This window comes from Cryptomeria japonica, chromosome 4, assembly GCF_030272615.1.
Source record: "Cryptomeria japonica chromosome 4, Sugi_1.0, whole genome shotgun sequence".
NCBI lineage: Eukaryota > Viridiplantae > Streptophyta > Pinopsida > Cupressales > Cupressaceae > Cryptomeria > Cryptomeria japonica.
The window spans coordinates 178,120,421-178,192,509 of record NC_081408.1 but is presented as its reverse complement, the minus strand read 5'-3'; positions in this window follow the sequence as shown (position 1 = coordinate 178,192,509).

The window sequence follows — 72,089 nt, the reverse complement described above, 5'->3', positions numbered from 1 at the left end:
CTTTTTAGTTAGTGGTGTGAAATAAGGGGGCTGCAACAGTAGTTGTATGAGTGAAGATATCTGCTGGGTAGTAAGGACAAACAGACTCTCAACAAACAAGCTTTTTCCAGGTTCCCAGTTCATACGCTTGCAGTTGTAGATCTAATATTTGTGTATTAAATTTATGATTAGTATTTTTCTCTAGGGAGGAAGTATAGTAACATTGAAAAATTGTGAATGCTGGGAAAATTAATCAATACCAATTGTTTACTGTTTAATTATTATGATTTATTGGTCTTCTATTAGTAATGTGGATGGAAATCAATGTACATTTGAATAATTGTTGGCTGTAAAATTATTACCCATGGGTATATGATGAATGAATACATGGAAACAATTAAATGCAACGAGAACAACTAAACCACATAAAACTACAGGAAGTAAGTAAAAATCAGACCTTTAATAATTGACTGCCAATTGTTTATAGAAATAACAACAACAGGTTGTAAAGAGAATTAACAGCAAATAAGACAACCTCCTACAGTGGTATCAAAGCAGAAGATTCTACCAGCCTGAGGGTCTTAAAAATCATGCATCATCAATATTATTTGAGGAGAAATAGGTCCAACACTAACCTCAACAATCAGACTGAAGTAGGGTGAGAAGATCCACCTATAATTGAAGAAATAGGTGACCCCTTTCCAACCTCCTACAGCGGTATCAAAGCAGAAGATTCTACCAGCCTGAGGGTCTTAAAAATCATGCATCATCAATATTATTTGAGGAGAAATAGGTCCAACACTAACCTCAACAATCAGACTGAAGTAGGGTGAGAAGATCCACCTATAATTGAAGAAATAGGTGACCCCTTTCCAGCTATAAATATGGGTGAGAGAAGAGACCTAGGTGAGGAAAGGTTTTTACAATTATTAGACACGTTGGTACAAGGGTAGAAATTAGCAGAACAAAGGGTGCAACAACATAATCAATGATTAGACTTGTTGACACAGATGATAGCATGACAGATGGGTATTAATGTGAATAACTTAGGTGGAGGTAATGCTGGAAACAATAAACAAGGGGGTAAGGGGGAAATAATAGACAAAATGGAGGCAACAATGGTGGGCACAATGAAAATGGACGAGGACAGGTGGCAGATAAGTTTGGTCATGCAGCACAACCCACTAGGACAGCGAGTTCTAGACCTCTCATATCCACTTTTCCACCTAGAGTTCTAGTTCAGCCAAGTGTTGAGCCATATATTGTAGATTTACAAGATCAGTTTCGAAGAGATTGGGAGAGTGGAGGACAATATTTTCAAGAAGCTATAACTCTATGGCACTACATTGACATGAGGATGAGATGCATGCCTCGTGCAAGAGAGAGGAATCAAAACTATGAGTTAAGGAAGAAAGTAAGGAAGTTGTCTCTACCATATTTTAATGCTTCTAGAAAAACTACAACACGAGCTTAGGTCCAAAAGGTGGATACTTACCTATAACTTAATCGTATGCTTGAAGAAGAAGCCATTAAATATGTTACTATACATCTTGATGGAGTTGCTCATGAGTGGTGGCACCACGATATGGTGACTATGGGACATGGACAGATTACTTCCTATGTTGAGTTCACAGAATGATTGATTGAGAGGTTTGACAACAAGGATCTTGAGTTGCATTTCAAGGAGCTAGAACAACTTAGACAGTGGGGGTCAGTAGATGCATATATTGCCGAATTCCAGAGGATTGTTGTGTTAGTGACTAATATCTCATAGAGGAGGCTTGTTTTTTATACATGGATAATCTTTCAGATCCATTATGTGGTTGGGTCAAGGGACATGATCCTTTGACATTATAGGAGGCCATTAAAAGGGATAAGGACTTGGCACCATCATCCTACAAGAGTAAATTCTAGTCTAAGGACTCTCATTTCAGGAAGGACAAAGATAAGAAAAACATTCCAAAAGGACTCACATTAGCCATGTGAGAGTACTAAGAAATTGGATAGTGACTAGTTGAATGAACTTAGGAGGAAGAAACTATGTTTTCATTGTAGGGAGCCATGTGGTCCATCTCATAAATGTCCTCTTAAGATTAAGGCCAAGAAGATTGAGTAATTTTCAATTGAGCAGAGAGACTCTCAGAGTTCAGAAGATTCATCTACTTTTGGGGACAACGATGGTAAATCAACAACTCGAGGGGACAGTAGTGATAAAAAGGTGTTAGTGCGATTGATAGGCACCCAAAAATCAATTACCTTTAAGGTGCATGGTGTGATACAGGGGCAACAAGTGATATCATTGATTGACACTCGTGCTACTCATAATTATATTGATGCTCAAGTAGTGGCAAAATGGCGACTAGAGACAGAGGATCATGAGGGATTCAGAGTTATGGTGGCTAGTGGACACAAAATCCTATTTTTAGAGAAAATTACTAATTTGTATATGAGGATTGGTGATTATGAATTGTTTGATGAGTTCTATGTATTTGACATGGGAGATTATGATGTCATACTAGACATGACTTGGTGACCTCTCTTGTAGAGTTTGTACATTTAATCTAGAGAAGGTGGAAATGGGATTTGAGCATCAAGGCAGTAAAGTGGTACTTTGTGGTTTATCAGATGGTAAACTAAGGGTCGTATCACTTAGGAAGATGGAAAGGTTGATCCATCATGACCAGGTGCAGTAGGCTGTTGAGATTTAAGTGATGCCATAGGTGACAGGATAGTAGAAGTGGGAGTATCCTCCATAGGTTCAGTCATTGCGGACCAAACAATCCAAAGTGTTTGGTGATATACCTCTAGGTAGACCTCCTGACAGGGGCATTGAACATGTTATATAATTAGAGGAGGGGGATAAACCTATTATTACTACACCCTATAGGAATTTGAAAAGGTATAAGGATGAGATCGAGAAGGCTATCGGAGAGCTTCTCAAGATGGGGCACATCAGGCCTAGTAAGAGTCTGTTTGCTTCTTCAGTTGTGTTGGTTAAAAATAAGGATGAGACTTTCAAGATGTGTATTAATTACAGGGAGTTGAACAGGAAAACAATAAAAAAAGATATATGATTCCCTATATTGATTAACTCGTAGATGAGTTACATGGAGCCTGTTACTTCTCCATGATAGATTTGAGATCCAGCTACCATCAGATTCGGGTCAGGGAGGATGATGTAGAGAAGACAGCTTTCAGGTATCATTATGGGCACTTTGAGTTCTTAGTCATGCCCTTTGGGTTGACTAATGCACTAGCTACATTCTAGTCCTGTATGAATAGGACATTCAAAGATCAGTTGAGGAGATCCATGCTGATATTTTTTGATGACATGCTAATTTATATAGTAAGACTTGGGAGGAGCACCAAAAACACATAGATATTATGTTGAGCATACTAGAGTGTGAATCCCTATAGGCAAATATGTCTAAATGTTCCTTTTGGGATGACCAAGTTGTTTTATTTGGGGTACATCATGAGTGGTGAGGGTGTTCATGTGCATCTAGAGAAGATCGGGGCTATTATGGATTGGTTGACCCTTAAGTTCTCATTTTATTTTATACATGTTGCAAGAAATTGATCTAGTTGATTGTTTTTTTGATTAAGGAAAAAAAGGGTTTTACAAGGACCCGTAACCACAGAGTTTACAAGAAAAATAAAATATTCAAACAAAGTTCACTATGAAAGGAAAGCTGTATAACATGTAAAAAAAGACAACAGCAATAACCCAAAAGTAAGCAAAAAATGAACACCAGACATACAAAGCTAACCTAAGGACTTTAAGGTATCGACAATCTTAGCTTCAAGGATATTCATCTCTTGAGCCACCTTCTTCAGCTCCTAGATTTACTGAGGCACATAATCCTCTTTTCTATTTAGGTTGTCTCTAGTCCTATTCGAGGGGTCGGAGTCCTCTTTTTGGCTTCTGTCTTTGTCAGCTTCCAAGTTGACAAATAGGGTCCCTTGTTGGGGATTTTCCATCTTTTCCACCAAGGTGCTCATAGTAGTAGCAGAATTCTTCACAATTAAGTGGCTTTGCTTCATGATGGAATTCATAGTTTCTCAGATTTTGCCAATTTCCCCTTCTAGATGCTTTATCCTTCTTCATCTTATTCATGAGCTCGATTGATCTTTCAAGGCACTTGACCATTGATGTATTTTCTTCCTTAGTCTACAGAACCCCGGGAACATTCTGAGGCAACCCTTTGGCTTCCATTTCATCCAACTTACTAGAGACAACCTCGTTCTTTATGGTAAGCTCCTTTATCTCATGGAAAACCCACTTAATAATCATGAAGTAGTCAACTGCCCTGTTTCTTTCTATTTCCATTATGTCGTCAGGAAATTCCTAGTCAGGCTTGAAGTAGTGTCTTCGGGTCTGAGATCTCCAAGGAATCTAGGCCTATTTTATTTATCTGTGGGAGGGTAAGAGGTATTGGAGCCATCAATGGAACCAAGGTCATCAGAGGAATCCACTGGTGAATCCTTATAATAAGAAACCAACTTTTTCTTGGTGAGGGCTTTCTCTTTGTTTTTAGCTTTTTGAGTAGTACCAAAGAGGGTTTTCATAGAGGAGGCTTTTTTACTTGAAGGCTTTCTCTGTGAGGTTTTCTTTGACACATTCTTGGGGGGAGGGATCGGGGGTAGGGGGGTGGAGAGACTCTTCTTCTTCCCATTCAGTGTCCTATTCACCTTCATCCTCAAACACACTAACATCAATATTATAACCTTTTGAGACCGAAGTCAAAATGGGGTTCGATGGGGCCGACATATTTTGAAAATGCTCATGGGTTAATTGAATAAGGCTAGCATGTAGGATAGGATTCTTCCTAGGGATTTTTCAGTGTTCTTAATACTATGTTTCAAAGAGCAAATAAAGTATTAAGGAAATGAAATCCTCACCTTGTGTCGAAAATGATTGAGGAGGGAAAAATGGTAGTTGTAGACTTTGGTAAATCTGCCATCCATCGTGATGTATTCCATGATAACTATGAGAACCTCCCTCCATAGCGTCTTTACCTTCCCAAAATCAAAATAACTGTTAGAAATTTTGACCAGCACCTCCATTTCCTCAACAGCTTTGGGAAATTTGATGACCACTTCATCCAAAACCTTTTTGTCATGAAAGAACTTCACACCCTCTATGGAAAGCCTAGTAACTTCCCCAATGAGATTATCATCAATCTTTGCCTTCCTCCTGTAATACCCTAAAAATGGTCATCTAAACCATAGGCCCCCTAATCTCAATTTCATCACCAAGGTCCTAACCAAAGGAAATTAAAATTAATCTTGAGCACACAATTAATTTCTTAAATCATCAATGTCACATGGAAAATTAATCACTTTGAATTAATTAAATAATTATTTAATTGATTGATCATTTCAAGTAAATCATTTTTAATCAATTATCCCATTTATTTTATTAAATATCCTAGCATATCTAATTAAATAAATCAATTTGCCATTAAATCATCAAAAAGGAAATTCATTGAAAAAAAAGAATTAAAAATTGAGAAAAGAAATCAAATGGAGATAATCTTGAAAATCAAATTAAAAATTGAAAAAATCTCAAAAAAGCAATTAAAACAATTAAATCTCAAATTTGAATACAATAGAGAATAAATCAGTTTTTCTAATTTATCTTAATTTTAGTTCAATTTCCTTTAAAACTAAGAAAAGAAGTCAATCACATCAATTCACCTGGATTGTCCTTCTTCTTGAAAAATCTTGACCGCACATCATCATTTGATCTCAACCGTTGGTTTCTTTCTAAATTTTTTTAAAATTCGAGCTCTCATCTCTTAATCAAGGATCCTTGAGACTATATTGTTATTATGATGTTTTTTTTCTAGGTTCATTAATATTTTATATTGAGAATATTTTGATATTAGTTATTGCATATTTGTTAAATCATTTAGCTTAAATATTCATTTATAGTGTAATCATGAGCCTAATATTCATAAATCTTGCATATCTTGCATTCATGTATCTTAATCTTGCATCCATTTAGCTCAATTTTGTACTCATATAGATTAAATCCTTAATTTAGGTGTTGTCTAGTCACTGGTATTGCATATAAAAATCTGAGAGCAAGACTAAACTCACATCCACTAGAAGGCAATAGGTCACTTTGTAATGATTTATTGTTCATTGTTGATTGATTTACTAACCATGCATCTAATGACCTAATTGAAGTGTTGTGTATTCCAGATACAGATACGATTCACTTTTCACACACATATTTTTGGTGCCCACCATGGGGCGGAATGCACGACTACAATATTTCTAATGTTTCTTGAATAGATTTTATGTTTGGTTTTTATAGCTAATAAACATGTGTTAAATTTGCAAATAAAAATATTTCTTTTTGCTTGTTCTTCTATGACAATAAAAAATGGTCTTTTTTCAAAGGGCATAACTATTTATTCAACCAGTGGATATAAACCAATTTCTTATATGTTGTTTAAAACCAAGTTTTCGATATTTCACTAGAGCGATTTGCCTAATTTTGTCTGGTTTGAAAGTTATGAATGACAGAGTGCAGTACTATCATTTTACTTGTTCTTCTGTGACAGTCAATAATGGTCTATGTTTGGAGGGTATATATTTTTATTGAACCATTAGATCTAAACAATTTATTTATATGTTGTGTCAAACCAAGTTTTCTACATTTTCACCAAAGCGATTTGCCTAATTTTCTATGATTTGAAATTTATGAATGATAGAGTGCGGTACTATCAAAACTGTCATAACTAGGATAGTCCTAAAGAATGAAAATTCTTGTTAGATTAGTTTAATTCACATTTTGCATGATAGAATTTTATTTTGATGATTTTTTAATGTTATTTTGGCAACTAATTTTGGGCTTTTAATGTTTGCAAGTTCGCTTGACAAAGAATTCAATCATTAAACATACTCTTGCCAAAGATTATAAACTCAAAGTACTGATATCTTTGTTTTGTAGGTTGCCCCTGGAGATACAAACAAACATTCTATTTTCTTAATCCTTTTAGGAATAGTTCAATTTCTATAAGGGAAAGAACTTTATTTTACGTGTTTTTGGGAAAAATCTAGAGTAGGAGAGTATGCTCTTATCCATTCGGACAATCAGAAATCTAGAGCTTGATGTTTTTTCTATTAGAGTTTGAGATCTATTGATACCCTTAGAGGGCCTTCCTCCTGAGAAGCCCCTAAGGCTTGGTGAGAGGGAACGACCCAAGTGAGTCTGGCCAAATCCAGGAATCCAACTCACTATAATAAAACACTACTCGGGTGAAAGTCCAAGGAGACGGAATAATTGGTGGAATTGCTTCATTTATGAGGAGTGTCTCATGTTGAGCATCTTGTAGGGCCTCGCGGTATAAATCATGCTTGCGTGACTACATGGTTTCAACATTCTACTGGGTTTTGTATCTAAATCATGCTTGCGTGACAGTCAGGCGATCCTTCCAAATGAAACCCTTACTAACAACGATAAGATAGGGCTACCTGATTCACCTCCAAAAGGGGGATAATATTTGTGCAAGAGAGATAGTAACTCTCCCAAGACACTTGCCATATCGTTCCCCCATTAGCGTTTGGAGTCGGCTAATACGGCGTTGAGAATCCATTATGTGAGACTCAGCGATCATATTATGATTAGCTATTGGGTGTGTACCTAAGTCTGCAAGCAAATGTTTTCTTCTCTAAGCCAACTTCTATAGGGTTAGCGTGTTGTGCTTGAAAGTCATTATACATCTTGTGTGTTTATTGTATTTTCATCCTTGAAACTAAAACTGAAATACTAAAACTAGAGGAAACAAATCAACAACTCAGGGATCAAAACTGTCCATGTCCAAAAACTGGTCTCTATCAGTTGTCAAAACTCTGCCTATGTCCAAATTTCATCTCTATCTAGTCCTCTGTCATATCACTCTACTAAATTGTCATCTGGCTACATAATTATTGTCATATGAGTCTTCATTGGTCCTATCAGTTTTTCGTGTGGCCCTGTCAGAATTATCGTTTTGTTGTTAAAGAATTGTCGTCTGGCCCTTAACATATTGTTGTACGAATAACTATCATACTCAATAGATTGTCATTTGGAGATAACTAAACTATTGTGTGAGTTTAGGCAGCAACTCGTATGAGAAGCTATCTCTATCGTCTGGGAGCTGATAAATTGTCATCTAGGTCTGAAAAACTTTGTCCTACAAATTCTTGATTTTGTCAGTTCAAAAACTTGTCTATCCACACACTTTTCTAGAATAACCAAACTTGCTTAATCAGTCTACAACGAGCATAAAACTAGTCATCATAATCCTGAGCACATATAATCTTGATAGTGTGCCCCTGTCGTTGTGCTGCATGATTTTGTCGATCATCTTTCAGCTAGTTCAATTAACTACTTATCAAACTTAAGTCACTTAGATTACATCTTATACAGGATAGATCGTTCCTAAAACTAGAATGAGTCTTAGTCACTTCTCTCAAATAAAACTTAAGTTACTTCGATCACATCTTATACAAGATAGATCTTTCCTGAAACTAGACTAAATCTTAGTTTAAACGAACAACTAGCTTCAATTTGATCTTGACTTCTGCATCACATCTAGCTCTCGGTCACGTCAGTTATAAATGCTTGCTCAAACCAGAAGTTCTTGCAAGAAATATGACAAAGGTAAAGTACCATCATTTTCATCAAAAGATAATCCATTCTTTGTAGAATACCCCATCTCTAATAAACCTTCATCATCAAATTTACCATTTTTTTATCAGCCCTTATCTCCCACCATGTCTGGAGAAAGGCAAGAAAGACAAGCTACTAAACACAATACTTATGACAACCTCAGCAGTCATGCTAATGACAGTGATTCCTCATCTAGAGATTCTGAACCTATGGAAGCTGTTATAAATAGTTGTCAAAAGGATAAAGATTTCCAAAAAATGATGAAGATTACCATGGCTAGAGAAAAAGAAGATTATTTTCTAAAGCTAGCAAAGCAATGCGCTAAACTTCCTATTGATTATAAAATTAAAACCCTTATCACTAAAGAGGAAGAGACACCTTTAGCGTTGGTAAACAAACAATTGCAATTTTTACAGAGTGAAATTATAGAGCTGAAAAACAAGGATAAATCATCAAAGCAATATTCTTTGGACATGATATGTCTATTTCCATTTGACAAAAATCTTTACATGCCTCCATTTCCTTCAAGAGTGGATATTCCTAAGTTTGACAAATATGACGGTAATGTAAATCTTCAAGACCATGTCAAATAATTTTGTGCTTTATGTATGGAGTTCGTGCACAAACAAACATATCTCATGTGCATTTTCCTGAGGAGTTTAGGTGGACAAGCTATGGAATGGTTTTCAAGCCTACCTATGGGAATTAAAAATTTTAAGGAATTAATCAAATTATTTCTCCAACAATACTCCTATAACATTTGTGATCCAGTCACTATGATTGAGCTTTGCAATACCAAATAGAAAACAAGAGAGCCTTTTCTCACTTTTCTTCAACGTTGGAGAAAGATGTTCTCTAGATATTCATGGCCTATTCCAGATTCTAAGAAAATGGATATCTTTGTCAATAACCTAAACCCTGAATTGAAATATAGTATCCAAATGCAAGTGTACCCTTCATTCAACAAAATGGTGGATAGTGCCCTTAGAATGGAAGATGTAATTATAAAGAAAAGGGATATATCACTTTGAAAAGAAACACAACAAGGTTCTAGTTCCAAAAAAAAGAACAAATACTGGAAATACGGCAAAGATAACAATAGAAACATTGTTAATGATGGAGTGGTAGAAACTGTTAAAGAAAAATCAAAAGCCACAATATTTAATCTGGCTAGCAGCACACAAGCACTCAAAGCAACTGAAACTACAACAAAAAATCCTTCGAAAAAATAAAAAGAGTGGTTTAAAGAGAAACCTTGGCTTTAAAACCTAAATGCGATTTCACTCCTCTAGAAGAATCATATGAATCAGATTTTAAGACTATTAGCAAATGATTTGATAACATTTCCAGACAACTCTAAACCATATGATCCAGAAGTTAAACCCAAATGGTGGAGGGAAAACAAATACTGTGAATATCATCAAAATAAGGGTCATACAACAAACAACTGCATGAAACTCAAACATGAGATCTAAGACCTCATCGATGCTGGCAAAATTGTTGTTAGAAATCACACAACTAATACTGATCACAAAGGCTTTAAAGATCCCTTACCTACTTATGAACAAGGTGATTCCTCAAAATCCAAGGGAGGTCCCAAAGTCAATTACACCTATATTAACAATGACAATATGATCAACTTGATTGGATCTTTCCAATCAGAGTATTGCAATGTGATCATAATCAAAGGTAAACAAAATAAAGTGCAAACTGCAAATGTTGTGACCCGCACTCAAAAGAAGGTTACTCTCCAAGGAGCTAGTTCCTCAACTCTTGATCAAACAACATCAAACATGTCAACTTCTTCAAACAGACAACCACTACTATCATAGCTAAATTTAAACAATTGGTTTCATCATCCTCTCCTGGTTATAGCATTATCAAACAATTGAAAAGAACTACCGCTCAAATCTCCATTTTTGAACTGCTTAAAATCTCTTCTGCTCATAGAGAGATCCAAGACAAAGCTTTGCTCACTACTAATATCCCAAAAGATTTAGATGTAGATTGGTTTCAATCTATGGTGGGCCACCTGACTTTGCCTCATTACCGCACCTTCTCTGAAGAAGATGACAACTCACTGAATCACCCACATAACCAACCATTACACATCAAAGTTATGATCCATAAACACTGAGTCAAACATGTTTTGATAGATGCGCTAGGTTGAGTATTTGTACCTACAATCTATTGACATGGCTAGGATTTTCTGAAAATGTCATTGATCCAACAAAGAAAATAACAATCAAAGCTTATGATGAAGCAGAGAGAACCTCTAAAGGTCTGGTGTTGTTATCAATCAGGGTAGGACTTGTAGAAAGAGATGTTATTTTCCAGGTGCTTGACCTTCCTCTTTCATACAACATCTTACTAGGTAGGCCATGGATTCACGAAATAAAAGTAGCACCATCTACATATCATCAATTCTTGAAATTTCCTTATAACGGAGTTGAAGTCAATATTCTTTCTAATACAAGCTATACCTATAATGCATTGACACAGTGTATTGATACCTTTGTTCCTCATAATAGGGAAACCCCTACAAATACTAGCATGGATGGATGCAAAATAGAACCTATACTTTCACTAATGTCTCTTCCTCCATCACCAAGATAGTCTAGAAAACCATTAGAGATTATGAAACCACAGCCTTCAACTCCAAATATCATTTCTAATGGTTATTTTGTACAGTCATCTACTTCCCTTGTAGATGAAATAAAAGAGGATTTTGTTCTCAAATGGCTTTTCAAAGAAGATAGTCAAAGAAAAGAAATACAACACTGTAAAATTTCCCCAACACAATATGGTCTAGGCTATAAGATGATTCACCACATGGGATATTCAAGTATTGGTCCTCTAGGCAAGCGTCAAAAAGGTATTGTTGAGCCTATTTAGCTACAAACTAAGTCTACAAATGATAAAGGTGGACTTGGATACAATCCAAGAAAGTCATCAGATCAGAAACATACTTCTCACCATCAGTCTAAGTGGAGGAAAAAGATACTACCTTCAAGATCACCGACAATAAATACTCAACAAACTCAGGAAGAGTATGAAAATTAAACAGAAGAATTGGCAATCAAGATAGAAGAAGCAACTGGTAATCAAGTTCCAATTGTATCAACAATAACACTACAAGGAGTAGAAATCCTAAAAGACATGAGAGAAGAAATCGAAGGAATTAAAGAGTTGTTTGCACCACTAAACATTCTGGTCACATACACAAGTAGAATACAAATAGATAATTCAGAAACTGGCTCAAATGAGTATGAATGGGTTCCGGATCCTCTCTCAAATACATCTATGGTAGAAACTCCTGAAGAATATAGTGACAACATAGATGAAGCACAAAAGATAATACGCTTGAAGCTACAAAAGGAAATAGAAGAAATCGGGCTAAAAAGACAAGAAGACTATGAACAAAAACTGAAAGAAGAAAGAACATAAGAAAATTCTTCACCTACTATATCTCCCTCTAATGAGATAAAAAAAATCAAGTATGGAACTACAAAAGAAGAATTAGAGGCTACAGAAGCAAGGCCAATTATTAGTCCAGGGGAAGCTAAATGGAAAAGATGACAAAGACTAACAGAGTCATCAAGGTCCTATCAACAAGTATGTCAATACAAGTGATCATTGAACCAAATCATGAAGGAACTTGCAGCATCAAAGATTTAGATATTGATACTATACATGCTTTTACTAAATCACCTGAAGAAGAGTCAAAAACTTCATCTCATGACTCTGATCACTCTGACAAAAGCTCTATTTATGACAATACCTATTCGACATCAAACTATGACTACTCCATCATGAATGTCGAGATTCTGCCTGTTGACCCTGTTACTATCAAACCAAGATATGTAGTCCAGTCTGAAGTAGAGGATGGTGCTAGTGGTAGGTCTGTTGGATTAGGTCCCCTAAATATTAACGTACACTTCAATAATCATGTTGTAACTCTTCCTTGTCTCGAGACATTTACGCAAGGTAGTCTTTTGGAATTCAACTTATGGTCCAAAGTTATGATGATAATACCGTGAACTCCCTTGAACCTATTAAAATTTTATCATTGGTACATCCTGAACTAATTGATTGTACTCTTCAAGACCAACCTTTGAATATACCTACCTTTGCCAATGACTATACATTAACCTACTATCTTAATGCAGTTGAACCAATGGACTCTTCCACCAATGAACAAATTAAGAACATGACAATAACAAATGACAAGTATCTTAGTCGAAAAAAAAAAAAAAGAGTTCTAATGGCGAAAACCACACTGTGGCGGTGTCAGAATAAAAATTAGTAAAAATAAAGGATGTACCTTATGGTGAAAACCTCTCTGAGATGCCTAAAGGTGAGATACTTGACATTTTGCCTGTTCACTTTCAAGAGCGAACATCAGTGTTATTTAAACCTACACAGCCAATAAACATTGGAACAGAAGAAGCTCGGCACACCATACATGTAGCTCAATCCTTGTCAGCTGAAGAACTAAAAGAATTTGCTGATTTATTCATGGAAAAGAAGATCAATTTTGCATGGACATATGCTAGTATGTCAAGTCTGGATCCTGACCTCATAATGCATCATCTCTCTATCACTCCTAGAGTTAAACCTATTAAGAAATAACTCTGAAAAATGCATCCTCATGTTGCATTACTTGTTAAGGCTGAGCTAGAAAAATTACTAAAATTTGGATTCATTAGAGCAATTGATTATGCTGAATGAATATCTAATATTGTACCTATTTCTAAACCTGACAAATCAATCCATGTTTGCATTGATTTTAGAGATTTAAACAAATCCTGTCCAAAGGATGACTTTCCACTTCTGGCTATGAAATGTAATCTCTAATGGATGGTTTTTTTTGGGTACAATTAGATCAAAATTGTACCTGAGGATCAAGAGAAAACAACATTCACCAATGCATGGGGAACCTTCTGCTAGAATGTAATGCCCTTTGGTTTAAATAACATAGGTACTACTTATCAAAGAGCCATAACAACAATTTTTCATGACATGATGCACAAAAAAATGGAGGATTATGTCGATGACACTCTAGTTAAGTCCATGAAAAGATCAACACATCTATCAGAACTAGGTCCAATATTAGATAGAATGGAAAAATTCAAATTTAGATTAAATCCTAAAAAATGTGCATTTGGAGTTACATCTAGTAAGCTCCTAGGATATATTGTTTCAGCAAAAGGAATTGAAGTGGATCCAGAAAAGGTTAAGGCGATCATGGAAATGCCACCTCCAAAGAATATCAGTCAAATGAGAAGTTTAAAAGGACGCCTCAAATCAATAAGACACTCTATCTCTTAGCTAGCAGATAAAGCTCAACCATTTACAAAGGCACTATGAAAATGAGTCAAATACAACTGGGATGAAGATTGTGAACAACATCTAAAACAAATCAAGGACTATATTTCAAACCACCTATATTGATTCCACCAATTCAAGGTAAACCATTTATTCTATGCATATCAGCTACAGATATATCACTGGGGGCACTTCTGGCACAACAGGATGAGAATAAAAGGGAAAGAGCTATATATCATATCAATAGGACCTTGGTGTCCTATGAGATTAACTATACTATCATCGAAAAAGCTTGTTTGGCATTAGTCTTTGCATCACATAAATTACGACACTACATGTTAGCACATTCTATCAAGCTGGTGGCTAAGATTGATCCACTCAAATACCTTCTCAGCAAAGAAACACTTACAGGAAGATTGGCTAAATGGGTCATGGTTCTTACAGAATTTGATATTGAATATATAGAATGCAAAGCTATCAAAGGACGGGTCATTGCAAATCAACTTGTTGATGCTCTGCTTGATGACAATCAACCTTTGTACATAGAATTTCCAGATGAATCCATTATGCACCTTACTCAACGATCATGGAAAATCTTCTTTGATGGGTCTTTCACTCAACATGGTTCTAGTGCTAGTGCTAGAATACTTTTTATTACTCCTCAAAGATATTCAATCCCAAAGGCTTACTCTTTCCTTGCACAAACAATATTGCAGAATATGAAGCTTTGGTAAATGGGATCAAGTTGGCTATCAAATGGAAGATAGTTGAATTATACATCTATGGAGACTCTCAGTTGATTATCAATGCAATCAATGATATATATTAGACTAGAGATGAGAAATTGATGCCTTATAAGAGAATGGTTGGTGACCTCAAGAAATACTTTACCTTTGTATCATTTTAGTAGATTCCCTAATCAACAAATAGAGCAGCAGATGCTATGGCTACCTTGGCATCTATACCATAGCTACAAGAATCTAACTTCCTCTTTGAATTCTTGGTGGAAGAGTTACATTATCCTGCCTATGATTCTCCTTAGTCCCAGATGGTCTATTCTATTATTGGACATGACTCATCTCGTTATAGCCACATTTACTCTTACTTGTGTGACCAAATTATTCCTGCTAATCTTACCCATAATGAGAAAAGGAACCTAATCTGAAATTCTTTACTGTATGTCATCATCGCTAACGATCTATTTAGGTGAGGTTTGGATAGTACTTTGCTTAAGTGTCTATAAACTGAAGAGTCTCAATGCACATTATCTGAAGTCCATGAAGGTATTTGTGGATCTCATTCAAATGGTCTAACTTTAGCTCAAAAACTACTAAGGGTTGGCTACTACTGGCCAAATATGGAGAAAGATTCTATAAAATTTACTAAAACTTGTGAGAAGTGTCAACTACATGGGAATCTCATACATACTCCAACAAGCGATCTAATACCTTTCGTCACACATTGGCCCTTTCAACAATGGGCATTTGACCTCATTATCCAAATATATCTGGCATCATCTAGCGATACAATTTCATTATAACTTCTACTGAGTAATTCACTAAGTGGGTAGAAGTGAATCCACTAATCAAAGCAACTAGTAAACAAGTAGCTCTGTTTATCCTTAACTATATCATTTGTAGATATGGGATACCTTCTTCCATTGTGACTGACAATGGAGGATAGTTCAAAAAAAAAGATCTAGATGAGCTATGTGAAAAAATCAAAATCAAACAACACTGGTCATCCATATACTACTCTCAAGGTAATGGACAAGTTGAAGCATCTAACAAAAATCTACTGACTATCTTACACAGAATAGTAAACAAAACTAGAAAGGATTGACATCTGCAGCTCAATCCTGCACTATGGGTTTATAGAACGAGTATCAGAACACCTACTAGGGCTAGACCTTTTTCTTTGGTGTATGGGTCCAAAGCACTCTTTCCTATTGAGGTGGAAATACCTTCTTTAAGAGTTTCCTTGCAAGGTCTTGTTACTGATAGAGACTACAAAATATCTAGATTGCAAGAACTCAAGTTGCTAGATGAACGTTGGCAAGTGGCGGTTGATCATCTGAGAGCATATCAAAAGAGAATGTCTAGAGGTTATAACAAGAAATTTCGACAAAGATAATTTTAGGTTGGTGACCTTGATTTGAGAAAAAATCCTAAAAATCAACAATTTCGAGACAACAAAGGGAAGTTTGAACTCAACTAGTTGGGTCCCTACATTGTTACTGCAATCTTTGGCTCTAGAGCCTATCAACTCTCAATATCAGAAGGCGAACAACTTCATGAACCGATCAACACTATCCACTTGAAGAAATTATTCACTTAGTATTCTCTGCTCCAATAATCTGTACAGCTAAAATGTCTTGAAAAAATCCTTAAAATCCTAAAATGTCTTGAGAAAAAAAAAAAAAAAAAAGATTCTTTTTCAAGGAGGTGAAAACCTGGTGAACAAGCGCCTCTTGTACTCCAGCGCTCTATCTATCAATGCAAGATTGGCATTTCCCATTCTCATTCCCTCTTTCCTGCATCTTTGCTTTCACTTGTACATAACTTTTAGTCACTTTTGTGACATCCTGGTTCTTTTGGAACCCTCGTGGCTTGAAACCGATCAATATCCTAGTCTTAGGGTAATCGACCGATCAATTTACATGTCCCAAGCAATTTAACCAAGTCATCTTTCTATCGGTAGTACCAGGTCATCCACTCTGAGTCACTCACCCGTCAACTAACTACTGAAGATTTTTATCACTGAGTAAACAAGCAAAACAAGACTACGGAAAAAAATCACTAAACTATTTGAGATATGCATGAAGTTTTCTTTATGTGTTTTCATTTACATTGGTCTTCCATTATTATTCCCTCTGAGTAACTCAAGGAAGTGTATCTTGACTAAGAGGAGAAAGGATTGGGGGCATAATACTTTTCTTTTTTTTTTGCTTGTAGGAGTGAATCCGATGATCTGGAAACATCTAATCAGTTGGGTGTCTGTGATAAGTGCCTTCACATCAAGGTGAAATCGCCACACATACCTCGACTCTGCTTATTTATATGCTACGGGGAGGTTCGAGTTATTTCTTTAATGTGCAATCTGGATGCATGCATAATCTGTCGAAAGATGTGAACAAAAAATGGGTCATTGCGGACAAGATAATTAATATTGCATATATAAAGGAAGGAACTCTACTTTGCCTGTTGTGTTTGTAAACTGCCCAATGATGAAAATTAAGCATACCAAATCTAGTGACTAGGTTTAGGTTGCATTCATTCTAAATTTTATGCATTTAAAGTTATTTCGGTGTGATAACAATGATCTCTTTATCTTTTGAATGAGAATTTGAAGCAATTGTCATTTCTTAGCTAGGTGGTCTCTTTTTCATCATCGTTTCTTCGATCAAGTACTTGTGTATTGAGAAGTTAGTTGCATACATGAGCATCTTATATAGATCTATACATTTCATTTTATACTTATTTGTATTCATATTATTGCATGAAAAAAGAAAAAACATTTGCATTACTAGTTACTCATTTTCATCATTCATTTGCATATGAAAAAAGAAAACACAAAACATTCATATTCATCTGCATTACATACATCCATACTGAAAAGATATGCATACATATAGAATAAAGCATATAGAAATACATCTCATAATGAATCAACACAAGTACGAAGAAATCAAATCAAGAGCTCGTATATATCATCATTATCTTAGTATCTCAAAGTACAAATGATATCAACTGTCATATACAATGTCTCATCGGAGCAAGAATTGTATAGGCTACAAAAATGGGGTATATGAAAAAATCTGGGAGATATAATAAATCTAGCTCTCTATCTCTCCCTCATCGACAAGTGGAGGAGGTGGTGCTTGTTGACTAACATCCTGTCTAGGTGCCCTAGCTCCCTCAAATCAAGCCATATATTGAGAATACAGAACAACTTGTTGTGCTACTGGGACCGCTACACTATAAGTTGCAACGTAATAAGCTGCATAACTCATCTAATGCAAAACCTCTCGCTAAAGAGAATCACGCTCTTCTCTCACCTCAGCAAGTTGTCGACCTCGCTCTTCGAACTACATCTACGCCACTATCAACTGTGACTGCAAACCTATCAATCTAGTCCTGAGAGACCGTACTACATTTGGTACTCCCTTCTCTCTCCCAACATCCCCCTCTCTGCCTCCCTACTCATTTCTTTTTTGCCTAACCTCCCTAGGAGTCGCTCTCTCCTCCTCACCTCCAACCTCTGCTACCCTAGCACCACCAACCTCAACCCCAGCAGCTCCTAAGGATCCACCCTCCCCTCTAAGTCATTGTCTAACTCCTACTAGTACCCTACTGGTACTAGCCCCAGGATCACCTCCTACCCATCTAGGTGCATCCGGTCTCTGCCCATGTACTTTTACTCATCCCTGTACCTGATCTGGTATCTATGCCTATGTTAGTGCCTCATCCTCAACCTCCTCTATAAGAGGTGCATGCTCTCCGGGATCTATAAACGGAGAAAAAGGATGTCTCTGAAACCAATCTTTGTACGAGGGCAATACTCCCGCGTTTGCAACATCCTCTAGATAATCCCACCTATGTGGCTATAAACCCGCTAACTCCTACATGCTCAGCACATATGATAGCCTTGGTCCCCATCCTCATCTCTCCTCCTCTCCATATTGGGCATAGGTTGTGAACTCCTAGGATATACCCTGCGGCCTCCCATACTGCCTCATCACCCTAGATACTACAAACCACTCAATGATAGACACTAATTTGCTAATGAGAGGTGGATTCATGAACATGTCCTTCTTCTAAGCTCTCCAATCATCCCACATCTCTAGAACCCTATATAGTCTCTATACTACGGAAATCAGATCATCCAACTGTCTCCTCCAATAGTCAGTCTTGCCCAGATGGGGTTGAGTAACATAACCTGAATAACAATAAACAATAGGCTGGTGTGCCTCTCTAGAATCATATACTATAGGTCTATATACTGGGATATGCTCTCATACCCATATCTGTAACACTAAAACACCTGCTACCATGTTCTTCCCCTCCCGATACACAATCTCGTGCATCTCATGATACATATGGGCAAGAAAGCATGATCCCCACTCTAATCTCACAGGATGAGTCAACAACCTCTCAAGAATTATGGCCCAATCACATAGAAAACCCTACTGTTCTCTATCAGGCATAATAAAACAACCGATAATACCTACTAAAATGCATGTCAGAGGGTCTTGCTCAACATATCTACTCATCAAATCATTCCAAGTAATGGCACACTCAAGAATAGTCTCATCATGGAATATTTGTCTCAATGCTAAAACACCTGATCGCTGAGTAGAATCATAATCAACCTTGTCTCTAGCAAATAGAATCCTCATAATCCTATATATGTCCTTTGGTGTGATAGTCATCTCTCCAACCGGTAGATGAAAGGTGTTATGCTCTGAATGAAAATGCTCGATTAATGCAATCAACATCTTGTGATTCACATAGATATCAAGCATCTGTAAAAGGTATCTGAATCCACACAAATCAATATGTTCTCTCTCTACATTTGATAACCCACAGACTAGCCTCATCGTTAGCAGAAATACACATCGAAACTAAATATCCGAGAACCAAATCTACAAAATCAAACATTAAAATTTTTAGCACATGATCCAAATTGTGTTAAAAATATGTTAAACATGCTCGTGAATCCAAATATACAAAATTCAAAATTAAATATTGTTTTTTAGACTCTCAAAAATGCTTGTTGTTTTTCCTACGAGTTTCCACAGATGAGCAGAAACTCGTACGAGTAAACATTACACACCGCAAGAGAAAACATGTGCATACGACAAAACATATCCCATCGCACGATACAATGGTCACTCAAGAACAATGTCGTACAACTAATGGGATGAAATCAAACGACAAACCCTATATGCCCATACGACAAAATAGAAGGAGGATAGTTTGTCATATGACAAATGGTGTTCAACCGCACGACAAAATGATGCAAACGACTTCAAACGAAAACTAAAATGCAAAAAATAATAAATGGACATGCTAAAGATTGACCCCTTACCGCTGGGTCGTAGTTCCGTGGTTGATTATGACGTCTCTGGCGCTTGAATCGATGCTCCTGGATTGCAATGGCCATTTTTCTTCACAAAGGATTTTTAAAATTTTTTAACTTTGAGAGGTAAAAATGAATTGAAAATGACACATTGAACCCCATATATAGCTCAAACCCTAATTTTTCAACTTTCTCCAATAGACGTAAAACTTGTACCCTAAGCTAAATTGATTGTCCTGAGTCCATTTTCAGGATCGAAATCGAAATCTGACATCAATTATCTAGTCAAAATTTCACAATGTTGACCACTTAGCACTTTCATCCTCAAGTCAATTTTTGAATCATTTTGTGCTCAATTTTAAATCTCAATTAAAATTCTCAAATCAAATATGATTTTAATCTTGAACTTCAATCTTCGTGCTCAAATAATTATCATCGCAAAAAATTGCCTAAAATCATTGTACCCTCCCTATCTTTTGACTTCGCTCCTGAGGGGGCATACTCATAACATATTTTCAGTGATCGTCATCATCAAAAGTCGACAATTTTTTTTAAATCTTCATCTAAAGTCGAGCAAAAATATTTTCAAACAAAGAAAATCAATTAAATCTCGTTACTAGAGGCATCTTAACTAAATCACGTTGTATCAAGTTGAGAATCTTTGATGTCAAATAAAGCAATCTCTAGGGGCATATCAATCTTTGTCCTTATCTGAATCAATCTCCAATTAGATGTTCAGTTTCAATCACATCAAATCAAGCTGGACATTTTCTCTTGCTAATCGGTTCTTGTTCAATCAAGTTCGGAATTAGTTTTATCACTTTTCATAGTTGTTTCTTGTTCAATCAAGTTCGGAATTAGTTTTTCTTTTGCTTTGCTCTATTTAGTTCAATCAAGTTCTAGATTGATGCCTGTTTCTTGATCAATTAAGTTCAAGAATGGTATCTCTCTCTTTTTCAATCCTAGTTCAATCAAGTTCAGGATCGGTATCACTTTAATCAACTCTGCTCAGTTTCATCACTTCAAATCAAACTGAATATCTATCTTCATCGGTTTGTGATCCATCAAATTCAGAACTGATTTCTCTCTCTAACATCAAGTTTTCTTTGAATCAATGTGTTGCTCGCACATCAATTCAAAGAGGGGAAAATGTAATACCCTTAAAATGGTCATCTAAACCATAGGTCCCCTAGTCTCGATTTCATCACCAAGGTACTAACTAAAGGCAATTAAAATTAATCTTGAGCATACAATTAATTTCTTAAGTCATCAATTTCACATGGCAAATTGTTGGTGTAAATAATTATTCATCTTGGATATTATTATCTTACTTAAGTTTACTTAGGTACATGCATTTTATAGCAGTTTGGGTATGGGACACTTGGGTGTTTGTGCCACATTGGGATAGTGTGTGTAGGAGAATTTCCACCTTTTATGGTGTTGATCTTGTTACTATTTTATCATATCCACTTATTGTGAAGTGATAATTCCACCTTTGGTGGGTGATCCACCTCATGTGGAATATTATTTTGTTTCTCCTACCTACCCACACCTATTTCCTACCTACCCTTGTTTCTTATTGAGCCACATGTCATGTTTGTGTGCTCACATATCCATATAGCCTTTCCTATAGAAGAAGGCTCATATTCATTGTATGTAACCATTGATGATCCAGTTGATCAGTATTTTCATCTTGATAGAATACAATTTATTTCTATCATCTATTTTATTCTCTCTTATTTGTGTTTTCCATTGCCTCTTGATCTTGGAAAAATCTCACATGGTATCAGAGCATCAGAAAAATATTTCACTACTATACAGATCATGACATTCTACCCCAAAACAAAAAAAATTGCTCGGAAAAAGGAGTCCAGATGAGTGAGATATCGCTATTTAAAAATTGCCTACAAAATTATAATTTCTAGAAAATTTCCATCGCGGCTGCAAACTTCAAATGCCTCTAGATTTGGCCTCTGAAGTCCAATTTGGATGAAACAAAAGGAAAAACTGACTTTCTTGGACCTCCTCAATCCAATGGCGACCTCGGATTTGACCTATCAAGCTTCAATAATAACCTGCAATAGAAAGCTCCAAAATGCAAACCCTAAATAACATCAAATTTCTCTCAAATGGCAAACCAATGACACTCTAATGGCTCTGATACCATGTGAGATTTTTCCAAGATCAAGAGGCAATGGAAAGCACAAATAAGAGAGAACAAAATAGATGATAGAAATAAGAGAAAAACTATCGCCTTTTTGAATTTTTTCTTTATTTTTTAATAAAGTTTTTTTTTGCATGGGCTCTAATAAATTATTTTTATTTAGATTTTTAAAATCTTTTAAAAACAAAAACATCATTTAATAAGTCAAATTGGAAACACTTTTTTTCTTGTCACTTCATACCTGTCTTGCAATGTTTCCAACCGACAATCAAGGGGGGGGGGGGGGGGGGGGGGGGTTGATTTGCTCATTTATATCTCTTGGCCACATCCCAATCAGAGGCGTCTTTTTCTGCAGTATTCTACAGGGCTTCTTGGTGGCATTATCTTCATGTTTCCAGATTTGCACTATCATGTTGTATGCTCTTGCATGACCAATGTTGTACTCACACTATCGTAAAGTGCCACACCTCTTTGTATCTTGTCATTGTTGACTATTTGATGTAATCCTCTTGTACACGTAGATTAGGAATATCTTGTGAGACTTGGTGCATGGCTCCAGTCAAGACTTATATTGTACACATTTGTGCATGGCTCCTGTGAGACTTGGATTGTACTGATATTTCTGTTGTTTCTGAGTATCCAGATGATGCTCACAACATGTTGTCTCCATGCCTGATCTACATTTTGTTGCAGCGAGTGATTCATCATCATCGACTTGGTACCTGGTTTTGTCATACTTTGACATTATTGGTGCAACATTGGCTCTCTTTCTTCCTTATGGGGAGGTATTTTGGTCATCATCATTGGACCATCTTTGTAGGAGATTCGGCAGTGAGGGGGGGCTTCATGGTCTCTTCTTCTCTCATATGGGGGGGACATAGTTTTGTTCTTCTCATTCATCATTGAGAGCATTGTGTGCTTTCGTATCTCTCTTTTGGGGGAGGGTTTTTTCCCATTGGATTTTTCTCTCTTTCTCCGTTTGTGAGAGATTGCATTGCATAGTTTTGTTTGCATTTGCATTTGTACATGGGTACCTAACATGGCCTCATAGCCGGGACCCATATTGCATCGTTTAGTTGCATTGTAGACTTTAGTGCATTCCCCTAAGTTGCATTTAAGGGGGGGTGTTGGTGTAAATAATTATTCATCTTGGATATTATTACATCTTACTTAAGTTTACTTAGGTACATGCATTTCATAGTAGTTTGGGTATTGTACACTTGGGTGTTTGTGCCACATTGGGATAGTGTGTGTAGGAGAATTTCCACCTTTTATGGTGTTGATCTTGTTACTATTTTATCATATCCACTTATTGTGGAATGATAATTTCACCTTCGGTGGGTGATCCGCCTCATGTGGAATATTATATTGTTTCTCCTACCTACCCACACCAATTTCCTACCTACCCTTGTTTCTTATTGAGCCACATGTCATGTTTGTGTGCTCACATATCCATATAGCCTTGCCTATATAAGCAGGCTCATATTCATTGTATGTAATGATTGATGATCCAGTTGATCAGTATTTTCATCTTGATAGAATACAGTTTATTTCTATCATCTATTTTTTTCTCTCTTATTTGTGCTTTCCATTGCCTCTTGATCTTGGCAAAATCTCACACAAATTAATCACTCTAAATTAATTAAATAATTATTTAATTAATTGATCATTTCAAGTAAATCATTTTTAAACAATTATCTCATTTATTTTATTAAATATCCTAGCATATTTAATTAAATAGATCAATTTGCCATTAAATCATCAAAAAAGGAATTAATTGAAAAAAAGAATTAAAATTTGAGAAACGAAATCAAATGGAGATAATCTTGAAAATCAAATTGAAAATTGAAAAAATCTCAGAAAAGCAATTAAAACAATTAAATCTCAAAATTGAATAAAATAGAGAATAAATCAATTTTTCTGATTTTATCTTAATTTTAGTTCAATTTCCTTTAAAAAATGAGAAAAGCAGCCAATCACATCAATTCACCTAGATTGTGCTTCTTCTTGAAAAATATCGACCGCTCATCATCATTTGATCTCAGTCGTTGGTTTCTTTCTAAATTTTCTATAAATTCAGGCTCTCGTCTCTTAATCAAGGATCCTAGAGACTGTATTGTTATTATTCTATTTTTGCTCTAGGATCATTAAGATTTTATATTGAGAATATTTCCATATTAGTTATTGCATATTTGTTAAATCATTTAGCTTAAATATTCATTCATAGCTTAATCATGTTAGCCTAATATTCATTAATCTTGCATCCATTTAGCTCAATTTTGTACTCATATAGATTAAGTCCTTCATTTAGGTGTTGTCTAGTCACTGGTATTGCATATAGAAATCTGAGAGAAATGCTAAACTTGCATCTACTAGAAGGCAATAGGTCGCTTTGTGATGGTTTATTGTTCATTGTTGATTGATTTACTAATCATGCATCTAATGACTTAATTGAAGTGTTGTGTATTCCATATACATATACAATCCACTTTTCACACACACACAGCTCCCAAAGAGAACAATTCCTTCATCCTTCCTTTTTTTAGCAAAATACACTATAATTCAGGGTCAGCACCATGGAGCTTCTTGAGGAAAGGACTCAGCCCCCCCTCTCAATATGCCTGTAGACATTCAAATTTTTCTTGTACTTCTCACAGTTTTTCGGCTCAACCCTCTTTCTGCTTCCCCCCATTTTCTCGCAGACTTCTCTTTTGTTGGTAGCAAAGCAAATGAACTATGCAGAAAGCCAACTACAAAATCAAAGCACCCACAATACGTGTAATCCTTCACCACCCATAGAGATAATTAAGGCATCGCCCACATATCAAGTTATGACACAGTACCACTCTCTACTTTGCTTCATCATAATTAAAAATGACAACTTTCCCATGAGTGATATCAAAGTTGATTAAGGCTCTAATGTTAGCTCCTAGTTCATTATAGGCTTGCCACATCCATTGACCCATGTTCTTGACCCCTTCATTGGTGAAACAATCGGCCACCTTATTAAATTCCCTAAAGACATGGGAAATTCTAACCTTGTCGAAGTTGGATAACAAATATCTGGCTTCATCTATCCAACTTTTTATAGTCCATGAAGGGGGGAATTGCCTAGAAGGCACTCAATAATGTTATTTTAATCACCTTCAATCTAGATATTTTTTAATTTCATTTTATTTGGAAGATCAATAACCTAGAAATCTCCTATGACTTCGATTATGTGGTTGGACTGTGAGCCCAAGGAGAGTGCCACAACTGAAATGAATTTGTCATTATGATCTCTTAACACTCCCCCACTCCTAGTCGGCCCCCGATTTCCCTTGGCCACTCCATTGATCTAGTTGATTGTTAGCTTTTTTCATCTTTGATATTTTATGTTTGGACACATTATTCTCCTCGTCTAATATCTTTAGTTTTTCTTCCAAATCTTCATTTCCTTTCTTGACCTCATAACACAAATTTAATTTCTTTTTGAATTATTTATTTATTGCTTCAACGCTCTTGAATTTTGTTTCAAGGCTCTAATTTCACTCAAATATTCACATATTTCTTTTCCAAACTGCTTCAAACTTGCTATCAAGCATGAATTACATTTTTTAATTCCATCACTTCTTTTACAATATCTTTCTCACAAAATAAATTGACATTTTCTTTCTTCACCTTTTTACTAATCTTGCCCATTGAAATAAATAATTTAAACTCCCCTTTTTTACTTATTTTCATTACAATGATTTATCTTCCTTCTCATAGTGATCTACTCTTTTCCTTGCAACTTATTTTTCTTTTTCTAATATTTGTTTTGATCCCCCACTATGATCACCCCTAAAAATTTCCTTCAATTTGCTCAAAGTTTTACTAGTCCTCCTTCACCAATTCTTCCATCCTTATCTAATTGTATCTTCCTTTTATTATGTAAATGGGATCTAAAAACAATAGCTTCTATAGAAATCTTTCAACCTTTCTTTTGGTGTAAACACCCTTGGCTAGTATGGTTCATTTTTATTTAAGCAATCTAAATTTCTTGGTGACTATTGCAATCTTTTTTTGTTACTAATAAAACGTGTTGTAGAATTTTCTTAGTAGCAACTTGACTTCTCTAATTGGTGGCACCAATTTTAATTCTCTACACTTGGTTGCTTCTGAAATCACATTGATCTCCTTTTTTAGATTGTAGTCTTCTCACTTCAACAATTCCCTAGTCTTTTACCCTATTTCTTAATTTAGCAATGGTGCCTTCATAAAACATACAAACCATTAATATTTTTAAGAACTTTTGATGATCTCATCAAACTCGCTCTAAAAAATCATGCCCAAGATCTTCCTCTCATGCTTTGACACAACTTGTTGTGGTGGATGGAGATATGAACATACATAAATTTAAAAACATAAAAAGAAACACATATTTCTCAAGTGCTACAACACAACATATTTATTAGTCCATTGATAACCTTACATTTTCTTTGAATGCTGCAATATTGATGATCAACTAATACCTCTTTCTAGCACTATACAAAATGCTGCAACTTCACTCTTTCTCTCCTAATTACAAAGAATATTATTGCCTCCTTTATAGAGGTCTTACACAACTCAAAAGCCTCCTAAAACTAGTTTTGTGCTAATTAAAGTTCTGTACAATACAAAATTGTTTGATCAATTTTATCATCTCCATGAGTAAACTATTTTTAGACTATCCTATTTTAAGACTGTTGCTTTGCTAATTTTTGTTTCATGCAATCTTCTATTTTTAAACTATTGCTTTTCTACATTTCTCTCATGCGCAATGGGATAAATTACATCTTCTAACATATGAATCACAAAATGTGATAACATGATGTGGTTCAAAATCATAAATCTAATCAAAGTCATGATTACAACATGGTTGAATTGATAGAAATAACAATATTTGTGTAATATTAATTATTTAATAAAATAATAATATAAAATTATTTTGAAACAATTGAAGCTCACCTTGAGTAACCAAACCATCTTCTAAATGTTTGATTTCTAGTAGTTCTCTTTGTATCTGAGAAGATTACAAAGAAGCTCAAATTATAACATCTTCAAAATAGGAAGACTTAAAAAAAAAAAAAATTTAAAAAAGAGAGAGAGAGAGAGAGGTGGGATTGAGAATCGTAAAACAAATCCTTGTATTTTATGTTAAAGTAGATATACAACAATTTTTTTATTTTGAAGTTTACCTTTAATGTCTAGATTCCAGCACCCAAATGTTATTTTCTACATTGACAAATCAAAAAAACATCACAATTCCATTTTTTTTGATTTGTCAATGTAGAAAGTCCTCGTATTGTGATAAGTGTCACAAAGATGAGATTTGATCAAGGTATAGGATTAGATGAGAAAAATGTAAGTGGTATGTGAGGTGGAAACACCAAGCATGCTTACACTTGTGTGAACAAGGTGGTATATGTGGAAGATGCTTACACGTGTGCGCAATTGAGATGGAGACAAGCCAATTGTAAAATAGATGAGATGGAGGATTAGCCTGCTCACACATTTATGAGCAAAGAATTGGATGAGTTGGCATGATCATACATGGTGTAGCATAGAGTGGGTTGAAGACAAAATAAAATATACTTCCAAGATGTCATTCTAGTACATGTGAGAGCAAGGGTAAATTGGGGAAATAAAGCAAGATGAGAACAATAAAAGATTCAGTTGATATAGATGGTCGTAATGACAGTAACAAAGATTAGTTAGTCTAAATGAATGAATTGCTTACTTTAGTTCAAAGATTTGGTGATGTAGGAGAATCCACTAAGTAACGCCACATTCAAAGCTAATGAGTTTGCTAATAACGAGACAAATTTTGATTGTTCATATAATTTAGTGAGCTGACCTTTGTTTACTATTATGCATTTAAATATTTAAAATCTGCATAATCTCAAGAAGGATGTGACAAGTATTTTCAAAAATCTGCCATAACTAAATAAAATCAAATAAAATAAGGGAAACCAAGCACCACCAAGGAATGTGGTATGTATGAATGGTCATTGGTCTGCGTAGAAGAAGAAGACCAAAATAAACATGAGCAGATTAAAGGAAATAAGAGAATAGCAATTGTGGTGTGGAGAGAAGGAAAAGTTGATTAGAATGCAGAAATTGAGAAGAGTTGTGTGGGCGTTGCATAGCAAAGAGGAAGAAACCGAATCTTTAATAGTTTTGAATTGATTTGATATTGTAAGTCTTCATGTAATGAGAAGTTGGCTGGAAAAATTCTTTTCATTTTGTTGCAATCAATATGGTTTTTTTTGTGTGTGTTTTTGTGAATTTTAGGTAGATAGAGGGTTTCCTTCTTCATCATTTGAGCATTAAATTTAGTTGAATTAATTAATTTTATTTGGTAATTTAAAGAAATAATTAATTAATGATGAATGGTGAAGGTAATTTATTAAATAACGATTTATTTAAATGAATTATGGGAATGTTAATATGAAAGAAATTAGTGATAAATTTAAGATGTCTAAATTTTTAATTTAAAATTAAAGTAAGAAAATTGAGATTTTAGACCGCATCAAAAACTAAAATGCTTGCAAATAGACATAAATGTCTCATAAATGAAAAGAAACAAACAATTTTTATGTATTTGTTCTTATTATAATTTTTTTTTTTTTGGATTTATGCAAAATCATCTGTAATGAATATAATGATAAATTAATTACAAACCAAAATTTATATTGTTTCTTTGTTTCTTTTCCTTTTTCCATGTAGATAGTCCCAATGATTAAAATTGTTGAAATTTAATATTTGGATGTCCTCTGGCTCCTGCTTTATATGTTTTTGCGGCGGAAGGGTTTGGTTACTTACTTGCTAATGCTATCTTTGTTGGGCGTGTCTGTGGTATCTCCCTACCTGAGTCACCTTCTCAACTTGTCAATGGCCACTTTGCGGATGATTCTTTCGTCACTCTCATTGAGGAAGAAGATAATGTGCATGTTGCTCTTCATTTTTTGAACACCTTTTTCTTGGCTTTTGGTTCGATTATTCAATGGCACAAGATGCAATGTTATAGGCAGTATTTTCTACCCGCCCCATCTTGGATTCTCCAATATGACTGGAAATGGCTTCATCATGGCGAATTTTTTCACTTTCTGGACATTCCTTTTGCCTTTCAAGCTTCTTCTGTGGATCTTTGGGATGTTATTTTAGCCAATATTGAGAAAAAGTTGGTCTACTGGATTACCAAGCCTCTCTCTCTGGCTGGTAAATTCCAAATTTGTTCTAAGGTGTTGGCTGCCACCCATGTCTATTATTGCTCATGTTGGGCTCCTTCTAAGTCCTCTTACATGAAGTTGGAAAGACTTATGGTGTCCTTTCTTTAGGCCTCTGGGTTTGACCATCAAGGCTTCCATAGGGTTGCTTGGGAGTATTGTTGTCTTCCCAAGGAGTCCGAAGGGCTTGGCCATACTTCTACCTAGAAACAAGGGCTTGCCTTATGTGCTAAATGGATTATTAGAGCCTTATCTAATGACAATGCCTGGAAAATTTCTTTCCAGCATTGCATTTCTTTAGGCTTTCCTGCCAACACGCTAGCTTGGAAGGGAATTGGGTTTCAAACCTTGCTCATTATGAAAGACCCTGTTCATATCTCGGGTAATTTTGTGGTTAAAATCATCTGGCATGCTTGGGAAGCTATCAAGCCTTGGCTTCGATGGGTCGGTGATGGATTTCGGGACGGGATATCCATGAATCAACACAACCTCTGGTGGTCACCTCTTTTTCAGGTGCAAGGGTTACCACTGGCCAAAATCCAGGGTGTTAGTGCTCTACATTTTCACAAACGTGACATTAGAATACCTAAGGATCTATTTTCTAGAGATTCTATGAGCCTCTGATCATGGGAGGACCTCTAGGTCCAGTTTTGTATGTCTCGGCCAGATCGACAAACTTATAACCTTCTAGTCTCAACCTTACCCTAAAATTTGTTACATAAGCTTGACATTCAGTATGTTAGACCTTGGTGGAAATATTGGAAATGGTATCTTTGGACTCCTTTCACCAACTACAAACCCAAAATGGGTTATCTCTGGTTGGTTCCTCATTTGCCTATGGTCCATATTCTCATTCAGCGCTGGCACTTGTAGTCTTCTCAGTTCTTGGAGATTCAGGTTTCTTATTGTCTAGTCTGCCACCACTGAACCCAAGATTGCACACTTTGCTTGGTTTGTGTTTTTCCAAGGGTTTCCTTTGGGTTCCAGACTTAATCATTTGCGGGTTCCTAACCCCTGGTGCCCTTTTTGTGGTCGCCCAAAAACTTTTCTGCACATTTTTTGGTTCTGTATAAGAGCTCAATAGTACTGGAGCTGGATTCATGATTTCTTTCGGCATTTTTGGCCTAAGCCCTTTTCTTGGCATATGGCTCTTCTGGGTGATTCACCTAGAATCCCCTTTAAATTTTCCCAGATATGGCATGCTTTCAGAATGGAGATCCTATTCACTCTTTGGAAGGATAGAAATGCAGTTTTTTTTACTCACAGCTTTTTGGATATTAATGTCTCACTTTATGCTAAAGCTTGCATTTATAATAATGTATTAATGCAGATTCAGGTACAAACTGACAAAGAGGCCCTGGAGGTGGGCCACTTATAGGATCTCTTGAAGCACTGGAGAAACGCCTCTTGTGCGGTTGCCAGAGTGTCGTCGGATTCTATTTCTATCGACCACACTTTGCCCCGTGGTCGCCGCTACAGACGCAGTTCCTTTGCCCGCCACTCCTCAGGTGAGAGAAGCGATGATTGGAGGCATCGCTCGGCTTCTCCTTCGCATCGTGGCTCTGCCTCGGGGTGGCCCTCTGCTGCTCCTGTGACTTTTTCTCCTCCCGCTGGTGATGGCTTTGGGTGGCCTTCTGCCACCACTTCCAAGTTTCCTCGGCTCACTCTAGTGATTTCGAGGAGGAAGGAGAAATTGACAAAGATCCTGAAGATGGGTGGTCCGTGCTGGACCCGACTCCTGAGCTTGTTGATGTATGGGGCAAGAAAGATTATCCTGATCCTCCTCCCTTGGCTGCCTCTGCTTTGGCTAGTTGAGGAAGTTTTTTGATGAATAGCTTTTTTTTTTTGCTTTCGGCCGCTGGCCGTGTGACTCTCGCGAGGTAATTTTGTATCCCTGGACCTTTTTTTGTGAATATGTACTTTAATATTTTAAATTAATAGAGAAGGCTTATTCATCAAAAAAATAAAAATAAATTTGACTACATTTATAAATTATTTTTTTAATCTTAAAAATAGCCAATCTTGTGGCAAGACTTGCGTATAGGTTTTTTTATAATATCTAAAGACAAAGCTCATTTTAGACATTCCTTAATTTAATCCAACAACAATAATAGTCTCGATTTAGTTCTCATATTTGACTAAATTTTTAAGAAAAATACATTTATAATCACACAATTCAAAAAAATATATATGATAATCAAATTTCTCAAAGAAAATGCTCATCAATTGCCAAGTGGCATCCAAGTCAACAATGTCCCCAGATTGTTGACTTGTAAGATTAATTTGAACAAATTTTCTACACGATGACAAGGCATTAATAGTTTTCTTAAAAATACAATTATGAAGTTTGAATCCTAACCCCAAAGTTTTGAGACTTAATAAGAAACAATAATTTTTTAATATTTTTATATTAATTTGTGAAAAAATTCATCATGTAGCTTCCAAATGTAATTGCCGGTTTCCATTAATACCCACGACTGTCAATATGCGTTGCCCACGACTGTCAACGGATATAATCTATCTTACATGAGAAAAACTTCAAGTAGGACGCGGCAAGTTTAGAATATTAATTTAAATATAAAGCCATTCTAGTTATTTATTTGAATTTATATTTATAATAAGTGATTTGAACCATTTTGTCATATAAACTAATTATAACATACATGAAGGGTTTATTGTTGTGTAAATTTGATATAGTCTTACAAGGTACTTAGTCATTATAATAACTTGATATAAAATATAAAGAGGAAAGTAAAAAATTAAATAAATAAATGTATATGATTTCAATAGAATAATAAATGATGAGTGTATATGGTAGATAAAAAAATTTGTTACCCAAACATGAAATTAAAATAACTCATGAAGTTTTCTATTGTCACGTAAACATGGGATATCCTAGCCAAAACCTTTGATGGTCACATTTAACTTAAAATAAAAAAAACATCCTCTAATAGCTTAGAAGCTACATACTATATATGAATCATGATCATTCTCCATAAACCATATATTTAGTATCAATGACAAGTATAATAATTGAAGTCCATGTTTATTGTAGAGGATTTCGCTAACAAATAAACTTGACATAAGCGAGCCAAAGTAACACATCGTTATATGTTGAATCAACATAACTTTGGCCAAAATTAATTTGTTATCAAATGAAGTCAACATATAATATTTATAGCTCTTATTGTGTATCACATCGCTTAAAAAATTGTTGTGGCCTAGCCTAACATGGATTTAGGATCAAATCCATGGTTATAGAGTTAGCAAGAAGTAAAATGGTGATCAATGAGTATCAATTGAATATTCATGCCTCTAACTCTTAGATTGGTGGCTCCTCTTAGGGTCTTGTCCATCACATTATTAATACAATTCTCGTGAACCCTACTCATACCACCCCATTGGCTCACATTGGTGATTCCCAACCACCTTCTACTTTAATCAGTTAGTAAACTATGTCACCGACTTCAAATTCATTTAAACCTACTCAGGTGGATCCCAAAGCCCTCAAATTTTCAAATATCATGGGTGTGACTTGATTAGGAAGACCAATGATAGAACCATTTGTTGGTGCCACTATAACCACAAATGATAATCTAATCAGCTTTGGCAATGTTTTTGTCATACAACTACATTGCCTTCCTTTGATGAAAAATTGACACTCCATTGAGAGTTCCCACAATGCTAATGATCTCAATTTGTTATAATATTTTTTCTATGATCTCACGCAATCAACTTATTGTAGGATGTTAGTAGTAGATATTTTTAATTTTTCTTAGGTTTTTGTTTTTCATGTAGTTTGTTAAGCTCCATCCACCTTGTGCTTTGATTTGGTATTCTTATTCCTCCATCCTATTCAATATCATCATTTGTAAGATATTTTTCACTATTGTTTACTCCAAATACATGCCATATCTCATAACTTTCAAGCTTTTTCAATTTCTACCCAATAAATGTGGTCCATTTTTTGAGCTTCCAACTTTCCACAAAAATTGAAACTAGTAATAGATTCCTTCAAGGATCATACATCTCATGTGGAGAAGAAAGAAGAGGAAGAAGCCTTAAGGAAGTTCAATGATAAGTTAATGGAAAAAGTTTTCAATTAGTGTGCTACTGCACGCAACACACTACAAAATAAATTAAAGAATTTGAAGTATAGTATTGATGAGGCTACAACATTATACAAATTTTGTTGAGGTGGCTAGAATCACCAAAAAGTATCAAAAGCTAGATTGAATCAATTTAGTCATAGATTTTTCAATTGGCTAGTGCATATGATCTAGGAAAAGATAAAGATGGCTCCACCAAAGTTCAAATAGAACAATTTTATTTGCAAGAATCTTTGTTGTAGGAGCAAAGAGATCAAATAAAAAAACAAATTGTTTGTTAAGAGAAACTATAGACTTGAGGTTGGATTCTTTGTCCAACATTTTGGGATAAGCGAGGAGCAAATTGAGGAGAAAGTGGAGGTTTTGAATTGATATATCTGAGAACTTATACATACAACTTGACTTACGAAACCAGATTCTCACCTCAACAAAGGCTAGTTGGGATGATACTTTGGCTCATCACAAGGTAAAATATAAAGGCATATTGCCCTCTAAGGGATTTTATAAGGCATAGATAAGACAATTTTTGGTTGTAAACTTTTGTAGTAGATCACAATATTATTTTTTGGCTCATAATTGAAGATTTGTGTACATAGTATCAACTTTTTTTGTTAGGGATCTCCATCTAAAGGGGAAAAATTTATAATAAATGCGCGTTGTTAAGGAGAGTATATATAGAATTAATTTTAATTGATATTATTCCCTTTTTCTTTGATGTCAAAGGGGGAGAGGTACTAGATAGATTCTATGCTAGAGAGATATTGGATAGATAATGTAGATACTATTGAAAGGGGGAAAGTATGTATAGATGTAGATTTGTAGATATATGGTGTTACCATCAATGAAAAAGTGGATCATTGTTGGTAACAAGTGTTGTCATTCATGTCAACCCGATGCCTGAAAATATATGTTGTCATTTAGGAGATGATTGGAATATGTATTATGGTCACTGATGTATCAAATGATGTGTGTTGGGCATATCTGAGAGAATTTATTCTAGATATTTGAGATCAATTGTACCAAATATTTGAGAGTATTTGTGCCATTTCAAATTCCATCATATGCATAGAAGAAAATTTGATGGTACATCAAATAGTAGGATGTCAACCCGGAGTAGATGGTACATGAATTGATAGACATAATTTGTGTCTTGGTTACATGATGTGGTCACTTCAATTAGTGTCTACATGTTCAAGAAGTCATCTAGATGATGTTTGAGTTTAGTTTCATAATTGGGTGATTGAAGTAACTAGTCTAAGTGTTAAAAATTGTGTTTCCCTACGACAGTGTGTTGGTAAATTATTTTTCATATTAAGAGATTACATCTTCTAGTTATGTGGTCTAATGTTTAAGATTAAAATTATTTCAAGGGCCCACTATGAATTTTTTAAGTCATAATATATTCTATAGAAAAGGTTATAAGGTTTTGTTTCTTAAATCAAAGTTTGGCAGTGAAACATATCTTAGTTTGACCACTACAATGATTTGCATTCTACTATGGTGATTGGTTTGACTGTGTAGTTTTGGGAACATGTTAAGGATGGCCTATTAAAATAGTGATATGATTTCTAGGTATGTTGGTATTTTGGTGGATAATATCTAGACTATGTTGATGTCGCACACTCTGTTTGGTCTACATAGTGTTTACTAGTTCAGTCATGTTGCTCCTTTGCACCAATACTTGATAATTGATTTCTTTAGGAAATGTTTGTAGAAAGGTTGTAGATAGTATCCAATTCTTTTATCTTGCTTTGCATAGTAATTTTGAGTCTCTCTCTAATGGTAAGAAGACAAACAATTAGCATTTTTTACAATTGTGTCTATATTTGGTTGAATTGGTATGTTCCTTCAATTGTCGTTGATCCTAACGTATATTAGTGGCTTTTAAGTATGCACTGGGACATTATTAGAGTTCAGATAAGTTCTAGGTTGATCCAGAACCTATTTTTTTATTGATACATTTTGTTGAATCCAACCTATTCTATGTCACACGTTTCATTTGTTAGGTTCTATTAGAGATGACCTAATTGATATTTTTGAATATTGCAAAGGATATATAATGAAGGTTAAATTATTTGTGAGGATGATGCAGGAGAATCCTTGGTTCTTGGCAATCTTGCATCAACCAAAAATATTCCCTTTCAGTTTGTTTTCTGCTTTGTAGTTTCAACATTCCTTTCTATATTTTCTTGCATTGGGTCACCAGATCTTGTGGAGCTAGATTTTTTTCTTGAGGACATGATCATCTTCCTTATTCCTGAACTGCGAAGTGTTTGGATCATTTTCCAGCAAGTTATCAATTCTAGATTCCGAGACAATATTATGGCACCAGAACCGCTTGGACCTATTTGCATTGGTGAATCTACCGGATCCTTTTCATAGCTTATGGAGTACCAGTTGATTGATCTTGATGTTTCTTGGCATGTGGCCAACCTTCCCTCTAATCTGCACTTCACCCTTTGGATTTTTTGGAGGAATCTCTTTGGCAGAGGCTGACCTATTGATTTTACACATTTGATCTTGTTCTTCGGCATTTAATCCCTTTTGGGCTGACCAGATCCCCTTAGATCGTAAAAATAATTATAATTAAGCATTATAATTCATTCTAGAGAAGTAAGATAGAACATAGAGGATAGATCTTAGATTTAGAGGTCCAGAGTTGACCTGTTCTATAATTGAGCATGTATGTGGCAGGTCAATGAGCCGAATTTTGTAACCCGGATATTACCAGTTGCTTGTAATCAGTTTTCATGATCTAATACATTTTGTTTTGCATTATCTCCATCATATCCTCTTGTTTCCATTGTGTTTACTCTTGATTCCCAGTCCGGATTGATCTATTTGAGGTCCCTCCTAATCGGTGACTACATCAGAAGATGTGACAGTTGATGTGAATTTTTATGATGTTTGAAATAAATCAATAGCATATCAAATAAATATGAAGTGTCTGAAATCCATGTGAGAGATTATTTGGGCTACATAGAGGACAATATTATCAACATTTTTTAGATGCTTCTTATGCAATGTTTCTTGTCCTAGAGAAATCATCTTCAATTTGCAATTCTATTGTATCTTTCCCTAGCGTAGTATGCCTTAACCTAGAAGTCCATTCAAGCAGCAATAAGATTCTTTGACAAAGAGCCTATTATGAGCATTGTAATAAAAAATTTATATATTATAAGTTGATTCTCATCATGTTATTTCCCTTATTGGTTTTTCTTCGCAAAAAATATTGGTGTTCTTATGTGGTTTATGTTTTGTTTCCATTATTTACTTCAATAGATCTAATTTAATTATTTAATGGTTAATAAATGGTTAAGATTTAGTTAATGATGATTCACCCCCCACCCCCCTCTCATCATATGAGTGTGTTCAACTATACTTTCATTTCTTACTTTACTCCTTAGTTTCTTGTTATAAAATGTATTATTATATGAAGTGATATTCTATATACAATATAAAATATGAGAAGTGTGAGATTTTGCCAAGATCAAGAGGCAATGGAAAGTACAAATAAGAGAGACAAAATATATAATAGAAATAAACTGTATTCTATCAAGATGAAAATACTGATCAACTGGAACATCAATTGTTACATACAATGAATATGAGCCTACTTATATAGGCAAGGCTATATGGATATGTGAGCACACAATCATGACATGTGGCTCAATAAGAAACAAGGGTAGGTAGGAAATAGGTGTGGGTAGGTAAGAGAAATAATATAATAGTCCACATGAGGTGGATCACCCACTGAATGTGGAGTGTAACAACAAGATCAACACCATAAAAGGTGGAAATTCTCCTACACACACTATCCCAATGTGGCACAAACACCCAAGTGTCTCATACCCAAACTACTATGAAATGCATTTCCTAAGTAAACTTAAGTAAGGTGTAATAATATCCATGATGAATAATTATTTACACCAACACGCCCCCTTAAGTGCAACTTAGGGGAATACACTTAAGTCTACAATGCAACTAAGCAATGCAAGATGGGTCCCAGCTACTAGGCCATGTTAGGTACCCATGTACGAATGCAAATGCATAAAAACAAATGCAAGGAAATCTCTCACAAAGCGAGGAAAGAGAGAAAAACCCAATGGGAAATAACCCTCCCCCAGAAGAGATATGAAAACTAGATACAAATAACTCTCATAGAAATATGTGAAGGACAAAACCCCATGTGAGGAAAAAGTCCCCCCCATATGAGAGAAGAAGAAGAGAGACTAGGAATCCCCCCCTCAATTTGGAATTTGCACGAATGATAGAAGCTTGAAGATGAATGAAGAACTGCTCCATGAACGTCTAACAACATTCCTCCCCTTAGGAAGAAACAAAACCAAAGGTGTATCCATGAAGTCTCCCCAACCATGAAGGGAAGATGAAGCAAAAATACTCATGATGAAAGGAATCTCTGAAAACTGCTCAAGTGTTCCCATGTTGATTCTGAAAGGTACCCCCTCCAAAGGTGGTAAACTATGCCACACTACTGAAAAAGGCACTCCAAGATCTAGTGGAGATGAAAGTAGAACAATATCCAAAGACTCATATGTCTCCTCAAAAGATAAAGAGACCTCCTCCAAGTGTTGTACAAAAGTATCCACAATCATGTCAACCTCTAAGGATTGATCATGTAGAGAATGCACAAGAGGGTCAGAGTTATCCCTCGCAACAATCAAAGAAGGATCATCTTCATCAAAGAGAAGATGGATGTCATGAATGGTGTCTCCCAAATATGCAATGTAGGAGTCTACAAACAAACCTGCAATGTTTGTCAAGTAGGCATCCCAATCAACTGAAGCTGGAAGACATAAAATATTCTACTGCATTGAATCATAAGAAGGCAAAATTGTCGCACTAGCTGCATCATCAAGTGCAATAGGTGGTGTGATATCAATAGAAGGAGATGAAATGCAAGGTTCAAGAACGGGGTCACATGTGAGAATCCCCAAGTTCAAATGCCCAAAGTTCTCCTCAAAATCTAAATCATCAACATAGGAAGAACCAACCTTATCAATAGGACCAAAATCTGAAAAAGAGTACAATCAAGACACATGATCAACCACCCCAGTCGCAATGATAGCTCCACTCTCCAAGTCTCTCATGATAACTGAATCAGGTGTGAACTCCACAGTTTTCCTAGTTGCCCCATGTGTGATTTGATAGATGGAAAGAAGATTATTTGTCAAGTGAGATACACACAACACATCATTGAAGGGGTTATCCCCAATGGCAATAGATCCTTTCCCAATCACATCCATGTATGTATGATTGCCCATCAAAATCTGTGGCATGTGGCAAGGCTCAGATGTAGAAAACATAGATTGCGAAGATGCCATATGATGAGAAGCCCCTGAATCTAGAAGCCATCTCCCTGAATCATGACTTGTAGTAGCACAAAGAGCTTGTCCCTTTCCTTTATCTATCCCAAAAGAGTGATCCTTTCCTTTATCCTTAGAAGAAGAAGCCGATGTAGACATTCTAAAAGGTAGGTTGATTCTATTCTTCTCAAGAAGATTCTTCAACTCATCAATATCCTTCTTATAACAATGATGTTCATCATGTCCTGACTTCTTGCAATATCCACAAAAAAGATTGTCCTTATATGATTTCCTCTTAGGTGAGAATGGTGAATCACCTTGTTGTGGAGAGGAAGATTGTGCTCCATCTTGTTGTGGTTTAGACTTATGTTGCTTTTGATTCTTGCCTTTTTCTTGATTACTTTGATTCCCTTTGTTAGCCACCAAAGTTTGTGACTTTGAAGTTTTGAGAATCCCCATCGTGGTCAACTTAGATTTCTCAAGTATCAACATCTTCATGAATGAATCAAATGAGGGAGAAGTGTATGAGGAACCTTGAGCTAACCTATGGGTGTGAAAGCTAGATACAAAGGCTACATACTCTGAAGGAAGCTTGTCCAACAAGTTATAAATTGAGCATCCTTTTTATCAATTCCACAATCCTTTAGCTTTGGTCTTAGCTCAGTTTCTTTTGTGGCATAATCTTGGACTGTATCAAAATCCTTGGGATCCAAAGTTGTGAGCTCACTATCAAGCTTGTAGCCCTTAATCTCATAAACTTGACCATACAATTTCTTAAAAATATCCCAAGCCTCTTTAATTGTTGTACACTTATCAATATGAAAAATGAGGTCATCTGATACATACTTTCTAAGAGTTCCAAGTGCCATAGTATTCTTAGTAAGCCATTCAATTTGAGCATTAGGATCAGCCTTAGGATCAGGTGGTGATGTAATAGTTTCATTTACATAATGAATGAGTCTTTTTTTCCATTAGTTTACTCCATGCCTTAATTTTCCATGATGCATAATTATGAGGAGTTAAAAGAGGAAATTTAGGAGAACCCATAGCACCAAAATGAAAAAACACAAGATAGAGAGAGGCACAATCACACAAGACACCCCCCCCTAAAAAAAAAAAAAAAAACCCAATCAAGAAATCCCCCCGAAATGGTGATTTTGGCACTTTATACTTAGTGCGTATACAATGGGCCACTTGCAAAACAAGGCAAAGTGGACTTCTGATTTCAATTTACAACTTCTCAAAATGAGATATAAGAGACTTCAACAAATATTGCTAGTGATCTAAACTGAGATCCAAGCAAAATGCAAGTACCAAATATGCCGAAAATGGCCAAATATTAAAAGTAAAATTTCCACTTAAAATCACTACAAACAGATGGCAGATTATGAAAGTAGATGAAAAAATATGCACTTCCAAAAAAAACGGCACCTGAAAAGGAGTCCATATGAGCCCAAACGAAGCCTCCAAAGTTGTAAAAATCGGGATTTCATGATTTCTGAAAAACCTATATTTGAAAATCAGAAAACTCCTACACCACTATATAGATCATGAAATTCTACCCCAAAACAAAAAAAATTGCTCGAAAAAACGAGTCTGGATGAGTGAGATATCGCTATTTGAAAATTGCCTGCAAAATTATAATTTATGGAAAAATTTTGCCGCAGCGTCAAACTGCAAATGCTCTAGATTTGGCCTCTGAAGTCTGATTTGGATGAAACAAAAAGAAAAACTGACTTTCTTGGTCCTCCTCAATCCAATGGTGACCTCAGATTTGATCCATCAAGCTTCAATAAAAACCTGCAATAGAAATCTCCAAAATGCAAACCCCAAATAACATCAAATTTCTCTCAATTGGCAAACCAATGAGACTCTAATGGCTCTGATACCATGTGAGATTTTTCCAAGATCAAGAGGCAATGGAAAGTACAAATAAGAGAGACAAAATATATGATAGAAATAAACTGTATTCTATCAAGATGAAAATACTGATCAACTAGATCATCAATCGTTACATACAATGAATATGAGCCTGCTTATATAGGCAAGCCTATATGGATATGTGAGCACACAAACATGACATGTGGCTCAATAAGAAACAAGGGTAGGTAGGAAATAGGTGTGGGTAGGTAGGAGAAATAATATAATAGTTCACATGAGGTGGATCACCCACTGAATGTGGAGTGTAACAACAAGATCAACACCATAAAAGGTGGAAATTCTCCTACACACACTATCCCAATGTGGCACAAACATCCAAGTGTCTCATACCCAAACTACTATGAAATGCATTTCCTAAGTAAACGTAAGTAAGGTGTAATAATATCCATGATGAATAATTATTTACACCAACAAAAAGTAATATGTATTCATGTAACTTAATATGAAAACTATTTTATATTCTTGTTACACTCGTATTTCATATTTAATATACTTAAATATTTAAGTTACATGTACTCCCCCCCCCCTTCTCTCTTCTAATTCCTTGCATCTTTGGGATGCAACTAATTATTGAGGGCTTATCATTTGTCCAACAATTCTTTGTTGATACTATAGAGAAATTTATAGGTAATAACACAAACATTCATCACCATGTCTAAATATAATTTAATCATATGACATTACATTTTTTGATATGTCACATGATAGTACACCATATCAATTACTATTTCTTATTTCCTACTTTTCATTATCCTAGATAATCAAATAATTTTTTTATTTTGTGCTTGTTTCATTTATAGAAGCTACTAATCACACACATTTAATCCATTTTTGGTGTAGCCGTAGTGGGAAGTTCCGCAAAGAGAACAACCCGAACTGTGCAACAAGAGTTACACAATAGAAAAACTCAAAGTGATGGAGGCAATGCAAAAAAAAGCTATACTATACCATGAAAATCAGTTAAAATTTTTGGCAATGTTCAGCCTCACAAATTTGGCTCATAGGCCCAAGTACAAAACATGCATGTTATGCAACATTCAGGCTCAAACAAGAATGTGAGGCAACTTTAGACCTCCTAACCTTTAGATCTATCTCCTATCTTCTAAATCATGATTATAAATGCTTACTTACATTGATTTATATGATCAAGGGTGATCCGCATTGGCCCAAGGTGAAACAATCGTCGATGAACAAGATGAAACATCTAAAACAACAAGGTGGACCTCCACCAAATAGATCCATCCAGAAAATCCATATGATGAAGTGCGGACCTAAGGGAAGGTCGGCCACTTGCCAAGTAACATTGAAAATAATCAAACTAAATCTCCGCAAGCTACGAAAAATTATCCGCAAGATTCGCCAATAGAAAACTAGGTCCAAGCGGTGTTGGTGTTCTAAGCCAGAAAAATTGTCTTGGATTTCGGGAGTGATAAATTGTCGAGAAAAGATCCAAACATTTTGTGGACATAGGATAAGGAAATTGAACATGTCCACAATCAAAATCTAGCTCTACAAGATTCGATGAGTAAATAGAAAGAAATCTCGAAAGAAATACTGAAACTACTAAAACAAGAAACAAGAAACAAACTAAAAGGTAAATGTTTTTGGTTGATGCAAGATTACCAAGAACTAGGTTTGCTATTGCATCAAACATCTGGGGTTGTTGAAAAAGTGATTCCCTCACTTTGTTGGGGTCAGAGGAAAACCAAGACGGTCTACCTCTGCCTGAGAAATCCCGAGTGAACCTTCAACTAGTCTACCTTTCCACTTCACAAGATATTCTCTGTATTGGTTGTTCTGGGTGCTATGCCCAATTCTGCTATCCAAAATCTCTTCAATTTGGTCTCATATCTGTTGAGGTGTCTTCTTCTCCAAGTTTTATACACTGTCCTTACTGAATTTTATCTCATGATATTGATGTAGATCTGCAATGTTGAATATAGGTGAAATACCCAGGCTATCTAGTAACTCCACTTCATATGCATTTCTAGAACTGGATTTTCTCAAGATCTTACAAGGTCCAAACTTCTTCATCTGCAACTTATTCTAACTGGGAATCTCTTTTTTCTCATATACACCATTGATTCATCGTCAACTTCAAATTCCTTATGTCTCCTCTTTTCATCTGGTTTTTCCTTTACTTATTGTTCATGTCTTCCAAATGTTGTTTAACTTGAGTATGCATTGTCTTCATATGCTCTACAAATTATTCTACTTCTGTACTCCTTTTATCTTCAGTACTGATGTCTCTCAATTTTGTTATGCCTCTAGCATGTGTTCTACTAACAATCTCAAAAGGTGTTCTTTTGATACTCCTATTCACTAAATTATTGTAGGCAAATTTGACTTGGGAAAGAATCAAATCCCAATTTTTGGTTTTATCTCCCACTAAGCATCTCAATAAATTTCCCAAACTCCTAATCACTACCTCTATCTTCCCATTAGTCTGTGGGTGAAAAGTAGAACTGAACTTCAAATATGTCTTCATCTTCTTCCAAAGTGTTCTCCAAAAATACCCAACAAAATTAGTATCTCTGTTAGGAACTATGCTTTTAGGTAATCCATGCAATCTCACCACTTCTTTGAAAAATAGGTCAACATGTACTACATATGTTGTCTTCTTACAAGGTATGAAATGTACCATCTTTCAGAATCTATCTACCACCACAAATATAGAATCATTTCCTCTCTGTGTCCTAGGCAAGACAATATAGAATCCATGCTTATGTCCTCCCAAGGTCTCTCTGGAACTGTCAAAGTCTTATACAAACCAACATTCTGACTACTACCTTTTGCAAGTTGACAAATTCTATAGATCTGCACGAATTTGTTGACATCCTTATGAATCTGAGGCCAAAAGTAATTCTCACTAATTAATGCCACTGTCTTATCAACTCCAAAGTGTCTGGATAATCATCCACTGTGCTTCTCCTTTATCATACTTTCTCTCATATAACTTCTAGGCATACACAACTGAAATCCTCTAAAAAACATCTCATCTTGAATGAAATAGTCCAACTACTTACCTCTATCTACCATAACCAGTTCCTTAGAAAATTTCCAAGGCTCTACAAAATCTATGTCATCTCTATACAAGTTCTTCAATTATTCAAAACCTAATATCTTCACTCTCATCTTTGTCAGTAGATTCCTCCTTCTACTCAATGCATCAACAACTTTATCTAACTACCCACTTCTATGCTTCAAAATAAAAGTATAACTCTTCAAGAACTCCACCCATCTCATTGGTCTCTAATTCAACTTACTCTGACTATTCAAATAATGCAAATCTTGATGATCTGTATACAACACAAACTCTTTAGGAAACAAATAATGTCTCCACTTCTTCAACACTTGAACTATGGCATAACTTTCCTGATCATACACTGAATATATTCTCCTTGCATCATTCAACTTCTCACTAAAATAAGCTCTATTATTCCTCCTTCATAACTCAACGCTACTCCAATTGCATTCCCACTTGCATCACAGTCCACTTGAAATACTTTGCTAGAATATGGTAAAGCTAACATATGTTGCTTTGTTACCTTCTTCTTAAAAAATTCAAAGGTCTTGTTTTCTCTGGTTGTCCACTTGAAATCCCTTGTATTCGGGCCTCTCATTACTTAGATGTCATAGGGCTACAAATTGAACTGAAATTTCTAATAAACTTCTGGTAGAAACTAGCCAATCCATGAAATGATCTTACCTCTCCAATGCTTTCCAGTGTAGGCCATTCAACAATTTCTCTTACCTTCTCAAGATCCATTTTCAATCCATCTGTAGATATCACAAATCCCAAATAGATTAACTCTTCCTTCATGAAATTGCACTTCTTAATGTTTATCAACAACTTCTTTTCTCTCAATCTCTGCAAAACTTGTCTCAGATGCAATATATGCTCCTCCTTTGTCTTACTGAAAATCCAGATGTCATACAAGTGCACAATAACAAACTTATGCCAATCCAAAAGGCATCACCAACCATTAATATAGTCCTTCATTTGTCTCAAATGCTATCTTCCACTCAGCTCCTTCTCTGATTCCAATTTGATGGTATCCACTCTTCAAGTATATCTTTGTGTAGTATCCGGTTCCACTCAAATAATCTATTATATCATCCATTTTAGGCAAAGGAAATCAGTACTTCACTGTGATCTTGTTTATTGCTCTAGAATTAGGACACATCCTCCATTCTCCATTCTTCTTAGGTGCTAACACTACCAGCATTGCACAAGGACTCAAACTTTCTCTGGTCAAACTATTCCTCAACAATTCCTACACTTTTCTATTCAACTCCTCATTTTCTGTCAATATCATCCGGTATGCTTCTTTATTAAGAAAACTAGCTCTAGGAATTAGATCCATGCAATGATTGATACTTCTCACATGCGGTAATCCATCAGGTACATTATTTGAAATGATGTCTCCATATTCTGTCAGCAACTCCTTTATCTCCTCTAGTTGTTCTTCTTTATGCTACGGTTCTTCATTCTTCTTTAGGAACTATAGCAAACATACACTCTCGTGTCTCATCCCATCTAGGAATTTCCTTCCATCCACCAAACAGATTCTAGCACTAGTACAAATTTTGGTTTTCAGAGGCTCCTCGAGGGTAACAGGGTCTACTTCATCCCATTTGAAACAATAATGTATATGTTCTTCCTTCCATCATGGATTGCATGTCTATCAAGCTACCAAGGTCTGCCCAACAAGATATGACAAATATCCATATGCATAATATCACATAGAAATTTATCATGATAAGATCAAATCTTTAATTTTACCAAATATTATTCACTTACTAGTATCTTATGATCATCCTAAATCCATGATATCTGATAAGGATAAGGGCACTTCAATCTCTCCAGATTAAGCTTATTCACCATCTCCTCCAAAACAAGATTATCTGAACTACTACTATCAATTATAACTTTACAACACTTACTGAATACCTTACATCTAGTTCTAAACAAATTCCTCCTCTGCAAGGGTTCCTCATCATCTCTGGTATGACACACATCTCTCCTAATCACCAACAATTCCCCATCTTCTGGTTTATTAGTTGATCTGGCATGGTTTCTTCCACCAATGTTGTCCTTCCATTGTTCTTGGTCTTCTTACATTCAAAATCTCAATTCCCTTCTCGTTAGCACTTAAAGAAGGCTCCTCTAAACACTCTTTTAACTTGTCTTCTATCATCTTTTCCATAAACCTCATTCTGGTATCCATCAAGTTCTCTTCTCTGGTAGAAATATTTGTCATCCTTTCGGTATGAACTACCATCTCTACTAGCTTCTTTGTCTTTATTTTGATCTGTATAGGATCCTCTTCCTCTGGAATAGCTTCTCCCTCCTTTGAATCTTCCTCCGGAAAACCTTCCACTTATAATTCTTTGCTTCTGCTCATGTCTTTTGTTGAACTTCTCTTCTGCTTCCAGGGCATATTGATAGGCTTCCTCAACACTCTGCAACTTGATTAAACTAAGTTCATCTTGTATAGACATCTGCAACCCATTCAAGTACCTAGCAACTTGTCCAATATCATCATCAACATGTATGGATCTGATATTCAACTTATAAAATGCTTTGGTATACTCCTTAACACTAGATTCCTTCTGTTTCAAGTTGTACAACTTTCAGAATAGATTCACTTGATAGTCGACAGACATAAACTTTGATTTTAACTTGCTAACCATCTACTCCCAAGATTTGATCTTCTCTTTACCTATTCTCTGTCTATCAACCTACAAATGTTCCCACTAAAGAGATGCATTTCATTTTGACCTAGTCCAAGCATATCTCACCTTTCTATATTTCGCGGTGCCTTCAAAATCAAAATACTTTTCTTTCTTCGTGATCCAATCTAGCGATTCGTCTGGATCCAACTTACCATCATAATTTGGTGGGGTAAAATGGGGTTTGGTATTTTCTCTAGACAATTCTCTTATAAACCTTTATCCATCTAGATCGTTCACTAGTTGATTTTCTCCTTGTTCTCCAATTGCCACTTCTTCTTTATCTTCGCTCATATCTTCAACATGTTGACCTCTTCTCTAGGCCATTTCAACAGCTTCAATTCGAGCTGCAATTCCTTTGAACATTTCCATCACAACACGGTCTGCATTTCCACACGCTCCACCATTTCTATTTCCTCTTCACGCCATCTTCATGCAAGTCCTCTGCAGTTGCAAGCCATATCTGTAATCTGCCACCCTACAACAAAATCTTACATGACAACACGATCTGTATAATGAAATCTCGCTCTTATACCACTTGGTGTAGCCATGGTGGGAGGTTCCTCAAAGAGAACAACTTGGACTGTGCAACAAGGGTTACACAACAGAAACAACTCAAAGTGATGGAGGCAATGAAAAATCAAACTATATTATACCATTAAAAACATTTACAAAATTTCGGCAACATCCGGCCTCATAGATTCGACTCATAGGCCTAAGTACAAAACATGTATGTTATGCAACATTCAAGCTCAAACAAAAATGTGAGCCAACTTTGGACCTCCTAGCCTTCAAATTTATCTTCTATCTTCTAAAATTTGATTCTAAATGCTTAATTATATTGATTTATATGATCAAGGGTGATCTGCGTCGGCCCAGGGTGAAATAATCACTAATGAACAAGATAAAATGTGTAAAACAACAAGATCGGCATTCGCCAAAGAGATCCATTCGAAAAATCCATAAGATGAAGTGTGGACCTAAGGGAAGGTTGACCACTCACCAAGGAACATTGGAATCAACGAATTGAAGCTCCACAAGCTACAAAAAAATTATCCACAAGATTCGTGAATAGCAAACTAGGTCTAAGTGGTTCCGGTGTTCTAAGTCAGAAAAACTGTCTCGGATTTCGAAAGTGATAACTTTTCGGGAAAAGATCCAAATGTCTCGCGGTCTTAGGATAAGCCAAATGAACATGTCCACAATCAAAATCCATCTCCGCAAGATCGGGTGAGAAAATAGAAAGAAATGTTGAAAGAAATATTGAAACTACAAAATAGGAAACAAAATGAAAGGTAAATGTTTCTGGTTGATGCAAGATTGCCAAGAACCAGGGATTCTCCTGCATCAATTTTGTAATTTTTTAGAAGGCATTCTTTCTTAAGGATGAATCAATGATAAAATATAATTATAGATTTAAAATTATCTTATGAGATGACATTGTTTGATATGTTACATGGCAATGCACCATATTACTTTTGTCAACCCTACTTTTCATTATCCTAGATAAAGAAAATTTGTATATTGTGTTAGTGTTATATGTGAAATAGAACCTAGTAATAGAACATTTTTTCTCTATTTTATTAAAAAAATAGGGGAACATCCTTGCTTAGAGATGAAGCAATAATAAAAATATAAATATAAAAAATATTAATAGAGTTTTATCTAATGGTATGCCATTGTTTGATATGTCACATGGTAACACACCATATAACTTTTTGGAACCCTACTTCTCTTTTCCTACATTTGATTATTTAGATGATTAAAACTAATTTTTATTTTATGCTTATTTTGTATGTGAAAAAGAAGCTATTAATCGTACACTTTTTCCTTTTTTTATAGATTTCTAGATATTATTCTTGCTTGGAGATGAACCCATGATATATATATATATATAGAAGAAATTGATAGAATTTAATCTAATGAAATAAATATGTGTTATATGTCACATGGTAGCACACCGTATCACTTTTGTCAACCCTACTTCTCATTCCCTACTTTTCATTATCCAAGATAATTATATTAAATAAGTATTTTGTGCTTGTTTTATATGTCAATAGAAGCTACCAATTAGAAACATTTTCTCTATTTTGTGAGTTTCTAGGGAGCATGCTTTCTTGGAGATGAACTAATGATAAAATAATATAGATACAATTTTTTTAAATAGATCTTTATCTTATTCATGACATTGTTTGATATGTCACATCAGAGCACACCCTATATATTTTCTCAACCCTAATTCTTATTTCCTTTTTTTCATTATTATGGATAATTAAAGCAAATTTGTATTTTGTGCTTCTTTTATTTGTAAAATGGAAGCTAATAATCATACACATGTTCTTTATTTTGTAAGTTTTTAGGACACATGCTTGCTTGGAGATGAAGCAATAATAAAAATAAGAATACATTAAAATTTAATAGAATTTTATATTATGATATGGCATTGTTTAATACGTCACATGATAGTACACTATATCACCTTTCTTTATCATAAAAAAATAGATCAAACTTATATTTTGGAGCTTTTTATTTGTTACAATATGTTTGCTTGAATAAAGGAAAGGAAAGGATCTTTTATAGTCCACGATGCCAATCTACAGATAGCTAATATGGAACTACCGCGTACTCCTTTCCGGAGGCACCTAACTACACTTCAAACAAGACATATATATCTCACCCCCTCTTGTGACCTTTCCTTCGAGAATACAAATTTTCCCAATTGAATTAATGATGAAAATATAAATATCAAAATTTAAATGTTTAATAGCTTAAAAGAGTTGCTACTCTTGATTGAAGGTTCCACACTACTATACAATCAATGAAAGCTGGCGCATCTCAATGACTTTGAATAGTTATAATCACTAATTGTTAAAACACAATATATTAAAAGAAAACATACAGCGATCTTGGTCACGAAGAATCTGTAATGGGAGACGCTTTGGTTTTTAGTATATGGCAACACCTCAAGGAGGTTTGAGCACGCGACGCGTGTTGAGTTTTTGTTAAGCGTCTGAATTGGATGTTGAATTCTATCTCAAATTCTAGCCCTACCTCCTTAACTTCACACGTAATAATTACATTTCAGAAAACCAACTTTACCATTGCTAGTGGTATCAAACAACATGAAAGGCCTCCTTGTTGTTGACAGATTTGAATGGCGAACGGAGTATTAGCACTGCTACTACCAACAAAATTCACTATAATCCACTTGACGGCAGGGATCATCACAACAAATCCTGCCGCCATGAGAGCCGAAAGGAAGCATGCTGCTGCCACCCACATAATGATTTCCGTCAACCAATATACCATATACTTGAACATGAAATTCATGAATTTGATGTACCAGAATGTGGATTGTTAATGTTTGAATATACACCAGGAGTGGTAATGTTCAGAGATACATTTGAGAAATCTACTAAATTGTAAGTATAATTTTTTTTCTTAATTAGACTTCTTGATAGATACGTTTTCAATAAAATTTTAAATTAGAGAATGAGTCTCTTTAAATATGGTAACCAAGCCCACAAATTAACAAAGTGACTACTCAATCAGCTTGAATGACTAATGAAGTTCTTAAAAAATGATAAGTTTAAATTTTGAATTTAAAAAGTAAAGTTTTGGATCCACAACTACTAAATTGGCGTAGATTAAGTTTGCATTCATGGATCTAATCGTAAGTGACAAATAACAAATTGTTTGATTCATTGAGATGCTGCACAAATACACAAGATTACACCACGACTACAATAAATAAAAAAATGTATTCAATGTGATTTTTATTATAGTACAAAGTGGTTTTATAAAGCCTTCTTTTCCAACAACTACCTATCATACTGTCCTAAAAGAATATAACTTCCAGAAGAAAATAAAATAAAATTTAATTATAAATAAACTAACATTTAATTATAATGTACAAATATTTTCCTTAGCTAATAAGCTCTAATATTCTAATGCCCTAATGCCTCCCTTTTATTCCAAAACATCAATTTAAACAAAAATGGAATATTGCATGATATATATATAAATATATATAGCAACCATATTGGTGTTTCCAACTAATTATTTGATCTTCTCTAGAGATAACCAAATTCTTATGATTAAGAAAATTAGATCGATGACCAATTAACAAAAGATTCATTTGAATGGTGTAAATTCTATCTACACTATAAGCTCCACTAAGCCAAGATGAGTTTCCCTTTACAAAACTGAAAACGCCAATTTAAGATATTCAATCTATTAATTATATCTAAACAAATAGGAATCTCAAATTATGATAAAGGTTAACATATAATGCCTCCAGCTTGTTAAAACACTATTTGCTAAAAATAAAACATAAAGGTAGACACATTTTTTATTGAAGTATATGGAAAAATTGAAAGATTTGGAATTGATAATGGGAGATGTTAAATGTGAAGTGTAAAAAAAAAAAATAACAAAATAAAAAATAAAGAATGGAAGGTAAAGAAAAAAGGCAACATGGAGCACCGAATTAATGTGCTTCACCAAATTGGCTACATCCATAAGGAGTAGGGGAAATATTTGTATTAATATCTCTATTTGTTTGCACATACAATGGAAAGCATACTCCAGCTATGCAATAATATCAATTGATTACATTATCCACAAATATATCCATCTCCAAAAGAAGTAGAATAGACAAGCTATTGAACCCCATGCTTTGTGTTAATGACTTTTCATGATCTAGAATTGCATATTGCATTCCTAGAGTTACCTTACTAGAAGCATTGTGCCTTCCCTCATTCCATATTTAAGCTTACTCCTAGATAATTGGTACCCATTGGGGACATATTCTTTCTTGAAATTATTGTGTACCTATGTGGAAATTCTAACCATTAAAATCTAGTTTATTTTTCTATACTAGGAACAATAATGTACCTTTCATGATTATATGTGTTAGAGTTATCTTGTATTAGCTAATAATTATTTATTTAATTATTAGTCTATTATACTCTGTGCTTAAGCTAAACTTAGGCATTTAATAATATTGTAGGTATTATTCTAATTATTAAATACTCTTTATCCCTTTAGGGTTTCTTTAGGGTTTCACATCTTTAGGGTTTCATATTCTCCTTTCATAAGGATTGTATTGTAATTTTTTTTTTATTCCCTCTCCGAGTGATAATCTTTTTCTTCAGAGTCATTATTTTATTTATGTCTCCAATCTTCTCTTGTGACGGGTATTTTGCTTGCAGGTGCTCTTGGGATTTCAGAAGTTGTATTTTCTCAACTTCTTCAATCTGCAACCATATGCTTTGAATTTTTCCTTTTTTATTCCTCATTTTCTTGTTACATAAATTATCATGACACTTATTAATTTTCATGTTATACTTACATGCTTAACTTGCATTTACATATTGTGTACTTTCACCTCTTTCCTCTAATTCCTTTCATCTTTTAGATACAACTAATTATAGGGGGTATCATTTTACAAAAAAATATTTATTGAATATATAAAGAAATATAAATTTTAATACAAAGATTCATCACTGTGTCCAAATAGAATTTTATCTTATAACATGACATTATTTGCTACGTCGCACATGATAGCACACTATATCAACCAAGCCTAAAATATGACAGTCTATAACACTTCAAATTATTAATAAACTATAAAAAATTATAATAGGTCATACATATTATATAGTATTATAATTTATAATATTGATATATATTGTTTAAGAATGTTTATTATAAATTATAAATTTATTTAGAATATTTTGAAATGGTAGGATATAATTATTTTTTATTAAGATAAGCAGGTTTTACATAGACCCAAAACCCAAAATCAAATAGAAATACAAAAAAATAGTCACTAACCAATCCAGAACCATTAGCAAAACAACCACAAAAATAGGGGCCAAGCCCACACAGCAAAAAAACAGAGCTAAACAAGAAAAAACCTAAAACGCACTAAACTAGAGATTGCATATATTACTAATTTATCATTGTTTTCTAAATTTTTACATTCTTTTTGTCTATATAGGATATTGATATGTGATAATGAAAGAACAAGGATTTTTATAGAATAATGAAAAGACAAGGATTTTCATTTCTTTTCAAGAAACGACATCATAGGTGAATCTTAAGGTATATACTCTGTAGTTCATACAATTATGTTATAATGTTTTTTATTTATCAATAAAATTTATGTTTGCAATTGTACTTTGTTGATGTAGGTCAACAACTCAATTTAATTATCATCTTTTTGCAAAGTAGATTGTAGACAACCAAAATTAAGAACTTTAAAATTACCATTATTTATTAAGTTCTTAGTGAGACAAAATAATATAATTAATACTCCTCTAATATATCAGAAGCTAACTTTTCTCTATATATCCTTGATAATTAATATTTTACTTAAAACATTAAAAAAAAGACATTACAATGATCAAACCATCATAAACAATTCATATGACAGGGAGGAGTGGTCAAGGTTGATATCAATTTTTTCAGCCCTACTTCTTATTTCCAATTTTAGATAACTAAAACAAATTTGTAGTTTTATGCTTGTTTTATTTCTAAAAATAACAAACATTTTCTCTATTTTGTAAATTTCTAGAAAACATTTTGTTTGAAAATGAACCAATGATAAAAATATAAATATATAAAATTCTAATATTTCAGTTGCAACGATCCAGACACTTCTACAATCAATGAAATCTGATGCATCTCAATGACCTTTAAGAATTAGATTAATTAAATTGTTAAAGAATAATTTATTAAAAACAAAACATACAACAATCTTGTTCTTGGGAGACACTTTTGCAATCTGAGTGTATAGTAAAATTGAAATAACTGGAATTATGATGGTAGAAGCTTTTGTTTTTAGTATATGGCAATATTTTCTGCTAGCTTGAATTACCCTGGAAGATTCGACACGTGCTGATTTTTTTGAAGCTTTGAATCATAGGCAAGTCAAAATGTGAATAATTAATAGGTCAGTTGTTGAAATCTATCTCGAATTCTAGTGCTCCCTCATTTAACTCCACACGTCATTATATCTCAAGCACATGAGTTTGTATTTGATAGTGATATTATACATCATTGATAATTTAGTGTTACTGGGGTATTTGAATGGTGATAGGAAGGTTTAAATCATATACAATTTCTAAATTCAAAAGTGTTAAATGCTTAAATTTGATTGATATTCTCTAAGCTTAATATATTGCTTAGTGTGTGGTTTAAGAAATATTTAAAGATAGTCTTTTGCCACATAGAATCTCTCACCTTCTTTGGTGAGAAAGAAAGTGTTGGAAACCAATAACATTGAGAGGGGGGGTGAATCAGTGTTATACTGGAATAGTAGATTTTAGCCTTGAGAAAACATTCATACACTAACCGGTATACCGGTATAAATAGAGTTGAAAGAAGTAATGCAACCAATAAGCCAAACACATAAATGAGAATCATAAAACACAAATTTATACGTGGAAAACCGCAAAGAGGAAAAACCACGGTGGGATTTGTGACCCACAATATCAATGCACTAGCCATATGAAGAGATATTACAATAAATGATGGGCCTACACTTGCAAGAAGGCTTATAGCTTAGAGCACACTGCTCAATCACAATAAGAGCCTCAATGACTACATATCATTCCAGATAACAATCTAGAGAAGTGAGAACTGCTAAGATAGCATCTTCTATGCCAGAATACCTCCAAAAATGTCTTGTCGGAGCTTCACCAGTTTCAGAATTTCTGAATAATCTTTCTCTAGTAATTCCACATAAGTATCCCAGCTAGTTTTAAATGTGTTAGAGATAGATACAAGTCCACTCAATAAATATGCAAAATATTCTTTCTCATTGACCTCTGTCGGTGTGGGCCTTCCCATCATATCCATGCATTCTCTCTTATGTACACAAAGTGAATCCAATCTTGGACTCACCAAACCTCTCAGACTTCTGGCTCTCTGAATGATTTTATCTCTTTCCTTTTCAAGAGAAAAACTTTGGTTCTCCAAAGTCAAAATTTGTCCATCAACTGATGTTGTCAATGAAATTAGTCCATCAAAAGAGTTAGCAATATTAGCAATTTTCTCCTGTATCTCCTTTATCATTTTATCTACATTTGATGTAAGTATTTCAGTATTGCAACATACCCTGTATATATGTGTACATTTTTTCAAAGAATATTCAATTAGAATTAACTTCTCCTTAATCTTCTTCTTCTTTGTCTCAATAATGTGATCAAAAGCAACTCTCTTAGCCTAAGTGAATCTTTCAAGTTCTTTCCGGTTAGAGAGATGTTGTAAGGATTGAAAATCTTTTGATATGTGCTCAGTTATTACCTTAAGCTTGCCGGAAGGGCTTACTTCATTTTCAATCTTACAATCTGAGACCAATCTGTGTAGAATAGTGACTGACTGATCTATAATCCCCTTGTCTGTGGATCCCTTCTTCATCAATTTTTGAGCAGCCATCATCATCAGTTTTGTGGGACTCATCTCTCTGATGGTTTTCTTTTCTACTAGAGAAGTATCAATTGTCAATAATGATGGGCTCCCAACTAGTACCCTACTGGATTCCCATGTTTTCTCTTATGATTTATCTTTTATTACCTCCTCACTTGCACTGGTGGCTTCGCCACTTGGTGCAGTCTATGCAGTTGTCGGTTCCTCTCTAGCAACAATATCCTCAACCTGTACATTAGTATCCAAAGGATAATTGTCCTCAATGTTAGTATCTTGTACAATTTTCTCAGTATTGACCAATGTTTCAGTATTTGTCTGTACATTTGTGTTTACCGGTGTCTCAATTTCCACTACCTTGATATTTTTCAAACTGAGGGTGGAGTACCCATAATTCATTTTCCTTTCCCTTCAATCGGTGTATCGATAGTGTCTGTCTTTGTCTCCGGTGAAGTAAAGAATCCTCTATGTTCTCCCAAAAAATTAATCCATGCCTTCTGTGTTTCCTTTATTACTTCATTCATTCTCCCTAGCATCAGGCTAGTTATTCTATATTTACTATTGAAAACCTTTCTATCAACAACCTCAATTGTCTTTTCCATTTCATCTGGAGCTATGGTAACACATATAGCTAAAAGTTCTTGCATTTTAATGTGTTTGTCTTCTTGCATAGCAAATAACCTTCTAGCATCTAACATGTTATATAACTTAGTCGGTATTTGATTTTCTATCTTTATTAATGCTTTCTTATAAATATCTAAGTATAATAGGACTGCTTCCTCTACCTCTCTTTGTTCATCAACTTCCAATTTGTCATAATAAAACTTAACATTCTTCAGCATGTCATCTTTAGTTATTTCATCTACAATCTCCGCACAAGTTTTGGGTGGTATGATAATTACATTACCAGTCTCAAGTGCTAAATCAATGTCACTCTTCTTCCTCCTCTTGGTAGTACCGGATGCAGTTGTAGGTGTAGCCTTAGGTGTATGCTTCTATGCTGGAAACTTGAGTGTGACCTTTCTAACCGGTTTCTTCTTTGCTTCCACCTTAGTTTCTTCCAGTTTTTTTCCTAAGAACTCTCTTGAAGACTAATGGTGTGACATCTTCTGACTCAGAATTGGCAGTTACAGGTTTAATGTGAACTACCAGATCCTTCCTCTTTCTCCCTTTCTCTGGGACAACATCAATTAGTGCCTTTATGTCCTTTGAGACCTCCTGTACAAATTTTCTTGCCTTTCCTTCTTGTTTTTCCCTTTTCTTTCGGTTGGACATTGTTTCAACCTCAAGAGTCTTTTGTTGTGCAGTTCTGCAGGGCTTCTCTGCCTCATCAATTTCTACATCAATCATAATTTTTGCATAGGAATCAAGGATTAATGCATCTACCTCATAGCCCATTTCCTCTATCCAAATCTTTTGGGGCTTGACTTCTTGCATGAGAGTCACATCCTTCTTAACCATGAAACATATGTCGGTAGAGTATTTCTCTACTATATGCTCGGGTATTCTTATCCTAGACCTCATACATTTTTGAAAAGCCTTGAAATAACCCCATATCTTATCATATCTTTGACTTCCTAATGTAGCAATTGATTGTTTTAGTTATCTTCCTACCGAAATGTCAAAAGCCCATTGTTTCCTACCAGAACTGGGAGTATAATTCAGAAAGTATAGCATCAAGCAGACTAACAAATTTCCATACCGGAAGGTGCCCTTCTTCTCTCCTTTAATCTTCCCTAAGTTGATCAATAACTCATCAAGAATCCAACCGCAAAGATCTAACTTTACATTTTCTCTCATCATCTTATATGCAGCCAAAATGCATGAACTGGAAGCAAAATTCAGTTGGTTTGATTGAGTTACTTATATCCTATAACCATGTTTCCAAATTTGATGTTGGTGTCAGTGATAGTGCTCACCTTCATTGATCTCTTGTTTGATGTGGCATCAGTGATCTACCTTAGGAAGTCGTTTGACACTTTCTTATCTGGATGTTTCCCTACAGATGACAAGAAGCCAGTAATTGCCCGAATGGCTTCCTTAGTAATTTTATAAGGTCTATCCAGCCATATGAATTCCCCATTTACTCTGCTCAGTACATATCTGATTATTTCATCCTCAAACTCCAGAATATCAAGAATATTTGTAAACCCTAGATCTTCAATGTGTTGATATGCCGATTTAATCTTTCCAGATTCTCCCATTAGTTCATTCATATACATTCCCTTGATCTCTGAAGTTCCTAAGTCCTCATATGATAGTGAATGTATGCCTTTACATCTTCTACATACACAACTCCCTCTGGAACGCAAGAAAACGCTCCAACTGAATCTTCCTTGGTAACCACGTGTGGATACCACTTTAAAATTGGCCTGGGGCGGTCTTTAACTGCCACTATAGTTGGGTTTGCAACAAAAATAGGAACAAAAGATGATCCCACTTCCATGATTCAAGAAAAATACCTTTAGATCATTTCTGATGAAGACCTTCAACAAGTTCTTCCAGACACCGGTGAAGTCACTCAAGAAGAAATCTGAATGCCTCTGAATAGCCTCTAGTCACACTTAGTTGCTCTAAATCGCTCTGAAATATCTCTGAATGCAGGGTGATTAACAATGAAGCGTATTTGACCTTTTATCCATCAAGAAAAACCCTAATCTTCCATTGACATAAATGATTGTCATTGGAAGATATCAGATCTATCTCTGAATATATCTATGCAAGATAAACCTCTCCAATATCTGGAACATCTTCCAGAATCTCTTCCCAGGGCATATGCATCATCTTCATGAATTTTGCCTACCCCTAAGGCATCTGCCTTAGTTACTGGATGAGCTCATTGTCGGTGTAGGAGTAGCCTCTTTTGTCGGATAAGTTGTTGGTGTTTTGGTATGGTTTTGTCATTGATGTCAACACCTACTAAAACACTAGCACTTTGGAGATCTAGCAACATTCACCGACAAGTAAGTAACTATTGCATAGTTACTGGTATCTGGTACACCAGCAAGATATAATGATCACCAGCACTTGGAAAGATATGGAAAACACTTGGTAATGTCGAAGACATCATGTGGACACTTTGTCCTGGAGTTTTGTTCATTGGTATATTCATATTTGCATATTTGTTGTTACCAGCAAATAGGTCTAGGGTTACACTGACAAGTTTATCTTTTCTAGATCAGCATGGCGCACTATGAAGATGATTAATTATTGTTGTAAATGCATTAAGTCAACATGTTCAATCAGTTATTGCATCGAATATTTTATTGTTTGTAAAAAATTTTTATTGTAATATCTTGTAGAGCCAACCTACTAAAATTGGTCTTAGGTTATGGTATAAATGTAAGATCTTATTTGCAAGATCAAGTGTGGAATGCGAAGAAGGTTTTTGTGAAGGTATATGTGAGATTAAGAAGAGATATACACGCAGACATCATTTGAAGGTAAAGCTAGGTTTTTGTGAAAGCATATCAGCATTACATCGGTACTGAATCCAGCATTTGAAGATGCTATTTTGAGCAGTACATTCTTATTGGATTTAACCATCCAATTGTAGTCAATGTGACTCCCATTTGTGTTTGAGCAGTGAGCTCTAGGCGGTTGGCCTTTTTGCATGTGCAGACCCCATTTATGTACACTTACTATCTGTAGTAGTATCATCTGATTGTGGGTAAGGTTTCCCACCGTGGTTTTTCCCCTTACAAGGTTTCCACGTACAAACATTGGTGTTATGTGTTGTGGATGACTTTGTGTTTATGTTTCATGCACTAATCTTTACTATTATAACAATTAACTGTTAAAACTATCTACCGGCATACTTAACTGGTTTACCGATATTAAGCATTAAGTTGGTTAACTTGTTTTTGGTTTGAATTTATTTGACAACTGATTCACCCCCCCCCCCTCTCGGTTGTCTCTGGGACCTAACAATTGGTATAAGAGCATAGTCCTCTTTTGCAAAAGTTTAACAGCTTGAGGAGATCTAATGTCTACTAACTATTTCAAGAAGGACAGTCCTAAACTTGATGGAACCAACTATGGCATATGGAAGATCAAAATGGAGACACATCTAAATTGCATTGGAAAGGACATCTGGGATGTTACAAAGAATGGTTATACTGTTGCTGTATAAGGTCAACCCAGTCCAGCTAACTTGACAAAAGATGAGGAAAATGATTGCAAAGCAAGAGAAGCACTTTTGAGCGCATTATCAGATCAACAAATCATGGGACTATCAGATAGGTCTACTGCTAAAGCTATTTGGGATCATTTGGAAACACTGAATGAAGGAGATTCCACAGTCAAAATTGCAAAACTTGAAAGCTTCCGGGTCAGGTATGAACATCTGAAAATGGAAGAAGATGAAAGGATTTCTGCTTTTATGGAAAGAGTAAATGAAATTGTTTTGGGTATTAAATGTTGTGGAGGAACCTTAAGTGAGGATGAAATTGTTTCAAAAGTTTTAAGAGGATTGCCACCAGCATATAAAATGAAAGTCACTGCTATAAATGAGTTAAATGAGTTAAGAACAATGCCTAATACATCAGTTACTAGGGATACATTAATTGGGAAACTTTCAACTTTTGAAATTGAAGAATTTGGTTATGTTGCTACTATAAAGACAGATTTGGCCTTTAAAGCATCAACATCATCTGCTCCATCATTTGACAAATCTGATTGGAAAGCCTTTTATGCAAGAGAACTTGAAGAAAGCAGGAAAGAAAATGAAGAACTTGAAGCACTATTTGCAAGGAAAATGCCTAAAGGTCCAGCTGGAAGTAAGTATGAAGGTAAAGCACCCTTTAAATGTTTTAACTGCAATAAGATTGGTCATATGGCTTTGAAATGCCCTGATAGACATGCTAGACTAAGAGAAGAAGCTAGAAGAACATACAAGCCTAACCCTAAATATCAGAGATATAGATTTAAGAAGAATAAACACAAATCATGTTACACTGCTGATGAAGGTGTGACTGATGATTCTGATGAGGATCCAGCAGACAATGGATGGGTTTTTGTTGCTATAATAGAAGATCAACCGGCACCTACTACTCAACTGGTAATATAGGCTCTGGCAGCTAAAGTTGAAGTAAAGGATGAATGGATCATTGACTCAGGATGCTCACATCATATGATAGGAGACAAAGGTAAATTCTTGAACTTTCAAGAATACAATGGAGGCTTAGTGAGATTCGGAGATGACAAAGCTTGTTCGATCAAAGGTAAGGGTACAATATCTCTTGATGGTAAGCATAACACTGACAATGTTTACTATGTTGAAGGATTAAAGCATAATCTTTTGAGTGTTGGTCAATTAGTTGAGAAAGGATTTCAGTTACAATTTAAAAATGGAAAATGCAAAATCATGAACAGAACTGGTTTGGAAATTGCAACCGGTAATCAGACTAGAGGTAATATCTTTCATTTGAATAATAGTGAAAAGACATGCTTGATTGCACATATAGATGAAAGTTGGTTATGGTATAAAAGACTCTATCATGTAAACTTTGATTGCATGGTAAAGATCAGTACTACTAAGGCAGTTAGAGATTTACCTAAAATTGTCAAAACTCATAATACAATATGTAAGGAATGTCAATTTGGAAAACAAGTTAGAGCTAGTTTCAAAAGTATTCTAGAAAAATCAAATAATGCTCTTGATTTGATTCACACTGATTTATGTGGTCCAGCTAGAACTAAAAGCTTACAAGGTGATAGATATTTCATGCTAATCATTGATGACTATTCTAGAATGTGTTGGGTTACTTTTCTCAGAGAAAAATCAGAAGCACTTGGAAAGTTCAAACTGTTCAAAGCAATGGTTGAAAATGAAACCGGTAAGAAAATCAAATGTTTAAGATCAGATCAAGGAGGAGAATTTACATCTAGGAATTTAATACATTCTATGAATTGAATGGAATTAGAAGACAGCTATGAGCACCTCGGACACCACAACAGAATGGAGTTGTTGAAAGGAAAACAGAACTATCTTGGATGCAGCAAGAAGTATGTTATCAAAAGCAAATTTACCACATGTGTATTGGAGAGAAGCAGTCAGTACAGCGGTCTATACATTTAACAAAGTTCACATCAAAGGTGAAACCAGCAAGACCCCTCATGAACTATGGTTTGGTAATACTCCTACTCTTAAGTATTTCAGAATTTTTGGAAGTAAATGTTATATCAGAAGAGATGAGTATATTGGCAAATTTGATCCTAGAAGTGATGAAGAAATATTTCTTGGTTATTCATCTAAGAGCAAGGCATATAGATGTTTTAATAAAAGATTGCAGAAAATTGTTGAAAGTACAAATGTAAAGATTGATGAACAATTCAGAGGAACTTCAAGGTATATAAACTCTGAACCGGCAACACAAATTTTGACAAATGAACCTACTCTAAATACACCAGTACAGAATGAAGATCCAGTTACCCTAGTATCATCTGAGGATTCAAGAGTAATTGAGGAACCACAGCAAACAAAGACACCCTGGTATGTAAGACTGAATCATTCTAAAGATCAGATAATTGGAAATAAGTTTAAAGGAGTTATGACAAGAGGAAGATTGGAAAATGAAGAGGTATGTCTTATTTCTCAAATTGAACCATCATCTGTTAATGAGGCATGTGAAGATAAATTTTGGATTAAAGCTATGGAAGAAGAATTAGAACAAATTGAGAAAAATAACACTTGGACATTAGTTCCCTGGCCTAAAGATAAAAATGTAATTGGAACCAAATGGGTATTCAGAAACAAACTTAATGAAGATGGTAAGGTTGTTAGAAATAAAGAAAGACTAGTGTGTAAGGGATATTCTCAAAAAGAAGGAGTTGATTACAATGAAACCTTTGCACCGGTAGCTAGAATTGAGGTATTTTTGGCTTTTGCAGCACACAAGAACTACAAAGTTTATCAAATGGATATTAAATGTGCATTTTTGAATGGAGATCTTGAAGAGGAAGTCTACATTGAACAACCTGATGGATTTTCTTTGACAGATGAAATGATATGGTTTGCAGGTTAAGAAAAGCTCTGTATGGATTAAAACAAGCTCCAAGAGCTTGGTATGCAAGATTGGATAAGTATCTTTTGAAGATTGGTTTTACTAAAGGGAATGCAGACAACAATTTATATTATAAAATAACTAATGATGACATCTTGATTATAGAAGTATTTGTTGATGATATAATCTTTGGAGGAGAAGATGGATTATGTAAAGAAATTTCTATTAAGATGCAGCAATAATTTGAAATGTCTATGATTGGAGAAATAAAATTCTTTTTAGGATTGTAGATTTCATAGACTGATAAAGGTATATTCTTGAGTCAATCCAAGTACTTAAAAGAGTTATTAAAGAAATTTGGGATGGAGAACTCTAAACCGGTAAGCACACCTATGACAACAAATGACAAATTATCACAAAGGGATGAATCTACACCTGTTAATCCAACTAGATACAGATCTATGATAGGAGGTTTACAATATTTGACACAAACCAGACCTGATATTATGAATGCAATATGTATTGTTTCAAGATTTCAAAGGAATCCTAGAGAAAATCATGAATCAATAGTAAAAAGGATTTTTCGGTACTTACAAGGCACTATAAATCTTGGATTATGGTACCCCAGAGATGAAAACTTTGAATTATGTGCATACACAGATGCAAATTGGGAAGGAGATGTGGATGATAGAAAAAGCACCACCGGCGGAGCATTCTTTCTTGGAAAAAGATTAGTTTCTTGGTTGAGTAAGAAACAAAGTTGTACATCTTTATCAACAACAAAATCAGAATATGTTGCAGCAGCAACTAACTGTACACAGGTACTATGGCTTAAGCAAATGTTGAAAGACATAAAGGTAAAATGCAAGGAACCTATTACTATCTATTGTGATAACACTGTAGGAATTGATATATCTAAGAATCTGGTACTGCATTCTAAAACCAAACATGTTTCTATCAAATTGAATTTTCTAAGGCAAAATGTTGAAGCTAAGGAAATAAAACTGGTTTATGTGAATACTAAAGAGCAGATTGCATATATCTTTACTAAACCTCTACCTAAGGAGACTTTTGAATATCTCAGAGATCAGCTTGGGGTCATACCCCCACCGGTAGAGACTTAGACAGTTGATGATTGTCATCAACCAGCAGAATTAACAAAGAAATCTTTTATTCCGGTCTTTGGTGGGAAGCTACTTCTCAAGGGGAGTAGTTGGTATATTGAATTGATTGGTATTTTGTATATGAACTTGGTTTTTGTTGTAACTTTGGCATTTGATGTCAAAGGGGGAGAGATTGGTATGGAAAAACTTTGAGAAACACAAGGAAAACACATGTTGCTCCTAGGGGGAGAGATTATTACTCTCTGTATGCATTTTGATTTCTGGTTATGATCTTTTTGGAGATTGTTGGTTTTTGGTACTTGGCATTTCTATTTTGGTACTTTGATGGTTTTTCCATCTTGTGTTGCCATCAATGCCAAAGGGGGAGATTGTTGGTATTTTGGTATGGTTTTGTCATTGATGTCAACACCTACTAAAACACTAGCACTTTGGAGATCCAACAACATTCACCGGCAAGCAAGTAACTATTGCATAGTTACCGGTATCTAGTACACCAGCAAGATATAATGATCACCAGCACTTGGAAAGATATGGAAAACACTTGGTAATGTCGAAGACGTCATGTGGACACTTTGTCCTAGAGTTTTGTTAATTGGTATATTCATATTTGCATATTTGTTGTTACTGGCAAATAGGTCTAGGGTTACACCAGCAGGTTTATCTTTTCTAGATCAGCATGGCACGCTATGGAGATGATTAATTATTGTTGTAAATGCATTAAGCCGACATGTTCAATCGGTTATTGCATCGGATATTATATTGTTTGTAAAATGTTTTTATTGTAATATCTTGTAGAGTTGACCTACTAAAATTGGTCTTAGGTTATGGTATAAATGTAATATCTTATTTGCAAGATCAAGTGTGGGATGCGAAGAAGGTTTTTGTGAAGTTATATGTGAGATTAAGTAGAGATATACACATAGACATCATTTGAAGGTGAAGCTAGGTTTTTGTGAAAGCATATCAGCATTACACCGGTACTGAATCCAACATTTGAAGATGTTATTTTGAGCAATACATTCTTATTGGATTTAACCATCCAATTGTAGCCAGTGTGAGTCCCATTTGTGTTTGAGTAGTGAGCTCTAGGCGGTTGGCCTTTCTGCATGTGCAGACCCCATTTATGTACACTTACTATCTGCAGTAGTATCATCTGATTGTGGGTAAGGTTTCGCACTATGGTTTTTCCCCTTATAGGGTTTCCACATACAAACATTGGTGTTATGTGCTGCGGATGACTTTGTGTTTATGTTCTATACACTAATCTTTACTGGTATAACAATTAACTATTAAAACTGTCTACCGGCATACTTAACTGGTTTACCGGTATTAAGCATTAAGTTGGTTAAGTTTTTTTTGGTTTGAATTTATTTGACAACTGATTCACCCCCCCCCCCTCTCAGTTGTCTCCGGGACCTAACATAAGTAACCAGGAAATTCCCATCTGATGATTGTTCTTTAGTCTTCCTAACCCATATTTGAGTGTGATCATGCCAAATAAGTAACCAAGAAATTCCCATCTGATGATTGTTCTTTAGTCTTCATTTGATCCTCCATTACTAACTGGTGGATTTCTGCTTCTACATAATTTAGCAATATGTCCAGCTTCATTGCATGTAACATTGTTCTTTTGAATTGCTTTGCTAAAGCCGGTGAAATTGCTTGACTTGCACTAACTACCCATATGTCCAAATTTTCCACAAGCATAGAATTTTACATTCATTCTACAATCTTTTGTCTTATGACCAAACTTATTGCATTTAGAACATTTACCGAGAGCAAAATCAGGTTTTTGATTTTCTTTGTTTCTACATTGCCTATCCATGTGACCAAATTTATTGCAAACAAAACATCTACCATTGAATTGTCTGACCGGTGCCTTATGGTTTTGATCATCATTAGCAATACCAAAACTCTGTCCTTGCTCAAATCCAAGTCCACTGGAATCTCCAATCTGCCTCTGTCTCTTCAATAACTCATCAAGTTGTGCTGAGCTGATCTTGATTTTTTCTTTATATTCACTTGCAGCAGTTAAATATTCTCGTAGTATTATCATTTGTCTCTCAAGCTCTTGCTTATTGCTCTGGAATTGTACCAAATCAGTTCTCAACATATCATTTTCATGAATCAACCTACCACATTCTTCAAATTTTTTCTTTAGCGATACAACAATATTTTCTTCCTTTTTCTTTTTGTCCTCAATCTCCTTCGACATCCTCATATTCATAGTTTGTATTTAATTCTTCATAACCATGTTCTCCTGACTCAATTTCTGACATTGTTCCTTAAGTATATTTTTGTCTTCATCGTCTTGATTTTGTAAAAGTTCCTTCCTCCTAGCCTAAAAAGATGATAGCCACTCTTGTAGGACAAGAATGAATTCCTTATTAGAATTCAACTCATCTTGTAGCTTTAAGTTCTTCAATATTTTAGCATCATAATCTTCAAGTGCCATCTCAAGTTGCTTCTCCAAAGCCATATTCAATGATTCTGGTTTCAAGATCTTCCACAAGCTGTTAAACTTCCTCTAAGGCACAATGCTCTGATACCAATTGTTGGAAACCAATAACACTGAGAGGGGGGGGGTGAATCAATGTTATATCAGAATAGTAGATTTTAGCCTTCACAAAACAGTCATACACCAACTAGTGTAGCGGTATAAATAGAATTGAAAGAAGTAATGCAACCAATAAGCCAAACACATAAATGAGAATCATAACACATAGATTTATATGTGGAAAACCTCAAAGAGAAAAAACCACGATGGAATTTGTGACCCACAATATCAACTCACTGGCCATATGAAGAGATATTACAATATATGATGGGCCTGCACTTGTAGGAAAGGTTAGAGCCTAGAGCACACTACTCAATCACAATAGGAGCCTCACTAAATGCATAGAATTCTAGACAACAATCCGGAGAAGTGAGAACTGCTAAGATAGCATCTTCTACCAGAATATAGTTCCAGTTTAAGCTCTATTTGTTTCGGTTAAAACCCTAAAACCGATTACCAGAATAACCCTTACAATAAATTCCTCACATACATAATCTCTCTAAGTAATTTCGCATCATATTATATTTACATATCCATCCTAAATCACTCCATCCATATATCACAAAATGATCTATCAAACTGACCTATATACCCTATACAACTTTGATGCCTTATGTTGGATTACAAAGATATATACAATATCAAATTACATGTTAGTCATATAACATAAATATATAAGAATTAAAACAAATTGTCGATGTCGGATCCAAGATATGTCGGCCTCCAATACTGATGAGCTTTACTATACCATGTCGACTTGCATTTCTGATGACCAAAGAAATCTTCTATCCTGTCGGTGCTGGTGTAGAATCTGTGAAGTGTCTGTCGGTACACCATATGAAGTCGAAACCTGAAATCATGTTGCCATCAATGACAACATAGTGAAACCAACCAATAGAGTGTTAATTGACAACAACAAGCTGATGCAAATTCTTCATTGATTTCAAAATAGAGGGCATTAATTGCAGATGTTGTTCATGCTTTTGACAAAGAAAAAATGATTAGATTTAGTAGAAATTATGATCATTTTTATAATAAAATTTAAACAAAAAGTACTACTCAGTTTCAAGCATGGTGACAATGATATCTTGAAAGAAATGATTCATAAATATGTTAGAATTTTAGTTTTGGCATAGATGAAGATGTGAGATCTTCCAAATTGATTATTTTTATCTTATATTATTTATGAGTGACATAAATTTGAATTTAAAATTCATAGATTTGATTTAGAAAAATGTATATTGTTGATATTAACTCATTATTATTTGTTATGTTTGAATATATACAAATATTGGTAGTCTTTGGTGACACATTTGAAGAATGTGCTAAATTAAAAGGGTTAAGATATTTTCAATTAGACATCCAGATATGCGACTTTTATGAATTTGAATGAAATGTCGAAGACAACAATCAAGTCTATAATAGGCTAAAGATAATGTCACAAATATACACGTTATAGATTCTCCATTTAACTCTTTGGTGTAGAATTTCTTCTCACATTTCAACATCCACTCAAATGAGTGAATGAGTGCTTTTAAACATGATAACCAAGCCCATAAACTATCAAAGAGACAACTAAATTGACTCATGTGGCCAATGAAATCATTGGCAAGACATAATTTTAAATTTTGAAATTTGAATAGTTTAAGGTTTGTATCCACAGATACTAAATTGAATTGGGTAAAGTTTGAATCCATGGATCTAAACCAAAGTGGTGAACTATGGATTTGTGGATCAAGAATACATCTTTAACGATCAACAAAAAATAGATCAAGATGTGTAATTTCATCACTCAAATTTATGTGAGAACATGCTAGGTTTGTAAGATATGTTGTAACATTTATGTGAAATAACAAAATTATGTCCCTTTATGAATTCTGGTTGTTGTCTTCAAGTTTTTTAATGCTAATCTACAGCGGATTGGCCCCCTTCTCCATTTAATTTAATCAAAAATAAAAATGTGTCCTACTTTTGAATATTATTGAAGCACCGAATTTGATATTTTGAACATCTAGTATATTTAATAAATTATACTAAAAAATTATCAAACTTGTGCAAACTGCTCTATGATATGATTTTCCCAATATTTTCAATATACAATTCTCTTAAATTGAAATATAAGTCTTTCTTTATTATCACAAAAAGACAATGTGTTCCACTTTTAAACCTTATTGACCAACAAAAATAAACACTTTTTAATATTCAACATATTATCTTAATTATACCAAACAAACTATCAAAATTAAGATGTTATAAAATAGTAATTTGTTTCATTTTCTCTAATGACATTTGACTCCAATACATAATTTCTATTGAAAAAAGAAATTATAATATTTATAAGAATTAAATCATTAGCTCTACTATTTAGTGGATATATATGTTTTGATATTTTTTATGAATATTTTATTTACTATTATATTTTGGTTAATAGTAAGATAAGTTTAGACCTACATTTTATTGCAATATGTTTCATTTTGTTAATTACTAAAATTATTTTTATTTTTTAAATGTATTGATGTAAAGTGTATTAATATTTTTTTTTAAATTATAATATAGATTCTTGTTTTTCCTATTGTTTCAAATAGGTTAATTTGATTTTTTTAATCAACCATTCTTATTCTATATAACATAATAAATATTATATGTTACATTTTCACATTTAACTAATTTTGAGGGTTATGTAAAAAAAATTTCTAAAAGATTTTCTTGATCACTATGTACATGATGATGTATTCAAGATTGAAGCGTCTTATCAAATTTTCTAATTTTGTAGCCTTGACATATCATCATTTACAATATATAAACAAATTTTAAACATATATTTATTAAAAATTTCATTGGTACATTCACAAAATAAAATACCTCAATAGAAATTACATACATTGATAATTTCAATAAGAAATAAAATTCACAAATTTAATATGATTTTCTAGACACATTGTACTTGCAAGTCTTCAAATCTTCGTGCCTTCACACTTTCTTGGCTTCACTCAATTTTTGTTGTGATTTTTCATTGCATTCCAAAGCTCTTAAGACTTTCTCGAACACCACAAACATGCCTAAAAGTTCTTATTTCTCTTCTATCTTTCTCCTCTTTGCAAGCTAATTGCCTACACACTTCCTTATGCAATTATTTCAAGTAACCTACAAGTTATTTCTCCAACCTTTTTATTGTTTATTTCTTCTTCTTAACATGATTGAAGGATTATTTTTATAGATATTATAACCCTTGTGAGACATCACAAAGAGGTATCTAAATATTCTCTTTAATTTTCCTCCAATCGTCTTTTGAAATTCCTCATTAAATACTTACAAAAGCTTCATAAAAAATATACAATTACCTTTTTCCCTAGATTAATTTTGAAAATGAATAAAAATTAGAACCAAGATATACTACTTTGTAATTGTAATTGAAGAGTCATTAATTATTTTTCCAAAAACCTCTAGCTTTTCCCTCCACTTTAAGCACTCCAATTAAAATGATAAGACAATAATGGAATGTAAAAGGTCTCTTTCCTCTTAAAAACTTATCTTGGAACAAAAATTGATAAAATAATTAATTTTTAATCTCATAATATGCCAGTGGATACCTTTAACCCTTTAATCTTTTAAGTTGTGCAATATAATACTCTCAAAACCACATTAATCACCTTGCTTGTCTTTGACTTTTGAAATAGAAGAGAAGTCTTGATGAAAATTTTGTATCTTTCAACACTCCAAAATATGTTCCTCAAGCTCCAAAATACACCAAAAAAAAATAACCAATAAAATATTTTTTTATTGTTGGTGATGTAGGATTACTTATGAGCTTAAATGCTCTTGCATCAAATGCATCATGTAATAAGTTTTTGAGTGTATCTAATAAAATAGAGTTTCATAGTAGAACTATACTTAACTTTCCAGTTGTGGACAATATGCAAAAAAAATCATCATTGCATTGTACTCATAAAAATACTTCTTCCTTTGCCTCTTCCAATATTTTGCTCAAATAGTTGTCATCCTTCTCTATCAAATCTAATCTTCACTACTCTCCATCAACACAAAATCTAATCAAAGATACTCAAGGTTCCTCCACCAAATATAAATCATGTAAACATTTTTCCTTTTATGGGATCCAACCCACCACATTTTTGCCACCTCCACTAATAAAATCCATTTATACTTTCACTTTGTTTTTCATATCTACACTCAATACCTCATGCTTCTTAACATATGAGTCATATTTATAAAATTCAAGAAAGTATGGTTTTACCTCTTCCTTTATTGTCACCAAAACATTCGCTTTCTCACTATCTGGTACAATTTATAGACATTTGGATTCCATGGTCCATGTTAAAGTGATTTCAGCTTCTAGTTTTCAATGTGTTATTTTTTCTTATCAACATTTTGAACCATACTCTATTGTTCATCATCTAGAAAGAGAGCTAGAGAAGGAAATATGTGAAATTGTAGACTAAAACTTTATAAATAATTTTGTGGGGGAGAAGTAGGGATGAAATGGAGGAGGCAAGGAATGGAGGGGATGGAAAGGCATAGGAATCAAAACAAGTATAGCAAAAATGGGTAAAATAAAAAACAGTCCAAGAACAAACAAAAGATGTGTGTGTGTGTACATACATACATGCATATATATACATACATACACATACACATACACATACACATACACATACACATACACATATGCATATACATATATACATATATAAATGTGCATATATACATGTATATGCACACACACACACACATGCGCATGTCGCTTATGTGCAGTTTAAACATTAATTTTTTTTAAATAAATAATTTTTTAGTTATTGTTTTTAGTTTTTAGTAATATTAATTGTTATATATATATATATATATAGTTGTCAAAAGTTTTGATACACATTTTTGTATGCTTATTATTTGGAAAATGTAGCATTTGGCATGATAGATATATTTCGGAGAATAAAATTAAGTTTTGATTAATTTAGTAAAATGGATAAATAGTTGAATTCAGATAAATATAGTTAGAGATTGAAAACATGGAATGAAAGATAAAATTAGGCTTCTTTTTAGATTATAAAATTGAGTTTGGAGCATAGTTGTGGATTAGATATATACATTTGAAAATTTGTTAAATATAGACTTATTTAGAAATTAGATATATTCTAGAGAACGTAAATGAAATTAGTTTTATACATATGTTATTTCATCATGTGGTTATATTTTGTTTAGGACTATTAAAAAATGTATACCTTATCTTTTGAGCTCTGGTTTCCTTCTTGCAATATGTTGTTGATCTAATTATGATAGCAAATGGTAATAGTGTATATTGCTATCTTAAATGTTTGAACAATGGAAAGTTAGTTTATTGTACTATTGATAGGAATGAAATAAGTTATAATGGTTTTTAATTTGGGATATTGAAATTTAAAAAAAATAACTTGAATTAATTGTTGTTTAGACAAGATTATGTTCTCTTGGTATCTTAATTAAGAATGCTTCCTTTTATGCTTGGCAATACAAGACCTTGATATTGTTCCGACTCTTGTATATTATTATGGATTCATGGTCATGTTGTATAAATTCTTTTAGCTTCTAGAGGATAGGACAGAGCTTGAGTTCTTTTGTGCATGTTCTCTTCATCTATGAATGTAATGGGATTGGTGTCATGCATGGGTCCTTTGTTCCTTGTTGCTTTGAACCATCTCAATTGTTATCTTTTTCTAGCAAGTGGGCTTAGCCTTGCTATGGTTGGAACCTTGCCACCTTGTGTTTTATTTGATTTCCTAGGAGAAATTCAAGGGGGGGTGACTTTCATTCGGGGTTAGGACCCAATGTGGTCGCTAGGGTAACTAAATGAGAGTTTGTAATCAAGTGAAAACCTAATTAATGAACTTGGGTGGGTAGTTAGTTCACATTAATCAAGATAATTCTTTGTTGCCTCTTTTTCCTGCAAACACTTTTATAGGTTTGGGGTAAGTAGAGAAGGGCCTAGAATGGCTTCCACTAATCTTGTCTCCACAAAAGGTTGGTGTGGTCCACTAGTGTATGTATGGGGGTCGGGGGTCAGGAGAGGTCACCAAGGTAACCCAGGATGGGGGCCGAGACCTAGTGAAGACCTACCAGGGTAACTCATGACAACCTAGTGATGACACTATTTGCTATTGTTTCCTAGTGGTAACTTATGTTTTGTTAACCTCTTCTAAATTTTTTTGAGCCTCTAGAAGTTGGATGATTTAATTTTGTGTCTCCTGTGATGTTACTATTATGAGCCTCATGTGTTTTTTGTATTGTGGATTCTATTGTGAGTCTCATGTGAGTATAACTTTGTTGATTCTTTTGTGAGTCATGATGGTACCCGTGTATGTTTGCTTCTTCCTTGTGGGTCCTGTTGGTACCTCCTAGCATGGGGGATGGACCTTATGGT